The sequence below is a fragment of the Leiobunum rupestre genome, chromosome 9, assembly GCF_980474605.1.
Source record: "Leiobunum rupestre chromosome 9, qqLeiRupe1.1.hap1, whole genome shotgun sequence".
Classification (NCBI taxonomy): Eukaryota; Metazoa; Arthropoda; class Arachnida; order Opiliones; family Sclerosomatidae; genus Leiobunum; species Leiobunum rupestre.
The window spans coordinates 15582645-15654733 of record NC_143392.1 but is presented as its reverse complement, the minus strand read 5'-3'; the positions used below and the strand labels follow the sequence as shown (position 1 = coordinate 15654733).

Below are 72089 nucleotides of genomic sequence, written 5' to 3'. Positions count from 1 at the left end.
TCTTAAATCACGCGGACTACAACGTAAATGACCACTTCATTACGTACAACACGTATTCATGTTTGGAAATTAATGCCCATTCTTTGATGTTGGTAATGGAGAAGCTTCGTGATTCTGGAAATGAGGAATTCTTTTTGCCTTGGCTATTCTCAAGTCAAACTTGCGAGAGTTTCTTTAGAGCCACCAGATCATTAACCAGTACTTATTCCACTGTAGTTAATATCAGTTTGTTAGATATGGTTCATAGGATAAAAGAATCCAACTTCAAAGTGATATAATTACTAAATGTACCGCAATCGACTCCGACTTTCCCATAATGTTCCCGAGAAATAACTACACAACTAACGATTCCCTCGCAATAAAGATGCCAAGCAGTAAAGAAATTGATGTCTTAGTTCTTAAAGCCAAGGAAGAAGCAATAAGAGATGCTACTAAACTTGGCATGTCTTCATCACCATCAGACCGGAAATGTCAACTTAAAGTACTTTTTAAGGAGATTCCAATGGTGCAAAAATTATTCCCCGCAAAGCATTATTTAAAAAGTTAATTAAAAATTGCCCAAAGACTATACATTGGCGCCTAACGGCGCCGCGCACTCACTTCGCTCGAGCGCTGGGGGCGCGCGGCGCCACCTCAGCCCCATTCTTGCTAATCAAACTGTGCCATCTATAACCCGACCTAGAGGACAATACCTAGTATAGTCTCTTGCGGTGCGACTTAAACAAGGGAGAGCGACTGAGAGATGAATCGATCCCACACGAAGGAGTTTTCCCTCCTGGATGCAAATATTAACCCAACCTACGGACATCGTTTCCAGTGAAATCGTACCTAGTATCTATCGATTTGAATTCGCCGTAAAAAAAATATTTTCTGTTTGGACACTTTTTAAAAGTTTACCAATATCTTGCCGTTAAATGTAATTCGTCATCAGTCCTACCTTATCCAACACGTACAAAAATCTCGTATTTCCCGAGAAAATCTCAAAATGTGTCGTATTTTGAGAGGTAAAAATTGCTGGCAAGTAACAATTTTATATTTATCATATCTTTCTAAATAATAAATGGCGGTTAATACTTTTTATATTACTGTAATCCTTGACAAATAATACACCTTAAAAAATAATCAAAAACCACCCTTGACAAATAATGCACCTTAAAAAATAAACGAAAACCAAAAGTACCTATTGTTAAAAATAGCCTTAGAATCTTCCGAACTTGCGGAACTACGCGAAGACCCGGTATAGGGCATGGTTAGCGGAAAATGAATACGATTTGTGAAATGTTTCTTTCCTATCTGTTTAGTAGCCCACCGTCATTTTAATCAAGGATAATAGCTATTATCCTTGTTTTAATCCTTAGACCCCACGGGCCCACGTCTACTACAGCAGCATATTTCGAGTATATTGTGGTCCTGCAGGCGCCATTACCACTCCCAACAAATAAAGGCCGATTTCCGAAAGGGCAAAAACGGTGCGACGGTGAGCTCTCTTCGTCGCGGAGTGAATTCTACGCCCCGAACCGTTCGGTTCATACATCTTTAAAATTAGTATAACTTTAAAATTAATTATTTGCGGCTAATAATTTTGCACCATTAGGTTCCCCTTAATAAGTACGTTAGTAAGGTGCAACTAAAAAGTGGAAAACATGTAGCGGGGCTATTGTTCTAATTTCCAAATAGCCATTTAAAGTTCAAAATTTCGCGGCTTTTGGATTCCGAGTTACTCGCAACGCATACGCTAAAAACAAGATATAGTCAATGCTGAAATAGCAACAGTGTGTCAGAATGTATAACCCGATTTTACCTAGCAACAGGGGCCATACCACCGGAGGCCGATAATCATAGTGCCGAGGGGCTGATCACTAGCCGTAATCGGTGTACAAGCCTGTAGCTTTGACTGTACTAAAATGATTACGTATCTGATTACAGATTTTGCACTACCAAAGGCTGTACTCATTTTTGTACTCCCGTAATCGGTGTACAGATTTTTAGGAAGTGGTTAGCCCCTCGCATAGTGCCCTACGTCAGCGTCCCCAAGCCCGGACAGGTGACAAATCCAGCATGGGTAGTAGTACCCTACTACTGACGGTCGCAACTTTGACGAAAGCCACTCAACCCAGCAGAAGGTGCAGCAACGGGTGGACCAATCCCCACTTCGCACACAGCAGGGGGAGTAAGAGTGGATGCTATAGCAACTCCAGCCGACACCCTACTTACGTAATTAAGAGGCAAACCATTCGGAGATAGCTCCTAAAGGGGAACACAGTGGTCCACATAACCCGCGCCACAGCTGGTACCGGATATCCCGGTGGGCTCCAAAAGGCCGGGAAACAGGACACCGTGCCCTCAAATAGCAACACCAGCCCATGCCAGGCCATAGTATTAATGCGTATCATATACGAAAGTAACAGTTAAGTATAGCTGTCACCGACTTGACATGTAGCGCCGACCTACAATCAGAAAACTGAACTAAAAATAGGAAAATACCAGGTGACAATATTCCTTTAAGCCCCATTCTCCAGATATTCTTCCCATGAGCCTGCTGTGGACTTTGCGGTGGAAAAGCAGTGCCGTCTTTTCCATTGGGCAAAAAGGGCACTGCCCTAGGGCACCAAGATTCTGGAGCGCCCCATTTTTTAAATTGTGAAATTCAAAAGAAATTTCAATAACAAAAATGTTTTTAACATTGCTCTAAAGTCTTAACTTCGTATTTAGTCGCGTCTATAGACAGGGTAAATCTAAAACGAATAAAGATTTTTGGTTGTTGGTATTTTTAAATTCAGAATAAGCTTCTTCTTTAGTATCCTTTAGCAAGTGAAACTATTTGAATAGTTGTAGATTAGAGCGACGATGGACTTCACACTGGAGGTTTGAAACTTGGGTGGAGTTACAGGGGTCACCCATAGCGTTGCCCAGGGGCCTCCAATTAGGTAAAGACGGCCCTGTGGAAAAAAGTTCATTTATAAGTAAATATGACTTTGCGGGCACAACCTATGATATAAAATAAAATAATAAAAAATGTAGGTTGATAAACTCCGCTGACAGGTGACAGCCTTTGTAACTTGTAAGTTTTGCCGAAAAAACTCCGTTGCGACTCTGCTCAAAACACGTTCGCGTATCAAATTCGGAACATTTCCTCCAGAAACGAAGCTGGTGTTTCTAATAATCAATTTTACGTACTATATATTTGGCCACAGTAAACATTAATTTGAATTTTAAATTTCACTAAGCCTTGGCCTCAAAATTTAACCAAGCGAGCACAAGAAGTTCACGAAGTCCGTATCGGTTGGTGATATTTTTAAACGTCATTGTGAAGAGACGATGTGGTAAATAATTATCCAAGATGTGTTTAATAAGTTTCTTATGGCTTGGGTAATTTTTTATATAAAAATAAAATTGCCCCCTAGCAAAGCACTGTCGAAACCGGTGCCGCTCGACTGGTGCCTCCGACATAGACTCTTAGAGGCCGGCGCGCGCTATATTAACAGTGGTAGACAGAACCACCGCCTAGCATTTCCCCTCCCTTTCGCGAGAGGGCATCGCTAAAAACTATAACAAAAGAACCGTTTTTACACACAATCCTTAGGGATTTGTGTGTATTACGATCACCTACTGTGTAGCCGCCGCCGCTGCCGTACACACGATTGCTCGCGGTACATTAGTGGTACAAAGGCGATTGATATCTCAATCGGTAGGCACTATTATAGCCTCGATGGGATTTTCGTAGTTTTGGGATCGGAGCCCGAGAAGTTGGGCAAATGCCCAATTTACTATTTTTTGTGGTTTCGCTTTGTGTGGTAAAATTAAGTCCGATAACGGAAAAAAAAATATTTTTGGTTAGGTTAGGATTCAGTGGATCTACAACTTCAGTTATATCAGTAAATATTAAATTTAAGTATAATTTCCTGGTTAATTTACGGGACCCCAATTTTCGCGGTTTTATATTTTCGCATAAAAGTCTACATAACGTTCCTTAATTTAAGTCCGATTTTCATGAGAGTTATATTTTTGAATAGCTGTGGTTTCCCTTAAACCTAGATTTGCAATTACGTTGCTTAATTTTAATTCTAAGTGAGGTTTTTTGGACAGCGTATACAGACCCACGCAACTTCCGACATGGTAAATCCGCGTGTCTATAGAGTTCTAAACACCAGTTTCCCTCTCGAATTTTTCAAGGCCGTTCGCGCCGAGCTTTCAACGTGTTCCCAGAAGTAACAATAAGTGTGACCCCCAACGTTATACGTACGTTTAACGCCCTTTTTACGCACGTCGTACGACAGGAAGTAGGTAATACCATGTTCGCACGGAGAAGCTAGGGTAACCTAGGAGGGTCAAATAACCCTCCTAGGTGAGCATTTTTACAGTTCGAACGCTGGGCGAAAAGACGGACGAAAAAACCGGAGGCGGACCTCGAGATACCAATAATTTTCTTCGGTGCGAACAATTGACGGATTACGGGAAGTCCAGTTCCGAGAACTTATGCACGTGCGAACACTTTATGGTACCTTCTTTGAATAAATCTGATTTAATCATGATTAAAGATTAGATCGTGATTAAAATGATTGAAATGTTTCGAATAATTTAATCGTTATTATTTTGATTAGATCTTGATCTTAATTAATTGAATGATTAAATCGTGATTATTTTTATTAGATCTTGATCTTAATTGCATGATTAAATCGTGATTATTTTGATTAGATCTTGATCTTGATTGAATGATTAAATCGTGATTATTTTGATTAGATCCGATTTAATCATGATTATATTGATTAAATCCGATTTAATCCTGATTAAAGATAATATCGTGATTAGAGCACCAGAAAATCGAAATAGCTGTGTGTTGTCAAATCGGTGCAGAAAAAGAACGAGCGAACGGTTCCGGAGTTTCAAAATTCTGGGAAAACCGAGGGGCTGATCACTCCGCGTAATCGGTGTACGTAATCTTTGAAGTCCCTGCCTTTGGCGGTGCTAATCTTAGCGTAATCCGGTGTACAGACTTTCTAAGAGTGGTTAGCCCCTCGGGGAAAACGGAGATAAAAATTCCTCGTCCGAACGGTCACCGCTATTCACCTGGGAGGGTGAGCTAACCCCCCTAGGTTACCCTGGCTTCTCCGTGCGAACATGGTAAGTAAGATTTGATCAAAAATCACCAGTTTTGTTACTTCTAGGCCCATTCCAGCCAAAGACTATCTATTACATGTGCGTAAATAGAAACTTTTGATTTTCAAAAAAGCATTCCATAATCTTCACAAGCGAAGGTGGTCGACACGTACTTTCATTTAACTTTATCCAAGAAGTAAATTCCTATCATAATGAAATATAAATGTTTTGTTTTGTTATGCTGAATAATTTTTTTGTTTATACCGGGTCCTCATCCATTAACATATTTGCCGTTGTTGGAAGGTCATTATTCAACAAATATTCATGGACCAAACTTTTTGATAGATTTAGTTGATATCTGGTAATGTTCTCTAAGGAAAAGGATTTATGATATTATTATCCATAATTAATAGATCAAGATTTTAATTGTACCTATTTGTTGTGGAGGTTTTCCATTTACTTCGTGGAACCCTGTTGTGCTGCTGAAAGGTTCATAATTTAAGCTGTCCAGTTTTCTTCGCGAAGGTGGTGAATTAATTGTTAATGAGTCTGCCTCTAAACTTCTTTTAAAACATGAATCATTGGTCAATAAACTTTCTTCAAATATTTGATTGTGTAGACCTGCAAAATATTACATTAATTAACCCATAATTAATGTATTTTTCAAATATACAACTAGGTCACCTGGTAAGTTTATGCTATTGTCTAAAGGTTTCAAAGAAGTTAGGTTTTTTGTACTGCAGGTTTGAGTCTCAAAGTTATCTTTTACTGATAAAGGTGATGTCAAAAATCCATCGCCAGTAAATAGTTGGCCAACTAAAGCTATAAGAGTTGAATTAGTCCAGAATTCGGGTCTATTTAAATCTATATATCACCTGTTAAATCAATGGATCGCTTAGGTGTTGAAAGAACATTTTCAGTCTTTGGGTCTTCTGTACAAAAAATAAATAACAATCAGGCATTACTCAATCAGGAATTAATTTAGTTTCTTTCAGAATCAAACCCTATTTTACCATTAGAAATAATTTTCAATGAGGGACTGATAGAATTAGATTTTATTTCTATTTCACCCGTTTTTATTGTTGGAATGGCATTCCAAACCAAGTTTTTTTTGGCATTATTCATAAAACAATCATTTTTAAAATGATTCGCGCAAACAGTATATGACTTATTTAACAAATGAGGAGTTTTCTCTTTTAAGTCACAACGCTCCGCATTGGAAACCCAAAGGTCACACCTAAAAAATAACACAATTATAAGTTTAAGGTGAATTTTTAAACAATAAACTTTAAAAATTACAAGCTCACCTTTCTTTATCTTTAGGAAACCTAAAAAAAGATATATTTTTATCTTTCTTTCTTGTATTACCGCAATAAAAAAAGCGCAATAGGTCACTCCTAAACGTTTTTCATGATCCATTACGTAAAATGCGATAAAAAATATAACTAATAAAAAGAAGACAAAGAAAAAGTATTTGGGCAACACGCACACGTGGCTTCAGTGATATCGTTGTTCGCAGTCTCGTCCGCGTTGGCCCGTTTTTAAACTGAAAAGTTCGGGCCGCCACTACTACGTGGCGCTGTTGTACCAAACAAAATCGTTCAACCTATGTCCCCGTAGAGCACTCCAGTCTATGTAATAGATAGTCTTTGATTCCAGCTTAGGTTGCAGCCGCGTTGGAAAAAGTTATTTTTAAGTGAGTTAATTAGCCATTTCGCGTCATACCTGAATTCTTTACGCGCTGAAGCTATATTCGCATTCCATTGAAAGAATAACGTATGAACAGGCGCGTAAAAAAATAAGTGTGACCCTAAATATTTGTTATGCCCAGAAGTTAAGAATAAGTGTGCCACTAAATATTTTTTTGACCAGCTGCCGTACAGACGATTGCTCGCTGTACGTTAGTGGTACAAAGGCGATTGATATCTCAATCGGTTGGCACTATTATAGCCTCGACGAGATTTTCGTAATTTTTGGGATCGGAGCCCACTTTAGTGTTTTTGGTCGATTTTCAATTAAATGTACCCCACCACCCGCGTAGGCACTATTGTCATATTTGAATTTCGTGCCAATTGATACAGGTGCCATCTAACTCGTTCGCGTTTCACTACCTTATTTCCAAAACCAGGTAACTCGAAAAACTTGTTCACCACCTTTTTATAAAAAATAAATTAAATGAACGTGTTTGCGCGAGGGGTCGGACACTTGCCATTATTTTGTAAGGGATTTCGGGATTTCGTAGAGATTTTGGCGATTTTATCATGAATTTTTGAAGGGATTTTGGGATTTCAATGTTAATTTACCATAGAGAGAGTTGAAAGATTTTGCGATTTTAGACAAAGTGTACGGGATTTTGGTAAATGTCCGACCCCTCGTGTTTGCGTTTCGCTATCTTATTTCCAAAACCAGGTTACTCGAAACGCTTGGTTTTTATACAAATTAATTTAAATGAACGTGTTCGCGTTTCGCCACCTTATTTCCAAAACCAGGTAATTCGAAAAACTTGTTCGCTACCTTATTTCCAAAACCAGGTAACTCGAAAAACTTGGTTTTTTTAAAAATGAATTTACATTAAAGTGTTCGCGTTTCGCCACCTTATTTTCAAAACCAGGTAACTCGAATAATTCTTTTCCGATAACATTCCTCTTGGGTTTATTAAGTTAATACATCAGTGGGATTGTGTGTACTTAAATGTCCGTGACATCTTGTTAAAACCACGTTCCAGTAAGGATCGCTTAAAATTTAAAGATTTAATAATGCTTGTTAATTAATTTTGACGTCACCTGTTCGGGACGCTGGCGTAGGGCTCTATGATGATAGGCCTCCGGTGGTATGGCCCCTGTTGCTAGGTCCACCGGGCTATAATTTCTGACACACTGTTAATTTGAAGTTTGCTTTTTTGCGTATTAGTGAGTAATAATGCCTTCCTGTTGTGTACCACAATCATGTACATACATACCCATAAAAGCAATCACTTATCTCGTACTTACATGTATTAAAGAACTAACATACAAACCAGTTTCTTGGAAAGTACGCAAATTAAATTAAGCGTTCATACACCTATTTTCATTTTTAACTATCATCCACTGACATACATTTACTGGGTTTGTTATTATTTATAGCGTTTATACTTGCGGTTACACGTGAATTTTAGTTTCGCTAGTTTTCACTATAAATATCATAAAGAAAATTAAATCAAACATAATAACTAATTTATAACAATAAAATATTTATTTTTTCTTCGTTTAATAAACTTTTTACGAAAACTTATTCAGGAGACGACTTTTTTCCAATTTGAACACCCGTTTTGCATTTAATCCAATATAAAACAAAACGTACAACCAAAATATATCCACGGTCACACATATATACATATTTACACTTATTTGTTACTTCTAGTAATACTTTGAAAGCATCGAAGATTCCTTCGATTTTACTTCTGATCACACTTATTTTATAAATTTTTATAATTTTGGTATTTTAATTTTTTTTTTCCAATTTTGTAAAAAGGAATCGGTCAAAATCCCATGTTATTTTCAATGGGAAAATTTCCATTTATGTTGTCAAAAACATTTTTCGTTGCCATGGCAAAACCGTTGCCCATTGAATAAAATCCCTTTAGGATTTTTCAAGTTACATGAAGGTCTATTAATCCCCCGAGTTTGAACAGAATCGGTGTGTAACACCTCGGGTAGTCTCCTTGTAAGACCACAATAAACTTGACTTGACAGTCATCGGGTTTGGCATGGTCTCAAGAGCTTATGAGGTTTTATATTTACAAATTCTAGGAACTGTTTAAAATCTTTCAAACGTTTATTTTTATTGGCCGTTGGTTCATCACCGAAATTAAATTCAGTGTAGGCCTAGTTGGTTTTCTTTGCTGTGGTTTCAATTTCAGTAGCGTAGATACTCTTCTTTGGTTGGGATTTGTTTCACCCTTTTTAATTAAAAACCGATCCATAATGGATATTCGACATTAAAACAATTTTAAGGCGAATTACAAATGGAAAATTATATATCTCGTGATAAAATGGGAATCTGAATAATGAATAATCAAAACTTAGAAGCTCATGAAGCTGTAAAACTAATTGCTCTGGTGCGGTTATAAATAAGTTTAAACCGTTTCTTTTTTCCAAAACGTTTAATCAAAATTGCTAAACATTCCAACAACCTTATCCCTTTTAAATTCAAATTTCAACAGCCGGACGTTTTTAATAAAAAATTAAAAACGTTGCGTGCGCTGAAACTTAACCACGTTTTTCAAAAATATGCACGCGCTGATGTCTCTATAGAAACAAACTTCTCGTAAACCTCATGAATCTATTTAAATAGATTCATGGTAAATACAATTTTGACAACAAGCCAATACATCAATAACAGCAATATTTTACAAAGCTAATAGGTGTTTCCATAAAATAAAACAAAAAAAAATTAAAAGTATTAAATGCTTTTTCCGCGTAAGCTTTTTAGTACTTTATGGGCACGCGCGTTTCGCACGTGGACTTAAAATTTAAAAATTTTAATAGACTCGAGCGCGTGCTCTCTACCTTCAATAACTATAGCTAGTGACGTAGAAACAACATTTACACGTGACCTCCCGTATTTTATAGAAACACCTATTGGAATAAGAATTATGAATTAAAATTTTTTCAGTTTTATCTTGGTGATATTGGCGTGACGCACGGACTGTAAATTTTAGAGGACCGGTATTCCCGAGTTATTTTACGCCCCGTTCACCGATCAGGCTGACGGAAGTCGCTCAAGGTCATAAACTAAAGCGCTTGTATTTCGGTCGGCCAGATTTCCAGATAACATGCGTGAGGGGGGGGGGACTAGCTCTATGCCTGGTACAAATGACCTTGACGGACTCTCTCTCTCTATTTCGAAGTGATTGATGCACGGGGAAACCAAAATTAAACAGGGGAAGGCAACGCTTTACTCGTCCTCTAAAATTTACAGTCCGTGCGTGACGTATGTCGACGTCACCCATGTGTTTTCTTATAGATAAAAAACTGCCCTCAAAATGGCAGCCATAGCCCAAAGCTACAGAGCGATACTACTCTATAGACTATAGTGTACAATCAGATATGTTCAATACATAGTAAGTTGTCCCGGTCAAAGTACCCAACCCCTCTTCTCCAGTGTCCCTAGAATCTTGTGTTCGGATTCTGGGGTAAACCCGGAAAGAGACATAGTAAAAGTACTATCACAAAAGGGAAACCCCGCGATTGCACGAGATAATGTTGATAAATCGCAGTTTCCAAATTCCACTGCATGCCGGCGTTAAAGCATTCCCCTCACTCCTTTTCCGCAGATAGCGATGGTCAAAAGATTGAATCCGGCATTGTAACTGCTGTCAACAATTACAATGCCCTTGAAAACAACGTGAATAATGTCGCTTTCAATAGAGGCCCATACAAGCGGAATTTGGAAAAAGCCAGCTGCTTTGGTGGTGAAATTAGACCACATACTATTTATAAAACTTTCAACGAACTCCAAAAAGTTCAAACGTACTAAATATTTGAAAAATAATATCAAAACATATTTTCGTATTATAAATTTTCCAAACGTTCTAAATACGATTAAATAAATCCAAAACGTATTTTCGTACTAAAAATTTGAAAACGTATTAAAAAAGTACAACTCGGAATAGCCCTCACCCGCTGGACAAGGGATTTCGGCCGATTGCAACACCATACAGGTGTGTTTCTCGCGCACTCGAATAGTTGATTTTATAAAATGTCTTTACGCTTGCCCAACTTGTTGAAATGTTGCCCTGGAATAGTTCAGCCAATGCCTAAGAATGAGTTCATAAACTCTTTAGTGGGAGAGAAAATGGATCCACAGCTGAAGCGGGGAGGCAACATTTCAACAAGATGGCCAAGGTTATTTTATAACTGTATCCGTGGTTCTGCGGTAGAACGCTCACCTGTCAAGCAAGAGGACTCGGATTCGAATCCCGGCCGATTAAAAAATTATACTACACCCAATGACAAAAAGAGGGCGCTTTTGGAAAAACCTTTTCCCTGATTCTAAGAAACTGGGTACGCAGTGATTACCCTTTGCCCCGAAAATGTGAACGCGTTCGCAGGCCTGACAGACAGACAGACCCACAGACAAACAGACAGACACGGTGGTTGTATAACCCCTCAAAGTCCCCTCGGAGAGGTAAAAAGAACTATTCTGGTAAAACCACATTATATTTACACACAATTAATAACACGAAACTCTGAGTACAGAAGCCTTTGGCAAGCTTCATTTCAAGAATCTTAAGTATGTGAGGGGTTAGTAGTGAAAATAGTCAAATAACCTGTCACTCCCAGAAAATACCCACTATCAAAGGAAATCGCCGCACCTGACCAGATATGCGTAAATTTCCCAAAAGTGCTAAGCCCAAAACCCTTTCAAATGACCAGCATATTTAGAAAGAACTAAAATAGGCGTAGTCCAGTCTGTAAATGAAGTGTAGATTTTGAATAATTATTAATTTTTGACCACGTTACATGTTTGACGTTGAATTGGGGATGGGCCATCATCGCAATAGTTTAATTAGAAAACTAATTATATTAAATGCAAAGTTCACCCGAACAAAATTTCCAGAAACAAAAACCTGGAAATTTAATAGAAAGAAATAGGCGATTAAATAAAACCTCTGTAAAGGAAATCGCCAAGAAGTAATATTTCCAAAAGCCAGGACCTGCATTTACCAGTTCTAGCTGGTACACCGCCCCCCAATCCGATCGTGGTTCTAGTCTCATTTATATTTCTAAGTCTGCTACAGATAAAGTCAAAAGAACGTTTTTTTTTTTAAATAAACTTATCAAAATATAAGCAAACGATGCAAAAATTATATTAAAATGCAAATATAATTATCATAAGTCAATAATATTGTTCCATAAGTTTTGTCACTTTGGGGAATATTTTACTGAGGGCTAGTAACGGAGTGACGTCATCACAAGAATAAAATCCCCCCCTAGCGAGGCGCTGACAAAGGCTACGTGTGACGCATTAGCAAGCGGACGCAAAACGTGGAGTCGTGGACCTTTGATTAAGAATACGACCGACGTACCAAGCGCTCCTTATAATATAGATATTCTTAATATAAGCGGCGACGAAGCCCGTAATGCAGTCTGTCTTGTGAATAACTCTCAGTAAAACTTTGGCATGTGAAGAATAAGAAATGTCACACTAATTTAACAATATTATACACTTATGTCATTATTTATAAAGTCAAATTAACGAATAACAACAGCTTTAGTAGGTTACAAACATTCAATGGCGAGTCGCGAATAAAATATGCAAATATTTAAACTATAAATTATTTTAAATCATGTTTTATGCATTCATACTTAATTGTTATTAACCCATTATTAAAAGTTATATCTAAATTAATTTTTACTTCCCATAAATAAAAACTTTAAGAAAGCGGCCGGCCGATCATCGAATCGAGAGAAAATGAATCAAAATTGAAGAAATTCTTGGCGGGAAACTGCCGATTTCAAAATCATAATCCAGAAAGCAGCGCCTCTAGCGATAGTTCGTGAACAATTTGATCGTGTTAATGTTTGATAATACGTTTTGAATTAAACGTTTCGACCTATTTTTTACAATAATTTTAAACGTACCTTCAATAATATAAATATATTTGTTTTCTCATAAAAAACCTCGATTCAAAAAAAAATTAAGAAAATTTATTGCTTGTGGAATAAATTTAAATCTTAAACTGGTTTAATTTCAATAGGGAAAAAGTTAGCTTTGTTGATACTCTTCCGGCGAATAGGAACGGGAGGGAGGAAGCTTAGCTCTTCTCAACTATATATTTTTGATTTGTATCTAACGGTATTTTTAAACCTGTTTTGAAGGTCGGTAACCGGTCATCTAAAATCTTTTCTGCCGACCTATCCCCGGAAGTTTATCCAAATTATCATTGTGATGAAGTGTTTTACTTCCGTTTAGAAATTTGTTTAAAATGATTGTGAAGAAGATAGCAACATCACAGTAACTGTTTTTTAGCTGCTAGGTTATCGACCCAATACTTTGAAGGAATTAAAATAACCCCCTTTGTTGCTCCTATTTTTTGTTCGTGAACGGCCGAGAAAATGCATTTAATTTCGCAGCCCATAGAACTGGGAAGGGGGATACTATTTTCTTGCCCTTCGCGTGAAGCTATGTAGACTTTGATCATTTGGAAAAGGAGATTCAACGAAGTATAGTCGTGTAAACTTTATCCAAATAATGAATTGATGTTTTGACGGTTTGTTTTTCGCGCGACTTTTGTGATATTTTTCGCGGCATCTTTGCACTTGCATTGTTCACCAGTTCTTTGGTGGTCCACCTCGCGGGGTCAATTTCACATTGTGCCTTTAGTGGTGTCCAGTACGGACGTATATTTTTCGCGTACTCGTGTTAGTTTATTTTTCCACAAAAGCTGTTTTTAAATCAAGTGAAATTGGTGATGAAGCGGAAAATTTCGTACAAAAAACTGCAAAAAGTGTCATGTTAGAATTTCCAAAATTAGAAGGCGTTTGGGCAGTAGGTCAGTTGGTTTTTGTTTTTGTCTTTTTTTATTTTTTTCCCCCCAAACCTTATGGATAAGATCACCCGACGTGGTAAACGCAAATTCTTTATTTGAAATTATTTCCTTTTTAAATAATAATATTTTTTTACGCTACGGCTTACGTGAATATTTCTAAGTTGCACCGAAGGGAGGGAGGGAATAATTACGTAATTTTTAATCCTTCATTATTTTGTTGGTTATTTTCCTCCTCCTCACAGGGCTAACCAAAATGGCCTCTTCAATCAAGTTACCGCGCCGTTTGCCGCTTCTAATAATTGATGGAGTTTTATTTCCAGGCGCTTCAATTAGAATTCCAGTGACTTCTTATAGGAAGTAAGGAGTTAAATTTCTAAAATATGATATTATTTTCTGTTACTTTACACGCAATATTCCAAATCTTATATGAGTAATTACGTGCGTAGTATGTGCGCGTATCGCTAAGCCTTTGACTTTTAATAGTTACTTTTTGTATTTTGAGGGACTAAGTTTTTGATATTTGGCAAAGGTAGAAAGCGTACTTGTTTAAACTCTGTCCCGAGCGTTAGCGCTAACCCCGTATTACCGGTTTTATGTGTATAACAAAAACATAAATACTGCTAATTACGTCGCCCACCTTGGACACAGTAATATTAACTTTTTTGTGAGGTATTTCAATGTTGGTTTCTGTTCATCTAGGCATAGTGACTCAATAATTGTACACAGGATTTTAATAAACTGTGTACCACATAAAAATTGGTTATAGTAAAGAATGAACATCAGTCCTTTAAATGACCCACAAGTAGCCTCATTTTGTGATGAAGGCTCCTGGGTTAAAAAATTAGTTTTTTATTCTATACTTGTTTGAAGTTGTTTATCTTAAAATGTAGGCCTTCCTAAGGTCCTTATTTGACCTCTCTTTGCAGCCTGTCTCTACCTCTGTATATTGTACTTTAAAACATAACTTTTACTTTTTGGAGAATCAAGATTTTTTTTTCAGAGGCTTACAATCAAGGTGTTTGACCTATTTATTTGGATTTACTCCCTCCCCCAAAAAAGTCTTAGACTGTTAATGAAAACTAGGTCTTATCAGCACAAACTTTGCAAAAAGCTTCAGGCGAATTTACAAAATGACTTTTTGAGGCTAGCTCTTGACAGTTGGCTCTTTCTTGATTCATTTTGCATTCCAGAACATAATTATATTTCATATACTTGCCAATTACATATAAAATTTCAGTTTCATAAAATTTTGTTTTGGAATATTGTTTAAGTAATTTATTAGTTTTTAAAAATTTCTAATAAGATTTTCCAATATTTTAAGCATGAATATGGTGAAAAACCATTTACTAAGTAAAAATACTCTAAGTAGCGCAATTATTGGTGTTGTACCTAAAGAACAAAGCACAAATGGAGAGGTAGATTTCTTGATTCAATGAATTTGGTATTGGTAATAACAAGTAGTTTTTATGGTACTTTGATAGGAGGATACCGATGGTATCCATCATATAGGTACTGCTGGTATTGTTGTACAGGTTACTGGGACCAATTGGCCTCGTCCAGCTTATACCCTTCTGGTCACTGGTCTATGTAGATTCAGGCTGGAAAATGTTTCTCAAGATTCCCCTTACTTAGTGGGAATGGTCAGACAACTTGATAGGCTACCGGGTGATGATGCAGGTAGTTAGGTTTTCAAATTAAACCAAAATTTGGTACCATTCTGAATTTTAAATCTCATCTAGTGTATTTTACTTTAGATATTGATGAATCAAGCGCAGAATTAAATGAACTAATGAACCAGTTTAAAGAAAGAGCAACTAAATTGATTGATATGCTTGATTTAACTGTCCCAGCTGTAGTGAGGTTAAAGGTATGAAAAGATTTTTTTTATGTTAAATGAAATTTGATGAAAATTTCTAAATGGTTGTAATTTTTTTTAATTTAAATAATATAATTTGTCATATTTTTCAGAAACTTCTTAATTCACTGCCAACTCAAAGTCTTCCAGATGTCACAGCAGCAATCATCCGAGCCTCTCACGCGGAACGCCTTCAAGTACTCGATGCGGTTGATCTTAGTGATAGGTTTCGAAAAACTCTTCCATTGTTGGCAAGGCAGATTGAGGTGAGCTCTTTAATTTTTTAAATTGTTTGAATTTGGCTTAAAACCACTCAAGCATATTTAGTATGCGAATGATAAAGCTTAGTTTATATTTAAACAGAATTAATTTTTTCCACAATCATTTAACAAAATAAATTCATTTTTATTATAGGGTTTACAATTACTTCAAAAAGCCAGAAAAGAAGGAGGAAACATTCCAAGGTCATTGCAAGTTGAGAAGATAGCTCCTCGAAGGGGGCGACAGAAATTAGACATTGATGATGATGATGAAGAAGGTTTTATATTTGACTTTCTCTTATACCTTTACTATTAACTTCGTCGAGATCCATTCTAGTAATTTCCTTGTGATCCATTTGGAAAATTGAGCACTCTAAATTGATCTGCCAATTTTTATCAGATTAACAATTGAGAATGTTCTCTGAGCAGATGTTTGCTTGTTCCTTTTCAATGCGGAATTAAGTGCTCGAATCTTTACTTTAGGTTTTACCTTTTAAGTGTTTCATTGTTTGTGAGAATAGTTGTAATTTTATTCGTCTAACTGTTTGGATTGTGAGTCTACTACTTAAGTTTTCCAGAGCTTAGACCTTTTGGTAGTAGCATAAGTGGATAATAAACATAAGTATGACACAGATCGAATTATGTTAATGATAGTCTGTCGTGGAGTGATTGCGAAATAGTCCGAACCGGAAACTCGTCCCTTCCTACTCTTTCCGTTGGCAAAATAGTTGGTTAGAGAAATACGAGTGTACACGCATTTAGGTTTGAAATTCTAAAAAACTAACTTCTGAAATGGAGCCAGTGTTTATAATAATTAATTTTATCTTCCGATTCAATAATTCATCACTATTTTCCAAAAGTAAGCGTTATTTACACTTTTGAAAGCATTTCAATTTTCATTAGGCTGGTACGTTGAAAAGACTGCCGGTGAACCTTCGTCAATTTTACGGGCTTCCTCCAAATACTAGGAGCAGTTCGCGGAGAGTTGTCAGTCCATCGGTACATAATGGTTTAAGTTGTCTTTCGCGAAACCGACTCATTCAAAAATTTGCATTGGGTGAATAGGAAGTGGCATACTTATCTTTATTATCCACTTATGGTAGTAGTAGTTATTTTATTTAAAGTCGTGGCTAGATTTTAATTTTATACTCATTTTTAGAGCCAGGCTTGGTCGGGTTAAAATTATTCGGGTTGGTTATTTAATTTTTTTGCGGGCTGAGTCAGTTCAAGATTTTTGAAATGAAATTGTTACGACTATTCTTCTACTGTACACTCACTCTCAATTTGAACTTGACTGGTTCTGATTTAGCTAACATGTTTCTAATTTTGGATCTCAATTTTGTTAACTAATTTCTTTTTTAAAGTAATAACTAATTCCTTTTTGTTTGAAACATGTACATTCTATAAAGGTGATGAAGTATCAACTTTGGAGAAAAGAGTTAGAGAAGCGGAAATGCCAGATCACGCTAGAAAAGTTGCTATGAAAGAATTGCAAAGACTTAAAAAAATGCCCCCTCACATGCCCGAGCACGCCATGACCAGAAACTACTTAGAGCTCATGACAGATTTGCCATGGATCAAAAGCTCGCCCGAAATTTTAAATCTTTCCAAATCCAGGTATAAAAATTAAACCAATTTTTAACGAGTGTTGCGTCTAAGAATGGTTATTATAGACAGGATCTGGATGAGGCTCATTATGGAATGGACAAGTTGAAGAAACGCGTTTTGGAATATTTAGCAGTGCGACAGTTGAAAAATACTTTAAAAGGACCTATTTTGTGTTTTGTTGGCCCACCTGGTGTGGGAAAAACAAGTGTTGGGCGATCAATTGCCAAATCATTGGGACGAGAGTTTTTCCGAATTTCATTGGGTGGTGTATGTGATCAAGCTGATATTAGAGGTCATCGTAGGACGTATATTGGTTCCATGCCAGGCAGAATTATACAAGGTTTAAGAACTGTTGGTGTTAGAAATCCAGTATTCCTTTTGGATGAAATTGACAAAATGGTATATATCACAATGTTATTTAACATTTTAAACGTTATCTTATCTCAATTTTTTTCTTTAGTCTTCAGGAATTCACGGTGATCCAGCTGCGGCTTTATTAGAAGTTTTGGACCCCGAACAAAATTGCGCTTTTATTGATCAGTATCCTTGAAATATTATGCTAACAGATTAATTCCATTATATAATTTGTATATTGCTTTTCTTAATTTAATTTCAAAGCTACTTAAATGTTCCCTATGATTTGTCACAAGTTTTGTTTATTGCAACAGCAAATACAGTGTCAACGATACCCCCTGCGTTAGTTGATCGCATGGAGGTGTGTTAATTTTGTGATTCTTAAGTTTATTGCTTTATAAGATTTAATTTTAAGGCTTTACCTTAGTTAATATCAGTACCTGGCTATACGCATGAGGAAAAACAGCACATAGCTAAAGAACACTTGGTTCCTAAACAACTTGAAGAGCATGGACTGTCTAAAGATGTTTTGCAATTTTCAGACGGAGCATTGCGTTGCTTAAGTAAGTTTTGGAAATGTGTCAATTATATAATATAATATTTATTTGCTTTTTATCAGTTTTAAATTATACACGAGAGGCTGGAGTTAGAAATTTGGAAAGAAAAATTGGAGCATTGTGCCGCGCAGTTGCAGTTAGGATTGTGGAAAGAAATAATGTTGTGAAAACCGTAAATGAAGCGGATGAGACATCTCTTACTAACAGTGAAGAGCCAGAACCATTTACATCTACTGATATAGCATCAACATTTGCGAGTCTCCCACCTGATTTTCCCATTATCTTGGATGAGGTTGCTGTAGAAGATATTCTCGGGGTAAGTTTTTTCATATCCTTCTAACTTTTCTGTCTAAATCTCACTAATTTTGCAATTCTTTACCGACAGCCTTCAATATATGATAACGAAACAGTGTTAAGAGTTAGCCAGCCTGGAGTGGCAATTGGCTTAGCCTGGACTTCCGTTGGTGGAGAAATAATGTTTGTTGAAGCCACCAAGATGGAAGGTGATGGGCAGCTTATTCTTACAGGACAGTTGGGGGATGTGATGAAGGAATCTGCAAAACTGGCTCTAAATTGGCTCAGAACTCGTGCTGAATTAGTATGTTGATGTTAAATTCGCACAATGAGCTTGGTTACAAATTTAACCCCAATTTTATTTTAGTACCACATTCCAGTTGCGAAAGGAACAGACTTGATGGAGAATACTGATGTCCACATTCATTTTCCTGCCGGAGCTGTGGGCAAAGATGGACCTTCTGCAGGTATCACGATACTTACAGTTTTGGCTTCGCTCTTTAGTGGAAGATTGGTTCGTTCTGATGTAGCTATGACGGGAGAGATTACACTAAGAGGACTAGTATTGCCAGTAAGTATTGTCTTTAATAATTTTTCCTTATACTTCTCTAATACTTATTTTTTAAAATAGGTTGGTGGGATTAAAGAGAAATTATTAGCAGCGCACAGAGCGGGAATTAGGAAAGTTATTTTACCACGAAAGAATGAGAAGGAATTAGCTGAAATTCCTTCTTCAGTCATGGTGAGATAGTTGAATTTGCACGATATTTGTAATTTTCAAATCAATTTTTAATATAAATATTATTTCTTTAGAATGATCTAACTATTCATTTTGTGACGCAAGTCCACGAAGTATTGCAAGTCGCGTTTGAGAATGGATTTCCCCAAAAATCATTTCGTAAGAATGACAGAATCTCTAGTAAATTATAGTTTGTGATAAAATAAAATCCAACCACTTTAAATCATAAAAGCATTTATCATGAACTTGCTGGATTTCAGGTTTTAAAGTTATAGCTTCTCAAGTATTTAAATTCATTTAGAATTTGTTTAATACACCTGATAACTAAGTTACAATTGGGTAGTCTTACAAATGCCTATGTTATTTTGATAAATTCAAAATTTTGTTGATATCAAATTATAAATTTATGGTAAAAGTGAATTTTTAATAAAAGGTTTATTTAGTTAAATAATTTTTGTTTAAGTGTTGCTGGAAATTTGAAATTTAATTTTTGCTTTGCTAGAAAAAGTCAATTTTAATATGAGCGCAGATTTTTATTAAGATATGGTGGAAACTAAAAACTTTCTATTTGATCGATCAAGATTTCATTTGAATCAATTGTCATTTATAATATTTTCGTTGGTAAGTTGCACCTAAAAGTAACTAATCAACAGCAAAAACCTAAATATATTTAGAAACCTAAAGGCCTAATTAAATTTAATTATATAATTAAATTATAAACTGCAAATTGAATGAGTTCCAAAATTTATATAATAGGAGCTTTAAGGAAATTGCCAAGAAATAATATTTTAGAGATCTAGGACCATAGATATAGGAAACTTATATACATTTCTTATATCTATGTCTAGGACCTGCAAGTTTTTTTTATATAGGCTTATTGAAATAACGGTAACTTTCCACTCTTAAAAAGAACGTCATGTTTTTGCCAAGCCTTAATGCGTCAAAAAAAGCTACTTGATTAAAATTAAACACTTTATGCATACCATACCGGTGAAAAGTTTCCATTATTTCAACAAGCACTATAGGCTTCGTGCGTATTTTAAATTTTGGTCAGAAGTATCGCCGCCTACCGACCGAGTTTTAAATTGAATATATGAAAGCTGTCTGCTCGTTAAAAATTATCTATGCATAACAGCTGGAAAATCAACTAAAAAACCTTAATATTCGAAAGGGGGGGGGGGGGCAGAATAACGAGAATGGATATGAGTTAGTGTATTATAGCAATGAGCCTTCACACCAAGCGCACCAGATTCAAAATAAAACAGATGGAAAATTAACAATCACTAATAGCGAACAGTGCAATAAAATGAACACGCAAACAAAAAATTAAAATACGCGACAAATCGAATAACGAAACAAAAAGAAACGAGATAATAATAGTCCGAAGAAAGTTATCAAGTCCGAACAGCGTTGCGAAGTATAGCGCAAGTGGCGGAAATAACGTCTGAAAATCCGGCGTGGACCGCTTTCACTACACCCGTCAGAGAGACAGGAAGAGCCCTCTTATGGAGACTACTAAGAAGACCACGCCGTGATGCAACTTGGGATGGACAGGCGAAGAGAATGTGCTCCGCGGTATCTACCGCCCCGCACTTCGAGCAAGAATCCGAGCTACTCAAATTAAAACGGAAGAGAGTTGCTTTCGTGGGAAGGCGTCCGTAGCCGAGACGTGCCAAAAGAGTGTCATCCCGCCTGGGGAGCTGAAGCCGCATAATCTCGCGAGAGCCCGGATTAGGCTTCGCCTCCCTGAGCGCGTATGAGGTGGCTCGGGTCTGCCAGGAATCCCACCAAGCACTGGTAACCACTTTACTACACACAGATTTCAATTCGGAGAGCGTAGCCGGGAGGATAAAGTCCACCTTGGAGGGGCGTGGAAGACTGGTGACGTCCGCGAGACCGTCTGCCGTTTCATTGCCCACTACTCCGACGTGAGCCAGACACCACAAAAGAGTCATTGAGTTGGAGTACCCGCCGCATAAGTCATGAATAGCGGTGATTACCGGATCATTTGAACGCGAATGCAACATCGTAAGCGCGCTTTTGGAGTCGGAGCAGAGCACTATTGAACTTGGAAGATTAGTGGAAGCATATGAATGTGCCAATTGAATGGCCAACAGCTCTTTCCTGTTGATGGGATGGTCGGGATCCACCAAAGACCGAGCACCGACCCCGAGAGAAGGAATGGCGAAGGCGGAACCCCGACTCCCGAGTTCGGGGCGAGAGACCCGTCAGTGTAAATAACCGTCGCGTCTTTGGCGTAGATGTCGAGCGTCGCAAGGAACATCTGTCGCAGCGCGTCCGAGCAGAGGTCACCTTCGCGAGTAGTTAGCCAACGGGAGATGACCGTCACCTTGGGAGGTTCCCAAGGAGGAGTGGACGTGGGAGTAAGATGACCCCTGGAGGAATGAAAGAGCCAGGAGAGATTGTATTCCCTGGCCAAGTTCCACGCCCGGAGCAGAAAAGGAAGCCGATCCGGGACGAAGCGATGTTCAATGATCTCCAGTTGAGCCAGGTTGTCCCGCAGAAGAGCGGGATAAAAGGCCGGGGTATCCGCTGCGCCACATGGAGCAAGTGTATGAAGGTCCAAAAGAGTGCGACGAAAACTCAGCGGTGGAATTGCGGCCTCAGCTTCCATCAGGACAATGGGTGTAGACCGTGGCACACCAAGGATGACCCGTAGAGCAGCCTTTTGGACTTCGTCCAAAGAGGCGAGCAGAGGAGCGGCTGCGGACGCACAGAGGGGGCTCGAATAATCCAGCCTAGAGCGAATGAGGTGGGTGTACAAAAGCCTTAGCACGCCCCTACTGACACCCCAACCGGTCGCTGAGACAGTACGCAGAAGATTTAGGCGCTTGAGAGAAGACGAGGCTAGAGCCTCGACGTGAGGCTTCCATGTGAGTCTGTCGTCGAAAATACGACTTTGGTTAAGGGAGTGCCATCGAGACTGAGAGTGAGATCGCCTGGGATGTTAGTCGCTTTTGAGAAAAGCATAAACTGGCACTCGAGTCGCTGAAAGTTGAGACCCCAGCGTGCACCGTACTCCGCGATGTGATCAAGCGATTGCTGCATGGAGCCGTATAATGCGCGAAGGGCTTGGCCACAGACCCAGGCCGCAATATCGTCGGCGTGTTCCCCTTGGGTAACATGTCTCTCGCATAGTTGAGGGATCCCGTCCAACATTACAGTGAAGAGAATGGGGCTGATCGAGCTGCCCTGAGGAACGCCTCTCGTGACGAGGTAAGGGGCTGAGAACGCACCATTGACCCAGGGGCGGATCCATAGGGGGGGGGGCGATGGGGGCGATCGCCCCCCTTAGAATACTTGAAAAAACATAAAAACATTTGAAGTTATTGAAATATATTTAAAGAAACTAGAGTATACTAGACTTTCTAGTTGTAGAAAGTACTTCGTTTAAGCAAACGAAAATGAGAGCTCCACGTTACATTTTCACGCTCCATCTACTTTAATACCTGCCAACTAAATTTGTTAAGAAATAGCAGACGACTTTTGAATTCCCATGATCGCCCCTCCTTACTTGATGGCCTGGATCCGCTCCTGCATTGACCCTGACCTAATAGATCCTATCCTTGAGGAAGTCTTCCACCCAACGAAGTATCTGCTATTTCTTCACATATTTAGGTTACGGATATTATGGCAGATGGCGTTATATTTCTTAACCTCGAAGCCTATATAAACAGTCGTGCCTCGGAAATATTACTTCTTGGCAATTTCCTTGAAGATGTTTTATTGAAGCGTCTACTGCCTTTTCTCAAAATTAAAGGGGCTCCAAAGTTCTGTGGCAAAAAAAAAAGAAAATTGAGCATGCATTTCATTCCCCCCAACCCCTCACTCGGCCTTGGCAGAGGCGGGCAGAGTCAGCCGTAAATTTCGCACTTTACTGACTTTACCCACACTTTGGAGCCCCTTTAAGAGTATGGGTACCAAATAAAACCAGAAGGGATGATCGCGTAATCTTAACATTATTTCACATCACGGATTAATTAACGCAACAACGTTTGGTAATGGCTAACAGCGGCAAGAAAATTTATATAGTTTTCCATTTTGCCGCTAAAGCGACATTAGAAACTTTTTAGCGCCAGCCAGGGATATCTAACGAGACAATGGCTGCATTTAACAACTAAAATCGTAAAACAATCCGATAATTACGGTTTTTCTGATACATAATCGGGAATGAATCAGAAGATTGTTGAATGCAGCCCAGATCCCCAGAATATCCCTGTTTCAAAGCGTTTGAACAGTCAGCGTTCAAATCGCATGGCCGAGCCGTTTGAAAGCAATTCGTGAAATGGGTAAATCCATTTTTAATTACTATGGCTTTACCAAAAGTGTGTCAATGTGTGTGTGGTGCCTTGGGTATTAGTTCTATTTAAAAAAAAATTGATTTTCAAATGAATGTTACATTAAAAGCTCGGAGGGAGGAGGGAGGGTATGAATTGGGGAGGTAATGAAGTTCAAAAGTAGAAATAGTGTCGGCTGGCGGGAGCTTCGAGCAGCTTCGAGGCTTGTCGATTTTTTCCCGCTTGACGGAAATACTACCGCCATCTATCTACGTTTTAAAACAAACCACGAAAGAACAAAACGAAAAGGATGATCATCGTCCATCCTAGCTTAGCCTTCTATGTGGTCTATCCCGATAGCAGCATTCATTAAATCTCTATAGTCAGTTGCAGGCTAAGAAAGACAAAATATATAGTACAGTCGGCGCAAGGATACCTCAGACCATTTCCGGCCAGTCAACCTCGGGAAATTTGAATTTGACCACTTTACGGTCATTTTCAAATTTCGTGATTTTCATCGTATTTTCGCGCCAACTACGAACCGAAATTGGAATCTATTTTTAAATTTCATGTTGAATTACTGAATACAGCCGAATTATTTTGCTAAAGAAGGTTCGATAATAGAGGCTCCAAATATTTTAAATAGCCCAAGAGGTTTCTATAAAAAGCATCATAAAGGTTTATTGTTAACAAGTAAAGAGAAAAACATAATTTTAAACGTCTATAGCTCATTAAGACAACGTTACCCCCAAGAAAGCGTGCGTGGTAACTATTTTAAAAGAAACTGCCGATTTAACTGGTAAGACGTAGAAATAAATTTACAAAATTAAATAATTATACATACTATTTTAAATTTAAGAATGATAGGAATGCCTTATCTTTTAAATTTGCTCGCCACCACAATTATGAAATTAAAAAATAAAGATTCCAATTTTGGTCTCTAGATGGCGCTAAAAGACGACGAAAAGAGCAAAATTCAAATTTGACCGTAAAATGGCCAAATTCAAATTTCGCGCGGTGGAATGACCGGAAACGATCTGAAGCATCCTTGCGCCGATTGTACTATATATTTTGTCTTTCTTAGCCTGCAACTGACTATAGCATTGGAAAATATAGGAACTTGCACACTTTTGGTAATTATGTCACTTTTGGCTTTAGTTAGTCTTGCTCTACCCAATATCCCTCTCTTTTATCGGTATTTACGAAAGCGCCGTTTAGGTAACCTATTTATTAATTTTGTTCATTTGAGTAAAGATATCCATATCAAAGTTTCAAAAGTAAATATAATTAATCGATCCAAACAATGTTTTCTTATTTCACGAGCTTCTATTTATATGCAATAGAGGGCGCTGTTGAAAAATCAACATAACATCTGATTTATTTTTGGACACGAGTTTCTATTAACGAGAAGAAGCCACCAACGGTCATTGAATTACGAATAAAGTAAAATATAGGTCGGTTTACAGTTTGTTCGACGCCGAGTTTGCTTTACAGGGGTAAGCAAAAACTCGGATTTTTTTAGCTTCTTTCAATCGAGAGATGGCGCCCATAGTTCCTAAATTGTAGCGAAAACGTACTAGTGGCGCCACCTCAAGAACTTAAATAAAAAACAAAATCCTAACATCGCCCTGCCCCTGTGACTTACTACCCTGTTATACATCAGTAACGGTAATAGGACCGTTAAATTTAGTAAGAAAAAAACCATCAGTACTTCGTATAGCGTCGTAGCCCAACCTCCAAAAAGTTAAAGAACCCTGCTCGTTATTGTTTGCCACTAGGTGGTTTCTTTTCGCTTGTTCTCGGACTGAAAATGTACTCTTTTTAGCCTAAAACGTTTTATTCGCCTTTTCCAAGGATAAGAATTACTCCACCCACAATAACTATTCGCTTGTTCCTGAGTATTAGGGCTACACTTTTTACTCATCCTGAAAAGGAGGTGTAAACGGAGTAAATCGGATTTTGTCGTCTGCTAGCCAGAATTTATCTGCTAAAAAGGCCACAGGTACCAATTTTGGAAGAACTTTTTTACTCCGACTTAAACTATTCGCCACCACAGAATCGGAGTAAAACGTTTTCTTACCGTACTCCTAAATCCCGGAACAAGCGAAAATAAACCACCTTATATTGTCCGAATTTAACCAAAACGCACTTGAAATAGGCGCTTCAATAAATGCCATTTTGTTTTATTTCCTCCTTACGCGCATGCGCGAGTCACTGAATAAAATAGTCACGTGTTTACGTTAGTTTTATTTGTAAAGCGAAAGTTGATAATACGCATTTTTTTTTCTTTCAGGTGGCGCGTGCGAAATTGAACGAGACCTAACGACCTATATTAAAATATAACGCTTTTACAATCAGTATGTGTTGTCTCACAATATTACTACTTCTAGGCAATCGCTGAACAGGTTTTATTTAAGCGTCTATTGTACGTATGAGCTAAGCGTTTTAAAAACGAGATAGAAACTGTTTTTGAAGGTACAATCCCGATCAAACGATTCTGATTGTTTTCTTTTGGCCGCCATTTCGTTTCTATTTTAGGTAGAAAACAGATTTTTGGAAAGTGTACCTTTAAATTGAAAAATAATTCGAAAACACCTCCAGCAGCGCCAACCGGGAAATAATTATTCCCTCGTAGAAATGTTTCTTTCATACAGATTGGGTAAAGATAGTTTCATCCACTGGTATTTAAAACCATGATACGGTAATCAGAGCCCTCTATTTCTTAATGTTTAGTACGTTTTCATCGTACAACGCGACATAACTTGTTCTGGAAATTTAGCTTTTGAATTTCTAGGGTGTAGCCAAACGTTGCCATACGTAATCATGATCTAGGCAATTTGGCGGTTTGAGTAAAATATATTTTGTTTGACTTCTTCTACGTCATACATTCCAGATTTCGTGTTTTCGGGTCAATTGAAAGCGGAAGTTTGTCTGCTAAAATTCACATTTTCTATTTGAAAAAACTTGTAAAATAATTAATATTTTAATATGATATATTGACAGTGTTGACAACTATACATAATCTAATAAAATATTACATTTTAATTTGTGAAACAAGAACAAGCGCGAAATAAAGTAAAAATTATTGCTCGAGACAATGAGATTTTTTGCGTCATCCCAAATATTAGCGTCGAAAGGTCAAATAATTGTGCGTAATACATTTTGATCTTCTAATTAATGGAAGGATAATGTTTTAGACTTCAGCATGGCTTAAGCAAAGATGTTGAAGTTAACTCATGTGCGATCGCAGTACCCCAAAGAATGAAAGTTTTATTTGCCTTAAAAAACAGCCAAGATGGCAATCAACGTCTGCTACCGCGTGTAGCTGCATAAAACTGAATCGTTAAAAGGGATAATGAACTTTCACCTTTATATTGGATCATCGTATTTCACATTTCTTCCTCCTGAAATAACAGAAGAAAAAGTGGAATATGAAAATAGAAAGGAATAAAAAAACCTCCTTGAAATAACAGTCGGGCGAGCGATAGAAAAGTAGAAGATTTCAAAAAAAATACTTTTTTATTCCACATTGTTCCAAACCAAAAAGAAACCAAGACGTTTATTTCACAATCGAACAGAACTAAAACTAATAATGGGACCAAAATCCACCGAGGTCAACAACCTCTTCTCTCCACGTTGAGTTTCAAGTCACGCCTAGCATTTCGCACCGCTGGCAACAACTCTACATTTGTATGTTCCACCTATTAGCAACAAACACAAGGAGAACGCAGCTAGCATTTAAACACGCTAACGAAGGGTTGTGTACGAATTTCATTGGACGAGCGTCACGAGCCTTTACGATGAACGTTTTACGGGCGGGGGAAGACAATTTCCGAATTTTCCCCTTCCGACGGCTGCTGGCGCTAAAGCGTCTAGCCAATGAAAAACGTACGCAAGAAAATCCACGACTTTTGACGGGTTGCGTTCTCCTTGTGTGGGGTGTTGTGTTTGTTGCTCCTAGGTTCCACAATCCGAACTATTTCCGCCAACAAGTTTGCAATTGGATTATTGTCGCCAATTCGTGATATTCATTAATAAGACTTCAATGAGAAGTTTCAAATATAAAGTGTTTTATACATATTTGAAGAAATTAGCTTAAATAAATTCACCCTAAGCCGTGGATTGCTCTTTAGCGTCGCCATGGACTAATTAATTAGTCCATGGATTGCTAGCTTGGCAGTGTAATGAAATCAGCGGTAGCTATAGCTGGGCAGTGTGTATCGGTGCTCTGTCATGCATGAAATCAAAATTACCGCCTGGAAACCCTTCCAGGAAGCTAAGAAAGCAACTACTTTCCAGAAATTCGACGTAACGTTGCGCAGTATTCCGCCCTTCGATATGGACCAGTCAGCCACAGTTTACCACGGACATCCAACCCCAAACGTTGATGGAAAAATATCCATTTCTCCGCCATTCGTTGATATATGGATCATCATAGCGGTCGACAATCGTCTTTTTGACCCAGGTCTAAAAAATAATTTGATTCTAAGACAATAAAATAGTTTTAAAACGTCCGTTAATTAGGTTAACGTGTTCTGCGGTTGGCCTACCACCACGGTATTTGTTAGGCGGGAAGTAAACTTAAAGAAAACCTAGGCCTTTAAAATCCGGGTGACTCGTCGAACTTACTCTTATGTCCAGGGCTTTTCGTAGTAAAACGTCATCGACGCAGAAGCCACATTAAAACAAGAAGGCCAATGTTACTTTGGGTGCGTTCAGCAGCGCTCATCGGACCAAGGAGGATAGGAAGGGAGGCGAAGTAGGAAGGATGAACGCGCCAGCATCCTTGTAAGAAGCTTAGCGCGTGCTTGGCGGGAAAATTTCGGAAAAATGGCGGCAACACGTAGCGTAGCGGCCGCAATCTTACCGCCATTTTTCCGAAATTTTCCAGCCGAGCGCGCGCTAAGCTTCTTACAAGGATGCTGGCGCGTTCATCCCTCCTACTTCGCCTCCCTTCCTATCCTCCTTGATCGGACTCACCGATTAGTAATCGGTGACATCGGTTTCCTATTGTACGCTTTTTTGCGTATCCGGTTTTGACGTCACGATAGTCATCGGTTACTCACCGAAGTCATCGGCTGGAAGAGTCGGTTTTTCCGATGACTGACGTCATTTCTGACGTAAAACTACTATAAAAGCTACGCCATTTTAAAAAACGCCGATGACTGATTAAAAGCGTTCAGCAACTTACGACGTCATTATGACGAAAAAGCTCATCGCTGGAAAATATCATATTCCATCGGGTTTTTCCCCGATGACTGCTACTGAACGTACCCTTTATAAAGAGGTCTATTTCTACATATAAAGGAGTTCGTGGTCTATGTTCAAATTCCTTCCCTAGGAAACGAGAAACCTCTCATAGGTTTGCCCTCGCTGAGATGGGAGGGGCGTCGTTATTTTGACGTTTGTAAATATCTTTATTAATGATTATCAACTGATTTTTAAGAAAGTCAAGGATTTTTCTTAGAATTACAAGTAATTTTTAATTCCGGGAACAGTTTGTGAATCGAGTCAACGACAAAGACTCGTCTCCTGATTGGTTTAAGCAGCAAACTATAGATTTATATATAAATACACTTGTAATGCCTAAGGAAAATTATAATATAATAATAATAATAATAATAATAATAATTATTACAACGATGATTTTCGCTCACGACGTACATGCAAAGTTAAACTCTGCGCTCTTTTTAAGCCATCTAAATACGTTATTTTGCGCTTGTGAAGAACACGACAAGCAGTGCGGTCGTATTAACCCATGGAAGGGTCTCTAGGCTTCGAGCTTCTTTTGGCCCCTTAACATCCCCCTCCACCTTGTGATGCATAAGCCCATGCTTGGCCCCTACCTAGCCCCTACTCTTGCTGGGCCACTAGGCTTCAGGCTAGTCAGCCTAATGGATAATGTTTCTCGGGAGCATATATCGGTGGCTCCAACCAGGGGCGTAGGAACGTTCTAGAAGTTGGAGGGGGCAAAGAGAAACGAAAACGGGACTGGATAATGGTTTTGAATTTTTAATGGAGTGTTGCTTCTCCGAATGCATATGCACTGTTTACTACTATGTAAATTGGCGGGAAAAGACTGAAATTTAAACACTGTTGCGGTTCTTAAGCTTTATATGCTTTTAAAATGAGAATTTGAGCCTTTTGAAGATTTCAACTGACCAAAAAGTTGAATGGGGAAATCAAATTGTTGATTTTATAAAATAAAAAGTGGTCTTGCCCAACTTTTTAAAATGTTGCTCTTACGTCACAAGACACAGCTTTATTATTATACGCACGAGCGATTTGCACGCGCGCTAAAAAAAACCATATTCCTCGTGACTGTAGCGCGCGCTAGTAGGCTAGTTGCTGTGATGTAAGAGCAACATTTAAACAATAAGGCCACGTTAGTTTAAAAAAAGAACTATTAGTTGCTCCTACCAGCAAAATTAATTCTAGGGACGGGCATTGCCCTCGGTGCCTACGCCCTTGGCTACAGCCTCCAGAGACCTGCGATTTCTATGGAAACTGGAGGCCTCTAGTCGCGATTTAGACTGGTGGACCGGAGACTGGAGGCTCAACCTTCCAGTGGAGACTGGAGACCAAAAGTGTTTCCGGCCTTTGCTCGAGAGACAAGTTCTACAAGATATTCAGCGTGAGAACTAATCGGCGTTTCTTAAATTAATTAACTGGTATAAGTCTATTGCCCGAGTGAGTGTCCTTCATTTTCTTCCAGCGGCGCGTCTACTTATCGAAGAGAGTCAGTCAATGACTTTGAACAAACGGGTTACGTCTTATATTTGACATAGCTTAAGCCCTGCCTATTTCTCGAGCCCATTCAGAACCATCGTACTAACGGTAACAAGCGTCCTTAAAGGGACTTTCAAGGGAGAGCTGTGAGAGATTTTAAGTCCATTTAAAATACGTCATTCGGTTGCAGTTCGTCGCATTTATAAAGTTACACTCTGATGACGTTTTAGTGACGTTTTTGGGATCTACTTTCGACCCCTCACACCTTCCTTGAAAGTCCCTTTAAGTAAAGCCTCCTCGTAGTATAAAGGCTAGGCCTCGTAAGGCCTTGGCCTCCACAATTCATACAATTAATTTGTGGCCTCCAAAGGTCTACCTTGGATTAATAATAGAAGCTAACTCTTACTGGATATTTCACTCTCGGTTTTCCGCGTCCACCAAACTTTGGGATTGCTTTCAGCGCCATCTGTCGATTTTTCGCGTTTTGGTGGGACAAGCTTTTTAAGCAGGGCGCACGTGTTTCTCCACGTGGTGGATTATTAACCTGTTATTCTCTCTTGTATAGAAATTATTATTGTTTTTAGTTTTTAAGTAAGTACCGCGTATTATGGTTATTATTATTTACGTAAGTATTAATTATTTATTGTTTTAGATATGAGTTTCAGTGGCAGAAATCAACTTTCGGTGACATTGTGAAAACAATGAAAATTTTGGGTATGTTTGACTCTTAACATTTTATAACATTATTGTACCGTATTATACCGTTGAATTAATAAGTAATAACGATTTAACTATTAATAGCTTACAATGATTCCACACGAAGCCGAAAACAGGACTCAAATTTCAAATCTCGTGCACGCGCCGCGAAGCTTGTCCCACTAAATTGTGTCCCCCCCCTCGCTACCCCACCGTCTTCTCCAAAGTTTGAGAGACGCCCGCGAATGCGTTGACGAAGGTACGTGTGAAATATCCAGTAAGCGTTAGCTTTTATTATTCATCCAAGGGTCTACTACACAGGGCCTCCAGTTGGTTAAATCCGGCACTGTTCAGAACACGATGGCAATTGATCCTTAGACATGTAGTTCCCTGGTTTAAGACTTTAAGTAATAACGTAAAACGCAGAAAAGCACCGTCCATCGTAGCCCCAGATGGTAGAAATCAATACATTAATTAATGAATACTTTAATGACGAAACCTCTACCATTTCAATCCGTCTATACCACTGCCTACGTTATTATCAAGGCACTCGAATATATTAACGACGCGACGACCTGTTTTTTACATCTGATACACGTAACGTGGCTTTCTGATCTGAACTTAATAAGAACTATATCGTAAAAAGAAAAGATGCATAGATTAAGTCGCCATCTAGCGACACCACCAAATGAATTTTGGTCCATGATTTTGTCTTCGCATTTTCATATTATTCGTAGTAGGGTTTTTTTTTTATTCTCAAATAGTTTAGTGACATCATTGGTAAATAAGCGAACACCCATAATGCATTTCGCGAACTCGTGTGGCGGGGCTGAATTTCCACTATTACACCCCAAATTTGTTATAATGCAAAATTTTACGAAGCCATATTTTTTTTAGAACTCATGAAATCTTGCGATTACCTACGCAATGGAGTCCCGATTCGAGAAAACCTAGTGGTCAGAATTGGCAAAGCAAAATTCCAGAAATAAATTGAAGAAATTTCCCGTGCACGGGTCTGTATAATAACGTAGGCAATGAACAGGGTTGCCACCTTTTTTCATAATCAAATTCCCTGACTTTTCCAGGTTTTCCCTGACCATCTCCGGAGATTTTCCCTGACTTATTTTGTACCAAGATTTTTTAATTTTTAACCTATATTTTAGTAAACGTTTCCTAATTGTAACCGAAATTAAATTCCCTGACTTTTCCCTGATTTGTAGACTAATTTTGAAAATTCCCTGACATTTCCTTGATTTTTAGACTAATTTTTAAAATTCCCTGACATTTCAATGATTTTTAGACTAATTTTTAAAATTCCCTGACTTTTCCCTGATTTTTAGACTAATTTTTAAAATTCCCTGACTTTTCCCTGATTTTTAGACTAATTTTTAAAATTCCCTGACTTTTCCAGGTACCGTAGCAACCCTGATGAATATAAATACTTTCGAAGTTAATTTTATTATTTACTCTTCTGAGATATTTTATTTAAAAAAATGATAAAAACGGTTAAGCTTATAATATTTATTTTCATAACAAAGAATAAATTTTACCTTTCGTCAGACCTACTACTAACATTATTTTTAATTTCGGATCGAGCCATTGGACAACTACTTCGCGAAACAACCGGTAAAAGGAACTTGATATTCGGAGCGGCCTCTTTTGGTTTGTCCGATTTCGCGGGTCGGCAGTCGCAAGTTCTGGAAAGGGTTTCCGGCAAACTTCTCCTCCTGAAAAGCAATCGCTTCACCGTCGACCTTCGTGTTGCCGGGGAATCCAAAGACAAACACCTTCGAGCGATCCGCGGATGCGAACAAGGACATTGTACGTGAATGGAGGGAGATTGAACCGTTCGTAGCGGCGAGCCCGCCTCGTCAACTACCAAAGAAAAACTAAAGGCCGGGGATGTGCCACGCGTCAATTGCAGTTCGTCTTCGGATGGGCTGGGGCTGGCGGGATGGACCACGCAAGTAGGAGTCACGATGGATTCGCGAGACACGCGTTTGACTTGAGGCGTTTCCAGGATCTCGACATCGCTGTCGCTACTGTCCAGTCGAGTGGGTCGCCTTGCGAAACCACAAACGGAGTTTTCCACGAAGAAACTGAACTCGGAAGCGCTCGTTGGAGATAACTCGTACTTGTAACGCAAACATTCCTCCGGAGACGAAGAACTCGAAGACCGATTTTCGTAGTATGTCGAGGAAGTCTGGCGATAAAGAGTAAGACATCATTAGCAGATTCAACTTTCATAAATATAAACGTAATTGGGTTTTTATTAAAGATTACTTAAAGGCTGGTTTACACTAAGGCAAAACCGCCGTGACGGCGAGCGCTAACTTTTGAAATCCTCGTTAGGCCTAATAGAAAATTTTTGCGTTCACGCCCGCCGTCACGACGGTTTTGCGCTAGTGAAAACCAACCCTTAATTGCATAGCCGTAGCAGCGACTTTTTAGTCAAAGAATTTTATTCAATTTTTAAGAGGTCGAATTACGAAAACCAAATAAATGGGCCCCCGACCCGGGACCCCCCTTTTCTCAACGAAATGCTTCAATAAAATAAAGTAGTGATGTACATGACGAACAAAAAAGTTCTAACAACGGTAAAAAGAGTCCGAATATAACAGAACTGGTTTTATTTACTAGGAGATACCTCAAAAATTTCTAAATACATTATCGACAATTGTTTCATTGTTATTTATAAATAATTTTATCTCTTGGGACAATTTTGAGACCCTTTCGAGATCAATTTGGGGCCCCTTATACGGTGATTTTGGGGCCCCTCAAAATTTTAAGGTAGGTAGTAGCCTACCTGGCCTACCCCCTACCGCCGCCACTGATTTTATAAATAGTGATACTCGCATTTTAATATAATTTTTGCATCGTTTGCTTCTATTTTGATCAGTTTATTTAAGAAAAAACGTTCTTGTGACTTATTAATTTGTGTGTAGAAGCTAAGAGTAGGAGCAACAAACACAACACCCCACACAAGGAGAACGCAACCCGTCAAAAGTCGTGGATTTTCTTGCGTACAATTTTCATTGGTTAGACTCTTCAGTGCCTGCTGCCGTCGGAAGGGGAAAATTCGGAAATTGTCTTCCCCCTTTCCGTAAAACGTTCAGCGTAAAGGCTCGTCCAATGAAATTTGTACACAACACTGCGTTAGCGTGTTTAAAGGCTAGCTGCGTTCTCTTTGTGTTTGTTGCTCCTAGGTAGCAGACACTATATCATAGGCGCTACCTCGGAGAAGCCAGCGCCGTTACGCCATCTAGACTCGTTTCGGGCACAAATACCAGTAATAGAATCGTGTCTCCTACAATCTAGGAGGGTGAAAGTGGACTCATGGACTCTATTATCCCCCCCCCCCCCGATTTGTCAACAGCGTCCTCTATCGCAGATAATTTGAAACCTTTCCGGGGTCGGTAAATTATGAAATTAGTTTAAAGAATGTTTTTACTTTTATATCTTAGAAAATAAATAAATATATATATAGATTTTTTATTTATGACTATCTTTACGCACATAATGTAATTAACAAAGTTAATTAAAGGATTACAGGGGTTCCGAGAATTCGCAGCGCGGCCATCTTTGTTTGTGTCAAGAATAAGTAAAAAAAATTAGTTGGGTTCCGCCAGAATTAGGTGCTTAATTTAGGTTTCCATTGCAAAAAAAATTGGGAACCGCTGGTCTAATCTATTAAAGTTGAATAACCCCAATAAAATTATTTAGAGCTGTCTTGTCCCCCTGCCTCGCCAGTTTCTTGTCAGAATTTTGTGGTTAAAAATATTTCGCTTTGGGCCTACTGGCTTGACGGTGTGTATACAAACATACTACTAACAACGAACACAGTATTAGTACAAACACGTAACATAATTAATATATTAAACCCAAAATTCACGCCTATATAGGAACAGAGAATAATTACAAGTCTGACCTATATGGCCTCCATCCGAAAAACCCTGACTGAACCTTAAAGGGTCCGTATTAGGTGTACAGGCTTGCAGTTTTGACTGTACTAAAATTATTAAGTATCTGTGCAATCCATACCTCTACTTGGAATGCTTATCGCGGCATATTTTCGTCTCGATGTGGCTGACGGTTTTTTTTGACGTCACTATGTTAATTTAACAAACAACAACGTGAGAGGGGAGCGCGCGCAGAAGGGATTTTTTATCTCGTAGGCGGGGCCAAAGCCGTCAGAGTGATCTTACCATACCCGATACGCCAGGATAAGCATTCCAAGTAGAGGGATGGATACCTGGTATCTGATTACAGATTTAGCATAACCAAACGCTGTAATCAGTGTACAAATGTTTGGCTCAGGAAAAATACCAGAATATGATTGGTTGGATCTAACTCAATTTTTTGTGAAAATTAGTTAAGTTAAAATTTTTGCTAATTGTCATACTTATTGGTATTATCATATGTAACATAATTAATCATAAGTATGCCTTTGTATAATATTGCCATTGAAAAAAATTCAATGAGACCTTGTTTCACGCGGAACATACATTGAGCGGACCCAAAAATGCAAAAATGCAAAAATGCTTATAATCCTTGCGCTATTGAAAAGGTTACCATGGAAATGAAATCATGTGATCGCGAGGCACGAGCTAAATTTGACATGGGCAAAGCCATTAACGCGCGAGGAATTCTCACTAACTTCCGTTTCCCACCAGTAAAGTTGATGACGCGTATTTCGTCACGGAGTTGTAAGTGACGTAATTTACGTCATATCCCGTGAACAAGGTTTCATTAACGAAAATGCTTTTATGGCATACTTATGAGTGATTATGTTACATATGGTATTATGTTAATAATGAACATGATCTTACGTCGAAGTTCCCGTAGTTAAAATCGTGGGCTCCGGGAGAGTAAACTTCTTCGGATTCCCCGCTCGCTTCGGCTTGCGCGGCCGGTGAACTGGTGGGAGAACGAAAATGTCCTCCAGATATGTTGAGAATGGGAAGCACCACGCGTAAATAGTCAGTCATATCACTGTCGTCCAACGGGTTCACCAAATAACTCTTGGTCGGAAGCCCTTCTTTCGCGGGATGATCTTCGAATTTGTACTTCTTCTTCTTTAAATAACTGAAGAATTAAGTTGGGAGTTAAGTCTGGTAAATGATACAAATTTTGTTAAAGCTAGGAGCAACAAACACGCAAGGAGAACGCAACCCGTCTAAAGTCATGCATTTTCTTCAATTATTTTTTAAATTATTAATTATTTTTTTCTTGATTATTAATTATTTTTCTTGATTATTAATTATTTTTCTTGATTATTAATTATTTTTCTTGATTATTAATTATTTTTCTTGATTATTAATTATTTTTCTTGATTATTAATTATTTTTCTTGATTATTAATTATTTTTCTTGATTATTAATTATTTTTATTATTAATTATTTTTTCTTAATTATTAATTATTTTTCTTAATTATTATTTTTCTTAATTATTATTTTTCTTGATTATTAATTATTTTTCTTGATTATTAATTATTTTTTCTTGATTATTAATTATTTTTTTATTATTAATTATTTTTTATTATTAATTATTTTTTTATTATTAATTATTTTTTTAGTATTAATTATTTTTTTCTTAATTATTAAATATTTTTCTTAATTATTAATTATTTTTCTTAATTATTAATTATTTTTCTTAATTATTAATTATTTTTCTTAATTATTATTTTTCTTAATTATTATTTTTCTTGATTATTAATTATTTTTCTTGATTATTAATTATTTTTCTTGATTATTAATTATTTTTCTTGATTATTAATTATTTTTCTTGATTATTAATTATTTTTCTTGATTATTAATTATTTTTCTTGATTATTAATTATTTTTATTATTAATTATTTTTTCTTGATTATTAATTATTTTTTATTATTAATTATTTTTTCTTGATTATTAATTATTTTTATTATTAATTATTTTTTCTTGATTATTAATTATTTTTTCTTGATTATTAATTATTTTTTCTTGATTATTAATTATTTTTTTATTATTAATTATTTTTTATTATTAATTATTTTTTTAGTATTAATTATTTTTTTCTTAATTATTAAATATTTTTCTTAATTATTAATTATTTTTCTTAATTATTAATTATTTTTCTTAATTATTATTTTTCTTAATTATTATTTTTCTTGATTATTAATTATTTTTCTTGATTATTAATTATTTTTCTTGATTATTAATTATTTTTCTTGATTATTAATTATTTTTCTTGATTGTTAATTATTTTTCTTGATTATTAATTATTTTTCTTGATTATTAATTATTTTTCTTGATTATTAATTATTTTTCTTGATTATTAATTATTTTTCTTGATTATTAATTATTTTTCTTGATTATTAATTATTTTTCTTGATTATTAATTATTTTTCTTGATTATTAATTATTTTTCTTGATTATTAATTATTTTTCTTGATTATTAATTATTTTTCTTGATTATTAATTTTTCTTCCCAATTATTTTTTTTCTTCGTAATTATTATTTTTTCTTCCTAACTATTATCTTTTTCTTCCTAATTATTATTTTTTCTTCCTAATTATTATTTTTTCTTCCTAATTATTAATTATTTTACCTTCTTAATTTTTATTTATTTCTCCCTAATTTTTAATTATTTTACCTTCTTAATTTTTATTTATTTCTCCCTAATTATTAATTATTTTACCTTCTTAATTTTTATTTTTTTCTCCCTAATTATTAATTATTTTACCTTCTTAATTTTTATTTTTTTCTCCCTAATTATTAATTATTTTACCTTCTTAATTTTTATTTTTTTCTCCCTAATTATTAATTATTTTACCTTCTTAATTTTTATTTTTTTCTCCCTAATTATTAATTATTTTACCTTCTTAATTTTTATTTTTTTCTCCCTAATTATTAATTATTTTACCTTCTTAATTATTATTTTTCCCCCCTAATTATTAATTATTTTACCTTCTTAATTATTATTTTTTCCCCCTAATTATTAATTATTTTACCTTCTTAATTATTATTTTTTTCTCCCTAATTATTAATTATTTACCTTCTTAATTATTATTTTTTCTCCCTAATTATTAATTATTTTACCTTCTTAATTATTATTTTTTCTCCCTAATTATTAATTATTTTACCTTCTTAATTATTATTTTTTCTCCCTAATTATTAATTATTTTACCTTCTTAATTATTATTTTTTCTCCCTAATTATTAATTATTTTACCTTCTTAATAATTAGTAATAATATCCTAATATTGAAAGATAAATTATGTAATGTATTAAAGTGCTACAGAATGTTTTGAATTTTGAGGGTGGGGTGACAAAATCATGTGTCCTAACAAATCAAGAAGGTAGGCCTGTCTTCTGAGAAGAAGAACGCAACCCGTCAACAGTTGTGGATTTTCTTTCGTACATTTTTCATTGGTTAGACGCTTTAGCGACTGCTGCCGTCGGAAGGGGAAAATTCGGAAATTGTCTTCCCCCCTCCCGTAAAACGCTCAGCGTAAAGGTTCGTCCAATGAAATTTGTACGCAACACTGCGTTAGCGTGTTTAAAGGCTAGCTGCGTTCTCCTTGCGTTTGTTGCTCCTAGGTTAAAGGCTTAGGCACCTCTTCGTAATTTCACTAATAGTAACGCGTCCTGGAAGACTTAACGTTTCGAGTTGGTTGGTGATAGTGACGGTGTTACCAAAGAGGCAATAGCGTGGCATTTTGACGCCCACAACTCCGGCTATGACGGGACCCGTATGGACACCAATTCGAATCTGAAATTAGTAGGATCAAAATTATTAAAATGGTAAAGCCCGGTTCGATTTATGCAGTGGTCACAGCACTATCGTTTTTATTGGCGAAACTCGTTCGTCGGATTCAGGTCTGGAAAACAAATCTAACTATGATTTTGCGCCATATATATTGGTACCCCAAATAAACTATAATAATTACATAAAGCAAAATATTTTATAGTACGAATACCATTATTTTTCTTCCTTATTATTATTTTATTTCTTAATTATTATTATTTTTTAATTATTAATTATTTTTTCTTAATTATTAATTATTTTTTCTTAATTATTAATTATTATTTTTTAATTATTAATTATTTTTTCTTAATTAGAATTATTTTTTCTTAATTATTAATTATTTTTTTTAATGATTATTTCTTCTTCTTAATTATTAATTATTTTTTCTTCCTAATTATTAATTATTTTTCTTCCTACTCATTAATTATTTTTTCTTAATTATTAGTAATAATATCCTAATATTGAAAGATAAATTATGTAATGTATTAAAGGGCTACAGAATGTTTTGAATTTTGAGGGTGGGGTGACATAATCATGTGTTCTAACAAATCGGGAAGGTACGCCTGGCTTCTGAGTCACGTGAGGGAATGGGTCACTATGGGTGGAATTAATGGAATCCGGACCGAATTTATCAAACGATCATGTGGACCTTTAAAAGATCGCATATCATTGAGGGACAGATCACTTTCTTACAGCTAGCAGCAACAAACACAGCACCCCACAGAAGGAGAACGCAACCCGTCAAAAGTCGTGCATTTTCTTGCGTACAGTTTTCATTGGTTAGACGCTTTAGCGCCTGATGCCTTCGGAAGGGGAAAATTCGGAAATTGTCTTCCCCCAGTCCGTAAAACGTTCAGCGTAAAGGCTCGTCCATTGGAATTTGCACACAATACTGCGTTAGCGTGTTTAAAGGCTAGCTGCGTTCTCCTTGTGTTTGTTGCTCCTAGCTTACAGGGTGTCCTAATAATCATGCTTAAAAATTTAATCATTTTTAATCTTTGTACAGCCAAAGCTACAGATTTAATTTTAATCTAATCATGATTTAATTATACGAGGGTGTCCTAATAATCATTGGAGTGAGCTGCCCCTCCTAAATCATAGTGTACAACATTTATGCAGTTTACCATAATTTACGACCTAAAAATCGTATTAATTATCGTAGCGGTCGTTAGATGGCGATATATCTCTCCGTGTACTCCATGTAAAGATAGGATCGAGCTCTGACCTCCGCATAAAACGTACCTTTTATAGCTAAGACTGGTAGTTTGTACGTGAATGGTCGTACTTGGATTGGTTGTCCATCGACGGGCGAGTAAACGTGTTTGGTGACTCCAACCATGCCTAAGGCCATCTCGACCATTCGATCGGAGTGGTCCTCTACAAAATGGGGGATTCCAGCCACGGCGATGTAGGCGTCTCCAATTGTTTCCAACTAATTAGGCGGACGAGATGAAAGAAAAATCAATTGATGAAATCACTTTTCTAGAATTGAATTATAAAAGTAATTTCTGGGGGTACGATCACAGCCCGCCAGGGGTCGCTTTGGGCTTCGGTTGCTACACGAAAAGTTACCTAGTATCGACAGAAGCGAGTCACGACAATGAAATGATTTTTAGATTAGAACATATCCTTTATAACGAACTAACCGTATCCGGTTTCCTTTGACTTACGGCAAATTAGTTTGAAGGTTATTCCAGTTTGGTTGATAAAATCGGGTACGCTCTTGTTACAGTCTATCGCGAGTTATACAATTCACGATGAAATGATTAGGAATTAAATCCGTTTAATCAATTTCTACAGTGGAGTTAATATAGGGAGGGAGGGAGGGAGGGGGCTAATGTATGCCAGGTTTGAACTAATTATCTGGAAGATTTATAGCATCTTAAATGATGGTAATGTAAAGACGTAATGAATGTAGAGTTATAATTGAGCCACGTTTACGCTAGGCGTTTCCCGATAAGCTGCGTTCAGACTATGTGAAAATATTACGTTAGCATCGGTGGTGTCGTTTCGGTTATGTTGGTTGCGTCGGTTTGTTCATTTCACTGTTCAGAAAGGAACCAACCTTGCACATAGATTAACATAAAAAGTGATTGTTCATCCAATCAGAACTCAGTAATAACGGCATAAAAATTGAAATAATTTTTTTCCACCTCTGATTGGTTATAGTATTTCGATGGTTCTAAAGGTCGCCACTACCTAGAGTCAGCGCTGATGAGGCATAAGGCTAATTGTCTGCTATGAACTTTTTGGGGGCAACGAAATGCAAAAATGTAAACGACACGCGCGAAAATTTAAAGTATCTGTTGAGAAGTCTGAACGGTGTAAGAAATCGAAAGAACCGACATGATCGACGCAAACGTAATATTTTCACATAGTCTGAACGCTGCTTTAGAGACCTCTTCTATAAATGGAAAGATCAATTTGATCGCGAGGGCAACGAAGTCAAAAGGTTCGGGTAGGATCGTACCTTATACACTTCGTGAAAGTTACAAAGAGCGTCGAATTGCAGGTAAAGGCGATTGAGGAGACGCACTATGTCGATGGGAACCACGTTTTCATTTCCGCACATGGCCGTGAATCCGACAATGTCCGAATAGAGACAAGTAACTAGCTCAAACAATTCCGTTTCAACGGGAATGTCTTTGCAAAGACAGCGAGCCACTTTAGGAGGGAAGATGGAAGCCAAGACAGCTTCGGTTCGACGTTTGTCTTCCCTTCGTTTCGCCTCGAGGACCTTCAAGTTGTTGGAGGTCTCGTCGAGCTTCTGCAACAAGGCTCGCTCGCCTTTCCGCTGATGCGTCATCAACAGCAAGTCCCGAGTGCGGTCGTACAGAGGGAAATCACTCAAGTGCAAGCCTAGCTGCTCCATCTCGTCGAAATCGGCCACGCGAGGCGACCCTAAGAACAGCAACGAGTTGGACTCCGGCGTAAAGATCATTTGACCCTTCAGTCGAAGACACGGTTTGATATCCTGAGAACGGAAAGAATCACCTTTAGAATCTACCATCAACGTATAAAATGGAGAATAAGCTAATATTAAACATTTTGCGTTGGGGTCGGTCGTTTTACTTGTGGAGATTTCAATGGGGGTTTGGGTCTTAGAGGGTACTATGCCCGCCAGTTGCCAGTTGGCCATTCGTTTATCCAGCCATTCATTTATCCAGTCATACATTTATCCTTTCTCGTTCTTAGCACTGCTATAGCTAAATTAATATGGTACTTGGTGCCCAAAATCATAATGGAATTTTAATTCAGTAAAGTTTATAATAACGCACTTTACTTACAAATTGTTAGTTCCCTTAAGCGCAGTCCCAATTAAAAATAATGTATCACTTAAGAAACAAATGATTTATTAATTTAATTAGGTGGATTTTAACGGATGAATTTCGATCGAATGCCCACCGTGAAAGGCATATTTGTAAATAATTTATATGTAATATGAATGTGAAAATCTCTCCAATACTTTCCAGGAATAGTTAGACCTGCAAAGATAGTGGATGCTAAAATTCGTTACATAACCATATTTCAGGTATTCGAAAAATATGTCATTTGTTTGCGTGTTTTTGAGTTTGGTCAGGTTAGTTTGGGTTGGGCGGAGCAATTTTTTGTCTGGTTGTATTTTGTGTTGAGTCCTATTGTGTAAGATAATGTTGAGTCTGGTTGTGTTGGGTAATGTTGAGTCTGGTTGTGTTGGGTAATGTTGAGTCTGATTGTGTTTACTATTGTTGAGTCAGGTATTGTCGAATCAGGTTGAGTTGGGTAATATTGAGTTTGATTGTGTTGGGTAATGTTAAGTTTGATTGTGTTGGGTAATGTTGAGTTTGATTGTGTTGGGTAATGTTGAGTTTGATTGTTTAGTAATGTAGAGTCGGGTTGTGTTGGGTATTATTTAGTCTGATTGTGTTGGGTAATGTTGAGTCTACAGATTGTGTTGGGTAATGTTGAGTCTACAGATTGTGTTATCTATTGTTGAATCGGGTTGAGTTGGGTAATGTAGAGTCGGGTTGCGTTAGCTAATGTTGAGTATGATTGTGTTGGGTAATATTGAATCTGGTTATGCTAAGTTAGGTTAAGTTGAGCTTCGATAGGCTGTTGCGTGAGCAAACCGTGTTTGGAAACTGATTTATTGGCGACAAAATTAAATATAAATATATTCTATATTTATTCATTTGTTTCATAGAATCACACAATGGGAACTTGTAAATTTGAGTTGCGCTTTTGGGAATCTGCACTTAGGGCTGTAAACATTTGATTTTAAAAGTCTATTTGGAAATACGATATCAAATCTTACTAAACCTTCTTAAATAAAACGAATAACGTTTGAGAGTAAAGTGACCTATATCAAGGGCTTTTACGCTAAAACAAATAGGCCAACTATCCGCGGTGTCAGTACCTTTCTAATGAGATTTGTAAATGAAGCGAAGGAATCCTTAAGCCGTAACAAGCTTAAAACGAAAGCCTACACGGGCGAGAACGTTATTTCGCTTTCACGGCGGCACAAAAAGAACCGGAGAAGATAGAACGTAGTGAGAGAAATAAAACAAAACGACAAATAAAGGAAAAGGGCGACCGATTGACGATTAAGGACGAGTAAAAGGGGCCAAAAGGGCCGAGGCCTTTCCTTCTCCTTAATTGGAAGGAAATCGATGAGTGAAAAAGGCCCGTCGCTTACCGCCTGTTCCTCGTATCGCAGGACACCGTCCTTTGTCCGCAAGACGAAAACCATATTAGTGAGCTGTTGAAATCCCTCGAAGCTGCACTCGGCGATAGGTCGGCTATTAACGAAGACGCTGTGGAAAGAGACCCCCTCGGAACCCCGCGATTCTTCTCTCCACAAATGTCCCACGAAGCGCCGAAGACCGCGGCCCAGTTGAGTGATCACGAAGTTGTCGCTAACGACGAAGTGGAAGGGAAAGGCCGAGGCCAAGGTCGACACGCTCAGGGGTAAATCGTCCGGTAAGGTACTGATGTCCGCCCCTAAGGTCAAAGGGGTGATGGACTGGCGCCGACGACGCACTTTGCCACCCTGAAGAAACTGACACGGACGGATTTCCAGGACAACGTGTTCTCTTTCACACTGACGCGAAAACTCGATCGCCTTGATGGTGATCGGGGTGTCGAATAAATCCAGAGCCACCGCCCGGACCTGCAACGTCGAAGGAAATAGTTTCAGTTTTCATTTATGGGAAGGTTTTTGGAGGGACACTCCGGCCATCCCTCTGTCTTGTCAACATAATTACTCATAAGTATGCCTCTGTATAATAGTCCCATTGAAAAAAATTCAATGAGACTTTGTTTCACGCGGAACATACATTGAACGGACCCAAAAATGCAAAAATGGTTATAATCCTTGCGCTATTGAAAAGGTTAACATGGAAATTAAATCATGCGATCGCGAGGCATGAGCTAAACTTGACAAGGGCAAAGCCAGAAACGCGCGAGGAATTCTCACTAACTTCCGTTTCCCATCAGTAACGTTGATGACGCGTATGTCGTCACGGAGTTGTAAGTGACGTAATATACGTCATATCCCGTGAACAAGGTTTCATTAACGAAAATGCTTTTATGGCATACTTATGAGGAATTATGTTACATATGATAATAGTTAGTGTAGGGAGCTGTAGGCTCGCGTGCAGGGCTGTGCGATTAGTGGTTTCGGGTAATCGAGTTGGTTATCGAGTATCAAATTTTTATCATCGAGTATTCGAGTCGAGTAACCGAGTACTTGATTAAGGGGAAACTTTCTCTTATTCGAATCCAGTAACTAAAAAAACCTCGAGTAATATTTTCAACGAGTCGGGTTATCGAGTATACTTGATTAGGAGCTGGTTTTATTCAATTAATTATGAAATTAAATTTAAAACGAGTATAAAGTAACTTTCAATGCTGAAAAATATTCCTTTAATTTAAATGAACCACAGTTTCCACAACTTTGTAAAAACCCCGCTTTGAACTTTGAAGCAACGTTGATAGAAACAAGACGTACGACGGTCGGAATACACACAATCCTTCTAATGTGTTAAGTTTGTTTGAGCTATTCACAGCAACCTGCAACGCCGGTATCACAACCAATATATATCCACGGCCACACATAATTGTATTTACACTTATTTGTTACTTCTAGTCATACTTTGAAAGCATCGAAGATTCCTTCGATTAGTGTCACTCTTATTTTTTACTTCTGATCACACTTATTTGTTACGGGGATCCGTATACGCTGCCCAAAAAACCTTACTTAGAATTAAAATTAAGGAACGTATTTGCAACTCTAGGTTATGTGTAAACCACAGCTATTCAAAAATATAACTTTCATGAAAATCGTACTTAAATTAAGGAACTGTGTGTAGATTTTTAGGCGAAAATATAAAACCACGAAAATTGGGGTCCCGTAAATTACCCTGAAAACTATACTTAAATTTAATATTTACTTATATAACCGAAGTTGTAGGTCCGTTGAATCCTAACCTATCCAATAATATTATCTTTAACGTTACCGGACTTAATTTTAAATAAAATATCTACCACATAAAGCGAAACCACCGAAAATAGTAAATTGGGCAAATTCACAACTTCTAGTGCTCCGATTTGAAAACATTATAAAAGGCTATCAATGGCGATGTATGTACATTCGAACGAGATATCATTGACTCTTCTAGCCCTAACCGTTGAAGAGATATGCGCGACACGGCGGCATCGGCGGCATCGGCAACGGCTACACTGTACGTGAAATTAATACACACAAATCCTTAGGATTGTGTGTAAAAACAAATATTCGACGAGTTTAGAGATCAGCTTATTCGAATAATCGGGTACCCGAATATGAAATTTTTAGTACTCGGTAATCGACGAGTATTCTCCAATTACTTATTCGAGGTCGAGTTCGAGTACTCGACCTCAAAAATGGCCGAGTACTCGATGATGTTCGAGTACTCGCACAGCCCTACTCGCGTGGCATGAAGGGCTTGTCACCACCCGGCTACCTGTTTAAAGGCATTATAAGTCGCTAGATGACTTCGGCCTAAGGTGGTGCCTTGGGTATTAGCCTAACTGATTATTATTATTATTAACTTATAATATGTTAGAGCGTAGAATCGCCATCTTTGTGGAACTGAATAATTCCGAGATAAATATCACATCAATAATTTAAATCTCGTATCACATACATTTTATGAGATACTTCATGGTTCCATTAGAGAGCATGCAAGAGAGATTTCGCAATGAGAAACGCTATTTCGGTAACAAGAAGGCCTAGAAAGGTTTTATCATATTTCCCTAAGATTAAACAGGATACATCCGATAGATACTTGATTTTTAAATCTCTTAACTTCATTTTCCATTAAATCCATCAGTTTTCAAATGATGAGGATGACGATTCTCATATGAATAATAAAATATTTAAAATTTTAAAGTTCATATTTGAGCCCCTATATTATAATTAAAACTTATTTCCAATTTCATTGCTCCATTACTGACCTCGGAGCACCTCGGAGCAAGGAATTCTCTGCTCCATCACGGAGCCAAACCGATTGTAAATCATGATTATCTCCGAGATATGTTCTCGATAGCCTAATGGGACACGCAACTATTTTCGGAGCAATTGAAGCAACTCAAAATAAAACGCCAATAGGTGCATTAAAGGTCAGGATATTACAGACTTCTACTACGCCTTACTTTATCGGCTGGGAATAAATATTTCCGAGAACCAGGACCTGTAAGTTACTGTTTATATAGTGCTTGTTGAAATAATGGCATTTTTTTCACCTGTACGGTATGCAACAAGTGTTTTCGTTTAACTAGGTTGCTTTTATTGACATATTAAGGCTAAGCAAAAACACGACGTTCTGATTACAGGTGAAAAGTTTCCATAATTTCAAAAAGCAGTAACTTGCAGGTCCTGGTTCTCGGATATATCACTTCAGGGCAATTTCCTTGAAGATGTTTTATTTAAGCGCCTATATTCCTACCGTTCCAGTTTTTAAATACGAGCATAAATCTGTGTGTTAATATTACTTTTAAACGTGTATACTTTTTTGAAGTTAGTAGGTGGTTTTTTTTCGCCAGTTTGAGGACCAAAAGTGTAAACTTTTTACCCTAAAACGTTTTAGTCGCCTGTTCTTGGGGTAAGATTTACCCTGTCCCGAATTTTGATCGCTTGTTCCAGAGCTCCAAGGTTACACTTTTTACTCCTTCTTTAAACTTTAACTCCTCCGTTCTTACTCCAACTCGTTTTTTTCATCAAGATAGAATTGGAGTAAAATGACGTCATAGGGCTACACTTTTTAACCTGCTCAAAAAACCCAGAACAGGCAAAAAAACCCACCTATTATATTACTCATTTCCTACCACTATTTTTATCCTGTAATGTATTAAAAATCAGAGGAACTCCGCGAATAAATTTAGCAGGACAGTGAGATGACTCAAGGATCCTATATGTTAGAAGGATAGGTAGCCCTCCGGCCAGCCCGTGTTTTCAAAACGCCGGCAGCGCCGTCGATATTAAGAGAGCCTCTAAACGTGGGACGTCTTGTTTCTATTCCCTCAAGGACAAAGTTTGGCGGTGCTTCCTCCATGTTTTGTCCTTGACTTAATCTAAAGCCGGATTCTCTATCGCGCGTGACCCACCGACGGCGCTGCCATTTTTCGTCCCTCGCCTCATATCCTTCTAACATATAGGATCCTTGGATGACTACTAATTTCGTAAGATATGTATATACAGGGTGTCCACTCTATGTGACCTACAAATTTCAAATTCGTACCTAAACCTGTTTTGGAGATATTCGCCCTGATTCATATTTTAGTGGACACCCTGTATAATTAACTCGAGGAATGTTTTTCTAAAAGTCTCCTTTTTATCATATCATTAATCCACAATATCCGAAGCGAGAGATGGCCGTACGAGTCGAATCCCCTTTCGCGTGTATGTCTGTAAGAGAAATCGCTCACTAAACCGCGCACTATGGGATGCAATCCTTTGCGTCCACTGTAATAGTGAAGGTGCAGCAACTCTTCGTCGACGGCGGTGACCCGGAAGGAGGGGGCGTTCATGCCCGGATACAGCGACGACAAATGGTCGTGCAAGTTGTCCAGATTCATCAGGAAATCGTACAGGTTGCTTCCCAGCGCTTTTAACAACTGGTCGAAACCGTTCTCGCTGCAGTACGTCAGAAAATGACTACCGAATTCCTCCAAGCACTTGTCCAGGTCCAGACCTGCCAAGAGAATCATCAGTCATTATTCATATTGCTACCAATAAAACCAAGGACGCGTAGAAGTTAGGAGCAACAAACACAGCACCCCACACAAGGAGAACGCAACCCGTCCAAAGTCGTTCATTTTCTTGTGTACATTTTTCATTGGCTAGACGCTTTAACGCCTGCTGCTGTCGGAAGGGGGAAAATTCGGAAATTGTCTTCCCCCTTTCCGTAAAACACAAGGAGAAGGCAGCTAGCCTTTAAACACGCTAAGGCAGTGTTGTGTACAAATTTCATTGGACGAGCCTTTACGCTGCACCTTTTACGGGAAGGGGGAAGACAACTTCCGAATTTTCCCCTTCCGACGGCAGCAGGCGCTAAAGCGTCTAACCAATGAAAACTGTACACAAGAAAATGCACGACTTTTGACGGGTTGCGTTCTCCTTGTGTGGGGTGCTGTGTTTGTTGCTCCTAGGTGCCAGCATTTAAAATTTTCATAGTTCTTAGTTACTTCTATGCGTTCTGGATAAAACTAAGAATATATTCATGTAAACAGAGAATATGTAGCCTCGGTTTTATGACTCCCGGACAATATCTCTAATAAGATCGTAGCGTAGTGTCTTCATCGCTTATCGGCGGAGGTGGAGAGGTGAAAGGGGCTTAGTTTTTCTTAAAGGAATCAATAGAAAAACCGGGTTATCCGTAAAACCATTAGTCTATAATATTATACAATAAGTGTCTATCTTTGGGGAATATTTTGCTGAGTGCTATTCATGGAGTGACGTCATCACAAGACGAAAATGACCGCCTAGCGAGGCGCTGTTAAAGGCTACTACGTGATACGTGGTTCCGAGCAGACGCAAAACGACAACGAAGCCCATAATAGCGTCACTCTTGTGAATAGCTTTCAGTAAAACTTTTGCATATGAAGAATTGGAAGTGTCATACTTATAGTAAAGTCTTATAGACTTATGGTAATAAACAATACATTATTGATAAATATAATGGAAATGTTATGATAGATCAAAAATTATGTCTGGATTCAAAATTACCTTTGTCATTAAAAATCAATTAACATGTGGGTTTAATTTTGTTTTGTTTATTTTATTTTAAATTTAATACACTCGGGTAAGAATGTATTAATTGGAAAGGGCAGCTTTTTTATTACTTTTAAGGGGGGGCGCCAAATTCAATATTCAAACGGTACCCTTCCTAATCCCAAACGTTCCTACATCATTGAAAAACATGATCATTAATTACAACAAACTAGTGTTGTAAGTCGGAAAATGACCAAAGCCTTATTTCCGGAAATTTTTCGATTTTTTCCGAAAAAAATTAAAAAAAAGTTTTCATTCCATGATTAGTCTAATATTGTTTGCAAATTGAAATAAAGCGGCATTTTCGCCTCATTTTTTCGCATCTGAAAGTAAAACAAAACCTCTAGACTAGCTTTAAATTGATTAACAATGTAACGCTATTAATATTTCGTAATATGTTTACTGTTATTAGCCAATTTATATCGATAAAAGTTGAAAAATTAAATACCGTTAAAAAGTAATTTATGTTTCAATTTTTTATTTTTATGATTTGCGGAAAGTTTTCCGAAATTAGGAAAATTTTCCGCATTTCATTTTTCCGGAAAATTAACAACACAAATATCACAAAGGATTTATTCATTATGAACGATCATAAAAACGAACGTCCAAAACGCGAAAGTACGAAAACAATTGTTACTTCGCGGTTGAATGGAGAAAATTAATGGATCTAGTTCTACGCCGTAAACATACGCACGAATGGTCAGTACATTGGTCATCCTTACCTAGAGTTTCTCTCGTTGATTCGAAAAGTTTCATAGATAGCTCGTCGCTGTAAACTCGATGAATTAGGAAAGATCCTCCTCTCAGTTTAATCCCGCACTGGGCCCTGTGACGGAATTACAATACTCGTATCAATACGAGAAAACACTACTGCTTTATGACTAAGATAAAAGTGTAGTATTTTTTCCTGCGTTTATATCTTAACCAAAATCCTCTGTTACAATCGTCTCCATATGAAATAAGACTTACTGTTTTTATTTAGTAAATCATAACGTCTTTTGCATTGCCGTAGGGCCCCTAGGCAGTGTTGCCAATGTTCGAAAGTCGAAATTCCCATTGCTGGATAGGAAATTTTCCACTAATTCCCACACCCCTATTTAGCCCCGCCCACAACGAAAACTCAACGGAAAAACTAGCCGTAATTTTCAAAAGTTTTGGAAAATAAACTTTTTAAAATTAAATTTTATTGAAATTAGTATTTTTAAACATGAAATATTGTTTGATTGTAGTATTAGTAGGCGCGTCCGTTTCATTATTTCTAATTGCCAAGACTCAAGAAAATACACTACTCTAAATAATTTTGACTTTCTATTGATAGTTAAATTAAAAAAAAAATAGGATAAATTCCGGCAGACATGAAAATTCCCCCAATATGGAAAATTTCCCTCAATCTGGCAGCACTGCTCCTGGGCTTCGAGCTTCTTTGGGCCCCTCAACACTCCCCTCCCCCTTGTGATGCGTGGGCCCCAGCTCTTGGTGGGCCCCTAGGATTCAGCTTAGTCAGCCTTATGGATAATGGGGAACTGGTCTTTTGGTTATTTATTACGAGCGGGTAGTCTGATGTACAAATAGTGAGAACTCGAAATAATTATTTCCAGAAATTTAGAAATAGAGGATAAATTTTAGAAATATTTTCTATGTTTCTGGAAAACTATAAATACAGGATAAATATTAGAAATCTAGAGAAATTCAAAGAAATATTAGAAATCTAGAGAAATTCAAAGAAATATTAGAAATCCAGAGAAATCCAAAGAAATACTAGAAATCTAGAGAAATAAACAGAAATATATTAGATATTTCTGGAAATCTAGAAATATATTAGAAATATTAGAAATCTAGAAATATATTAGAAATATTAGAAATCTCGAGAAATCCAAAGAAATATTAGTAATCTCGAGAAATAAAAAGAAATAGTGGAAATCTAGAGAAATAAACAGAAATAGTGGAAATCTAGAGAAATAATCAGAAATAGTGGAAATCTAGAGAAATAAACAGAAATAGTTTAAATCTAGAGAAATAAACAGAAATAGTTTAAATCTAGAGAAATAAATAGAAATAATGTTAATCTAGAGAAATAAACAGAAATAATGGAAATCTAGAGAAATAAACAGAAATAATGGAAATCTAGAGAAATAATCAGAAATAGTGGAAATCTAGAGAAATAAACAGAAATAATGGAAATCTAGAGAAATAATCAGAAATAGTGGAAATCTAGAGAAATAAACAGAAATAGTGGAAATCTAGAGAAATAAACAGAAATAGTGGAAATCTAGAGAAATAAACAGAAATAGTGGAAAGCTAGAGAAATAAACAGAAATAGTGGAAAGCTAGAGAAATAAACAGAAATATATTAGGTATTTTTGGAAATCTAAAAATGCATAAGAAATATTAGAAATCTAGAGAAATCCCAAGAAATATTAGAAATCTGGAGAAATCGAAAGAAATATTAGAAATCTAGAGAAATAAACGGAAATATTTTTGATATTTCAGGAAATCTGGAAATATTTAAGAAATATCGGAGATATTTAAGAAATATCGGAGATATTTAAGAAATATCGAAATATTTGGAAATCAGCAATCTGGTGTACAATTTTTTTCTAATTGGCTAACCCATCAATTTATTACTAAAAAATGTATTAATGTTTAGAGAGAAAGACTTTGTTGGGATGAGTTTAGCGTTGCTCCCAATTACCTCCTTCCCTCTAAAACCAAATCAAATAAGTCCCATATCTCATAGGTACTCTCAAATAAATTTGGATGGTCTCAATATAGTCATTCTCTCTAAGTATGAATATATAAATTCGTGCTTCTATTTGTCGACTGTTTCCGGATAAAATATTTCAACCTTTTTCTAATAGACGGATCCCGCGGTTGTAGATAATCGAATGAAGACTGAAACTTGAGAAGCCAAATAAAGGATTCAACTTTCATAAACTTACACGATTTTTTGCCAAGCTTCAGCTCCGTATTTCTTAACGACCAAGTCTTCCAGGGCGCAGTGGAGAAAACCGTACTGTTCAGAGGCAAAGAGAACCAAAATAAAAAGGAATCAAAAGTTTGCAATAGGTTTTCTTTGATTTTTATTTAATATCGAGTGGAAATCAAGGCCAGTATTTTAAGGCCAACTATCCACCGGTAGAAAGAACGTATTTAGAATACTAAGAACGTAAGAGTCTATACCTTCCAGTTAGCGTGATTTACTACTAATGAATTTCCCTCAAACGGAAATCCTACTTTTTTCCAATTGTATAGCGCTATCTTGTTTTGATCGTGAGAACATTTTTTACCCTTCGTATAGTTAAAGTTCGTTAGTGGGGTGGCGGAGTGATAGTGGGCATCGCAGCCAGAGGAGCCGGGTTCGATCCCAACTTGCGGCACTGGGTGAAAACTCGGAACTACTCCTTCTGCGTAGAGTTTGTTAGAGGGGTTATTTGGTTTCCCGTTTACATATAATAGTAAGTGTACGCAATTTAACCCGGCCACCTCGGATAAAGGCTTTAAACGTCCTTAGATGACTTCGGCCTAGGGTGGTGCCTTGGGTATTAGTTTAGCTGATTATTATTTAACTAAATAACTGACAAAATTATTGATAGACAGAGTTTCAATTATTGTCAAAAATCTTTTAAAATAAGTCCCCGATAGGTAGCGTTACTGTTTCAATATCAATTGCGAGTTCCAGTCTGGCCTATTAGGAAAATCTTGCTTCTGTAAACGGCTCGATTCGTACGTCCTCAGTAACCTAAATACGTTCCTGCTAGTAGGTCAGCGCCCCTGTAAAAGTGTTCCACTAGCCATACACCGGTGTAGCAGAGAGAAAAAAACACCTACGTAAGACTAAATCCGAAGCAGGGGGGGGGGGGGTTCGAGATAAAAGACCTTAGTAAGCGAGGCTGTGGTGAATTTGATGACAAAATTGCCTTTGAAGATAGGAAAAAAACGCCCAATCAGCGTTTTCCAGCGACCTAAAAATAATAAAATAAAAGCCCAAAAACAAAAACAAACTGGATTAAGTACAATATTAAGAAAACATTCATTTTCTTCGTATTCGAAATTTCAAAAGCGTGTAGCGTAAAGATAAATCTTGTTTATATTATTCCGGATGAAAAATTTACCCCGCGTAGGGATATTTACAATTTCTCGAGCACTATTTTTTCAGAAAGGTAAGATTTTGGAAAATCAGAGGAAGCCTGCGGAGGTACATAAAGCTTAAACTTCTGGTTGTTCGTATAATTTGACGAAATGTTTTGTAACTTTTACTTTTGAATATTTCTAAGGTACGTTTTTTGAGCACTGACGAACTAATGTACTATTACCATAAGTATATAGTTACATCTATAAGTTTTCCAGATACTCAAAATAATTACTAAATGCTAGGTGTGTAGTTGCTTAAAACGGACTTCAAACCCAAAAAATGTTAGAGAGTCGATAATGACGGTGGTGAGATGATTCTTAGCGTCGCTTCATATCTCGTATCATATCGTACACGGGAAATATGGACCACGATGCAACATAGGAACTACTCCAGGGTTCGTACAAAATTTCCGGAATTAAATTCCCTGACATTTCCAGGTTTTCCCTGACCAAATTGCCAAATTTCCCTGACCATTTTTGTAGAATAAATTTATGTTTTGAGGTAAAATCTTGAAAAATGTCAATTGTGTATTTTTAATACATTTTTCAAAAATTTATTTGCCGGGTTTGTTTTGGGGGTCATTTTAAAATTACCTTACTATTTTGGACCATTTTAAATTTCCCTGACTATTTCGTGACCATTGGGAATCATTTACAAATTCCCTGACTTTTCCCTGACCTTTTGGAAACATTTTCAAATTCCCTGACTTTTCCAGGTTTTCCAGGTATTCCAGGTCGTGTACGAACCCTGTACTCCTTCTGCGAGGAGTTTGAAAGTTCTCTACCCACTCATTAAAGGGGTTTTTCCCTGAGCTCTTCTGTTTCCCCTTTCCATAAAAACTTGCTGAGGTTAACGGTAATAGTAAAGCCGCGTTCACACTAGACACTTTGGAAACGTTTTAAAACGGTTTCGAAAGATAAAATTAAACATTTTCGATGTCAACTGTATTAATAGGCATACGATAAATACATTTGACACCAAAATTTTACAATAGTTCTTTTTATAAAATAACCTTGACCAACTTGTTGAAATGTTGCCTCCCCGCTTCAGCTGTGGATCCGTTTTCTCTCAAACTAAAGAGCTTATGAACTCATTCTTAGGCATTGGCTGAACTATTCCAGGGCAACATTTCAACAAGTTTGGCAAGCGTAAAGACATTTTATAAAATCAACTATTCCACCATCGAAACGGTTTTAAAACGTTTCCAAAGTGTCTAGTGTTAACATGGCTTTAGTGTGTGGAACCAGTGTTGGGCATTTTCGTCAAAGAGCCGCTCAGCTCACTCACCGCTTGCACTCGCTAGCATAATATCCGCTCACGCGGTAAAATAAGTGCTCCTCTCTTTTCGCTCTTTTTTGAGCTCCCTGAAATTGGCGCTCTTTAAAAAAACATTTTCCCGCTCAATTTCGCTCATAATAACAAAAACGCCCACAATGAGAGGAGCGATGCCCATCACTGCGTACGTTGTTGTTTACTTTGTTCATTTTCAATAAAGCTCCTTTTTGTTCAAAATACCGCAGTTTCATTTATTTTAAACAAAACTCTATGCAATTTAGCCACTTAAATCTACATGTAAATAACCACGATTCATCAAAACGCCGAAAACACGATTTTTAAGAGCGCTTTTTTCGATTTCCGCTCATTTGAAAGCCAATACCGGGGCTCTTTTTTGAGTGGTAACATTTGCGCTCCTCTCTTTCCCGAAAAGGCGGGACATAAAAGTACCCTTTGGCTCGTTTGTAAATTTTACGATAACTTATATTATAGTCATTTTTAACAATATATTTAATAGGGGATATATAATTATGGCTAAAGTCTACTAAGTACAGTATAACAGTAGCGGCGCCAGCAATAGGCCGGGGTAGGCCTGGGCCTACTTGAAATTTTGGTAGGGGCCTCCAAAAGTCGTCTTAAGGGGCCTCCAAAATTTAATATATGGGCCTCCAAATTATTTCATATAAAAAATTCTGTAATTTGTTTGCGAAATAATTTATTTGTTTATTAATTTTTCAATATTCAACGCGAGTGATTCGTTTAACGACATTGCTGTTTTTATTCCTTTCAAAGGTACGAGTAACTTTTCTTTGATAGTAGTTTATATTTTAGTTTTAATTTTTCGCGAGCGCTACTATATCGAAATTGTATCTTTGATTTTATCTTTACAAATTAATGGTTCTTAAACTTACTTTACTTACGACGTTAGTGTACCTACGTACACTCTGTTTGAAAAGTCTTAGACAGCTGAAATTTTTGCCCTCTTTTTAATTCTGCTAGAAAACTATAATAGATAGTTCGATGAAACCAATTGCAACTTTTATTTATTTTCCAATATCTTTCGTTATTTATTGGTTTCGTCCGCCAAAAATTAATAGTTTGGCGGGAACCGTCGAAACTCATTTTTGACAACTTTTTAAATATTGGTTCTACGGCACTGACTCGCGCGTTTTTGAATTCACAATGGTCGATTCATATTTTGAAAGTGGAAAAATTATCCCTCTACAACCAACGGTTGAGAAGTTATAGCGTTTCCAAACTTTCCTCGAAACTAGGAAACACCTAAAATGCATCAAGCGATTATAAATAACGCAAATTCGACGACAATTTGGAAACGCGATAACTTCTCAACCGTTGGTTGTAGAGGGATAATTTTTCCACTTTCTGAATATGAACCGACCATTGTGAATTCAAAAACGCGCGAGTCAGTGCCGTAGAACCAATATTTAAAAAGTTGTCAAAAATTAGTTTCGACGGTTCCCGCCAAACTATTAATTTTTGGCGGACGAAACCAATAAATAACAAAAGATATTGGAAAATAAATAAAAGTTGCAATTGGTTTCATCGAACTATCTATTATAGTTTTCTAGCAGAAATAAAAAGAGGGCAAAAATTTCAGCTGTCGAAGACTTTTCAAACAGAGTGTACATTCATTTTCGTAAAGTTGTAAGTTCTGATGTAAGGGATGTACATGCGAAGTACCGAAGGAATGAATGTAAATTGATAGACTGGAATTCAGTCGTAGAAATAAGTAAATAACCACTCAGTTTTTAGTAATGTTTAAATTCATAATTAACTCTAATTTTTTCGTCGCGTACCCATTTTACCCAACAATTTCACCACTTGCTTCAAAATAATTAAATAATCCAAGTGGACGGATTTGAAAAAAATGTGGGGAGGGGGGCTTCCATAATTTTGGTGGGGCCTCCAAGTGGTTGGCCTACCTCCCCAAAAATCCTGGCGCCGCTACTATATTTTATCGTTTCGCTATTTTGAATTTTATCTTCCTTTGCTATTAATAGATGGCACCACGGCCTACGCTCTCCAGTAAAGTCGTTTTTTTCTTCAAAGAAACGGATAGATTAATTGCCATCTCTAATAACAAGGGCCTTATCATAATACAGGTGGCAATGATAGAGCCGACTGTTGCTTTAACGACGTTTCAAATTATGACAAGAATTTTGAAAATACTAAAATGTATCCCAAAACAATTAGTTAATCATGTTTACTATACATACAGTAATATTATTTGACATCATTAAGAATTTTATTCCCATTATTTTTGAAAATACGAGCAATTTTACTTCCCCGCCTTGTCGTTTTGAAAGCGATTCTAAGCGAACCGACTTGAACGAGTTGCTACCATTGAATTGGGAATAATACTGCTAGAATTACAATTACCATTTCGGTTGCCATGGTTACGCGGGACCTGTTCTGAGAAGACTGTACGATATTCATCTTTATAATTGGGCGGTAGCGCCATCTATATTTTGTAAAGTTATATGATTCGTGCAAAAATTCCATTGCAATATAGTTGCCACCACTAGAGACAGATGCCGCCACGGTTGAACGATATAGTTTAAAAAGTCTCCATATTGAACGAAATTGGTCCCGCGCTAGCCAGATTTATTTGTACCTCTATTTATTCCCAACTCAATGGTTGCTACTCGAACCAACGCTGGTTTTGAAATCTAGTTATCTAAAACGAAGCGATTTTAGGGGTAAGTGTAAACGTGGCTTAATTATATTCTTATGATAACAAGATTTTAGCTTACACAACCAAAATATCATTAAAGGTTTTTACCCCCAAGAGTAGTCGTATAAACAATAAAACGGGAATCAATGGATCATTATCGTATTGGTTGGCCTCGTGCGCCCTCTGCTCGGGGAATACGTGATTACCAATCTTGGATTATTGGCTAGAAGTCGATGGAAAGATCATTCCGGCTAAGAGGTTTTGCCTCGATACATTCTCGGGCTTCGTCGATATTGGCAGCGGCAGTTTTACGACCCTGGAGATTACGAATGTCCACCTTAGTAATATTATTTTTCTATTTCTAGGACGAGTAACCTTTCACTTCTCGATCGAAGTCGAATCTATTGATCCCGAAAAATATATCCCGTAGTTGGCCGTAATGCCTTTATATATATACTGTTGGTCGACAATAAAACAACGGTAATTTGAATTTAAAATTGGACCCAAAACCCATCACCATATTGTAAGAAAAATATCAGATTTTATATTGTTGTTCCACTTTTAAAAGTTTAAAGATAGATATTATTTCTTTATTTTGTGAAATATTTGTTTACCCGTCTTTGGTGATTTAGTAAAAATGTAACGGACAAAATGTTTATCCAATAAAAGACGGGGGTTAATCGAATAAAAATGTTTATTCACCTAATTCGTCTGTAAACCTGTGCCCAAACTTTACCAACGACAAACTACAATATAATAATATTGGTCCAATTCTTATGCTTCAGATCCAAAGGTTTTATGTATACGAGATTGTCATAAGTTCATAATACTTGTCAAATTCTTATGCTTCAGATTCCTAGGTTTTCTATATTCGGGATTGTCATAAGCTCAGAATATTTTGGTCCAATTCTTATGCTTCAGATCCAAAGGTTTTATGTATACGAGATTGTCATAAGTTCATAATACTTGTCAAATTCTTATGCTTCAGATTCCTAGGTTTTCTATATTCGGGATTGTCATAAGCTCAGAATATTTTGGTCCAATTCTTATGCTTTAGATTCCTAGGTTTTATATATACGAGTTTATCATAAGTTCATAATACTGGCCAAATTCTTATGCTTCAGATTCAAATGTTTTCTATATTCGGGATTTTCATAAGTTCAGAATATTTTGGCCTAATTCTTATACTTCAGATCCAAAGGTTTTGTGTATACGAGATGGTCATAAGTTCATAATACTGGTCCAATTCTTATGCTTCAGATTCCTAGGTTTTCTATATTCGGGATTGTCATAAGTTCAGAATATTTTGGTCCAATTCTTATACTTCAGATCCAAAGGTTTTGTGTATACGAGATTGTCATAAGTTCATAATACTGGCCAAATTCTTATGCTTCAGATTCAAATGTTTTCTATATTCGGGATTTTCATAAGTTCAGAATATTTTGGTCCAATTCTTATACTTCAGATCCAAAGGTTTTGTGTATACGAGATTGTCATAAGTTCATAATACTGGCCAAATTCTTATGCTTCAGATTCAAATGTTTTCTATATTCGGGATTTTCATAAGTTCAGAATATTTTGGCCCAATTCTTATACTTCAGATCCAAAGGTTTTGTGTATACGAGATTGTCATAAGTTCATAATACTGGCCAAATTCTTATGCTTCAGATTCAAATGTTTTCTATATTCGGGATTTTCATAAGTTCAGAATATTTTGGCCCAATTCTTATACTTCAGATCCAAAGGTTTTGTGTATACGAGATGGTCATAAGTTCATAATACTGGTCCAATTCTTATGCTTCAGATTCCTAGGTTTTATATATACGAGTTTATCATAAGTTCATAATATTGGTCAAATTCTTATGCTTCATATTCAAATGTTTTCTATATTCGGGATTTTCATAAGTTCAGAATATTTTGGTCCAATTCTTATACTTCAGATCCAAAGGTTTTGTGTATACGAGATTGTCATAAGTTCATAATACTGGCCAAATTCTTATGCTTCAGATTCAAATGTTTTCTATATTCGGGATTGTCAAAAGTTCAGAATATTTTGGTCCAATTCTTATACTTCAGATCCAAAGGTTTTGTGTATACGAGATTGTCATAAGTTCATAATACTGGCCAAATTCTTATGCTTCAGATTCAAATGTTTTCTATATTCGGGATTTTCATAAGTTCAGAATATTTTGGCCTAATTCTTATACTTCAGATCCAAAGGTTTTGTGTATACGAGATGGTCATAAGTTCATAATACTGGTCCAATTCTTATGCTTCAGATTCCTAGGCTTTATATATACGAGTTTATCATAAGTTCATAATATTGGTCAAATTCTTATGCTTCATATTCAAATGTTTTCTATATTCGGGATTTTCATAAGTTCAGAATATTTTGGTCCAATTCTTATACTTCAGATCCAAAGGTTTTGTGTATACGAGATTGTCATAAGTTCATAATACTGGCCAAATTCTTATGCTTCAGATTCAAATGTTTTCTATATTCGGGATTGTCAAAAGTTCAGAAAATTTAGGTCCAATTCTTATTCTTCAGATGCAAAGTTTTCTATGTACGGGATTGCCATAAGATCATTAAATGGGTCCAATTCTTATGCTTCAGATGCAAAGGTTTTGCTGAGAGTCAGTAATCACACAGACCCTCGCGAAACCCATGATTTAAAATTGTATTTTGAAAGCCAAAAACGGGTAAATCAAAACTTTTATATTTTACTCTTTATCTTGGATCGACCAGAATTTGAAGGGGCTGTATCATTAGTTGCCCTTGACAACGCCTCGCTAGGGGCTATTTTCATCCCTTGACGGCGTTGAATAATTATCCGAAATATTTATCAAAGATAAATACTTTTAGAACTATAATTTTTAGCCACATTTTTGTTTTTACAGGTTATGCTCTCAATCTTTCTGCTCGAAAAATCACGTTTAATGATCGTCAATTAAAATTCTATGCTGGGTTGGCTTGTTTAAACCAAGCGATTTAAAAAAACCAATGGTTTTTTTAATAATTTTCAATTAACTAAAAATTATTAAAAAATGTTTGTAGATTTTCTTAGAGGTCGGGGATGGTTAACTTTTATTCAATAGATAAAGCTCTCAAAATTATTCGTAAAATGTTTTGATCAAGTAATTTATATTTCTGTATTATCCGATTAATTTTTTGATAAATTTGTAAAATTAATCAGTAAAACGACGTTTTTTTCGATAAAAAGCTAAAATTTTACGAATAATACATGTTTTTTAATCATTTTCCGAAATATTAACCGGTAAATTTCTTTGTTTACATTTTTTTCCCGAAAAAATCAATTTAAACACGGATAATGATTAACCGTCCCCGACCTCTAGATTTTCTTACCGAAATGATTAAATTTCTAAAACATTTACTATATTTTCAATACCTTCCTATAAATTCCTTTGGTTTTCTCATGTAGTTTATAACCCGAAAACATTCCGTCGTCGTGTTCCCTTCTTCATCCTATATTTCACTTTATTTTATCTACTGTTTTTCGATAATAATCCTTATTTTTGCTTATGGTTTTTCCTATATTTTCCTTTAATTCGATTGAAAATTTCCTATTTTTTCTATAACATTTTTGAAGCATTTTCAGTCACCCTGCATTTATACCAAATCAAAAATGAAATTAAAACTAAAACTTTTTTCTGGTCACGTGATAATCATATTAATATCTAGTTGATTTGTAATATGTATGCACTGTTAAACAAAAACGAAAAATAGATTAAAAGTTAAATAAAGCAGTGTTTAAAATTATATTTTTATTGTAGTATTTATTCCATTTGGTATCTGTTTTGTTTCACACTCTTCCTTTTTTTTGTCACACATGCGCCTCACGCGACATGCTTTAAAATCTCGTGCTTTTTAAATTTATATTAATAGGCTTAAACAAGTGGATTGATAGAGGTCTACGGCTCGAAACGTCTCCAAATAATAAATTTATACCGTGTGATCTTCTCCAGTTTCATTGTTTTTTAATAGTGTTTAAAAAACCTGATATAAACTAAAAAAATCTGGTTTAAACCAAAAAAAAAAAAACACAGTTTTTTGGGTTTTTTATTAAAAACAAAACATGTTTTTTTCAACCCTGATTCCATATAAGCTTCTGATCAGCTCACTCAAAAATAAATAAAATTAATTATGTGTCGGTGTTTTATTTTATAGGGCTTAAATTTCCATATTTATAAAAAAAAGTTTTAAATTGCGTTATATTAACCTTTACAGTTTACATAAATTGATGGATTTTTGTCTGTTAAAAGGCGTTGTGTTTTATAATAGGAAATCAGCTGCTTATAAGAATAAATTCTAGCAATTTTTCAACTTCTCGCGTTAGCCGCTACGTGTCTCTAACTAATCTGGAAAGACTAATTGAAAATTCAGGGGTAAATGGGAGTAACTCGATAGAGTACCAGGAGTAATAGAGTCATTGCGAAACTTCCAGTTTACAGGGTGTTTCAGGAGTCAGTGCAATAAATTTGAGGTGTTATAGGAGTTGAGTAAAGATGTTTGACTGTCTTGGTCGCGATCCTCCGCGACGAATAGGAAAAGCGCTAGAGAGCGTTAAAGTTTGGCCTAAAAACGCCTAAATGTAAACTTTCAACGAACATAAGAACCCAGATAGAAAAATGGTTTTAAAGGGGAGTAGGAAAATTTACTACTACCCCTTTAAAACCTGTTTTCTCCTACAACACCTCAAATTTATTGCACTGACTTCTAAAACACCCTGTATACGTCATTGCCGAAGACTATCAAGTTTGAAACGAATCGTATTTTTACGTTTGACAAATGATTGGCCAAACTGGTTACACGAATCCATCTGGTGGTGAAAAATTGTAACTTATGCACAAATCCCCCAATGCGTGCTACCGGATGGCAAGAGGTAGTATAGGTGGTAAGGGGGGGGGGGGAAGGGGGTTGGGATAATTTGCTCTTTTTCTCCGCCAGGTAGCGTAGATTCTATTTTGTTTCCTCTCTAGTGCTGAATACACGCGCCTTTATACCCTATCCAAACTTACGGGGCCTTGATAGTCTTATGGTCATTGTTTAAATTTCTTCACATTGAACCTGTTGAGGTTAACGGTAATAGTAATTGTAGGGAGCTGTTAGCTCGCGTGGCATGAAGGGCTTTCCACCACCCTCCTACGCATAGGAACGCGCCAATCTGAATCGAAAAATATGTGATCGACAGTCGATCATTATACGTTGCAATTGATCGAAATTCCATTTTATCGAATCCCATTTGTCATTTGTTTCATAAGATCGAAGCTTCAAATGATCGAATACTATTTGATCGAATTCAAAAGTATTTATAGTACCAGTTGGTATGTTTTTATTTTACCGAATGTCAATATGAAGTGCAGAAGGAATAATGATGGAATAATTCATTGCTTAAGTGCAGAAGTAATAATGATGGAATAATTCATTGCTTAAGTGCAGAAGTAATAATGATGGAATAATTCATTGCTTAAGTGCAGAAGGAATAATGATGGAATAATTCATTGCTTTAACTGTATTAATCCACAAAGATGAAGAGATTTTTACTTTATACACTACATGATGGAATTTTTTATGACATCGACGATAACGGCCCGTTGTTTTTTTATATATATAAATAGGGTCAGGTTAGGTTAGGTTAGGTTGATGTACGCGCGCCGTAGGCACGTATGCACCGTTGTATATGTAATTATTATTCATAGAGTCTACTGTATCTCATTCTGACTAGATGTTGCCTTTTCGATTTACTCCCAAGTAGTAAAGTAGTAGTTTTACCCTACAGTAGCTTTCGATCAAATTTCGTTCGATCAAATGCAATTCGATCAAATGGAAATTCGATCAAATGGGACCCGTTCGATCATTTGGGAATCGATCAAATAGACTCAAACCGAATTAAAGGTATTACAAGTCGGTCGATGACTTAGACCTTAGGTGGTGCCTTGTGTATTAGCCTAGCTGATTATTATTACTATAATAGTCATTCGCGTTAAGTATAAAGAAATAATGTTTTTGGGTAACTATGTGACGAAGAATTGACGTCATACCCGAAAAAATAAGCGCCTCTGTTGAGAAAAATACGCAACTTAAAAATCAATCCTGAAGCACGGTTACTTGCACTCGCTCATTCTGACTGATTAACTTAGTCTGAAGTCCACCAAAAATGTCAGGTGATTCTAAAAATGGCTGTCAATAAAAATATTACACCCGAGAGACATAACTAATTATATTCTTATGATTCTAGTTTGCTGTGAAATATAACTTTAGTAAAGAATTTTGTCAGGAACAAAGGAACAGTCCAATACTTATGAACAATTAAGTTGCGTATGCCCCTAGGATACTGTAGCTTCCTCTATTGTAAATTTGTTTGTTTCTAGTCTCTAAAGGCAGGTAGAGGTTGACTACCTTATTTTCGATTCCTTTGATTGTCTATGTCGGAAGTTTGTAAGTCAATAGAGTATCAGGCCATTAAGACTCGACTTTCCATTCTCGGGCAGTGTGAAATCTTTGCGGTACTAAACAACTTTGAAGTCTGTGCCAAGAATTGCAGCCCTGATAACCATTTCGATTTTATTTAAAATCGAAATTACGGTTACCTGAGACCATTACCAAAGCCACGGAAATGAAAAAGTGAATGGTTGGAAGAGTTAGGTTAAATATATTATCTGATAATAATGTGAAGTAAGTAAATTAAAAAGCTTGTAAAAATGGTTTATTTTAGTAGAAATAGTTAAAGTAACGCAATTACGTATCGAATTAATTTTAGTAGCATTATATTCTACGATTCACATATAATGGCAACTTGGTTTTACATAATAAAACTTTTAATTTTTACATTTTTCTTTGCGACTTTTCGTATAATATTTTGTGTATAAATTAAAATAAGGAGTATTACGAAGGTGAAAAATAGAAAAAGAAGTACTTGAAGTTCTTCTTTATTCGTAATGGTTTAAATTGAAATGCCCGTGCTTCCTTCAAATACAATTATATAAAAGTAAAATGATATTACAAGCCCAAGTCTTATTTTCGCTATGGACAAACCACCCCAAGAGGGACTTGTAACTTTTATTACGCTAAATTAGCGGTTCAGAACATTTACCGTCGCCATCTGGTGCCGCTCAATCGCGAGGGAGGGAGTTGAACAAATGGCGTTCGTAAAAATAGCCGATGGATGCCAGCTAGCAGTCGGTTTTCCCATTTCTTAAACATATTTTAAAGTACTTCAACATTTTTTATTGAAAGTTTTAATACGTTTTTTCTTCTAATGGCTATTAACAAAGGCTTAGGGTTACTGGACAAGCTACGAGGCCGATACTCCTATATTAAAAGGTGATTTCAAAATTTGAATTTATATTAAAACCAGTTTCCTGCCTTGCGCAGTTTCGTGTTTTCAGTTTGAAATCGTCTGCGATTCAGACGACGTGTAACGAAATAGCAGATGCTTATTCAATATCGGCGTATAGCCATTCATTCGCTTCGATACCGCTAGGTAGCGAGATGCAGAGTTGGTATGTAGGGTATAGAGCGCTTGACTAAAATAGCATTTGTTAAAATAGCGTTTTCAAAAGCGCGTTTTTCAAAACAGCATTTGGTTGCAACGGCGCTTTGTTAAAACAGCGGTTGTTGAAATAGCGTTTCTCAATACCGCAGTTTGTCGAAAGAGCGTTTGGTTAGTCAGCGTTTCTTGGTTAAGCGTTTCTCAGAAGAGCGGTTTGTCAAAACAGCTTTTTCCATAAACAGCGTTTCTGAATATAGCGTTTCTCAAATTAGCGATTTTGAAACAGTGGTTTTGGTCAAGACAGCGGTTTTCAATATATAGAGGGAGTTATCTCGAGGCTAGCGCGCGGAGCGCACAACGGTTAGGTTAGCGGGGCGCGCCGTAGGCGCGTAGGCACCGTTTTGCGTGCGGGGCACTGTTTTGGGAAACCCTGTTTCGACAAAATGCGGTTTAGAGAACCGCCGTTATGACAAAGCGCCGTTTGAACAATTTGTTATTTTGGGAAATGCTATGTAAAGAAACGCTGTTATGACAAAGCGCTATTTCAACAAAACGCTGTTTTGACAAACGCTGTTTTCGAAAACGCTGTTATGACAAAACGCTGATTTGAAAAACGCTGTTTTGGAAAATGCTGAATAAACAAATGCTGTAAAAGCGCTGTAGTCGATCCCTACAAATCACAGAGTTAGAGACGTCTGTGTACAGATGAATTTGTTAGAGTAACAAGTCCTTCTTTGGAGTAGGTCGTCCACGTTTGAATTATTTGATGTACGGGCGCTTCAATTAGTTATTTCGCTCACGGAAACAGGGGGTTTTAGACGAGATAGACTGGCCAATATTTTTTCCTATTTTTAGCGGCAGCGGTACAGTTACTTTCATTGATTTTGATAAGCCGTACCATATTTTGAATAATTTTGATTTACTTATGGATCGTCAAATAGAAAATAGTTATTTGCAAATTAATACAAACCAGTAATGATAATTTTAAAGCAATGGAAAGAACGAGAGACAGTTAGCATGGTAACCATAGAATTTAACAGAACGATAGAAAGGTCATCAAGTATGTAAACAAATAGGTGGGTATTTAAGTTAAGGTTCAGTATGTAGATGTTTCTTCATAATAATTCTTGATTAAGTAACATTAAATTCGTTTACCGAAACGAGTCTAGGTGGCACTGCACGCCGAGGTAGCGCTTATGATCTAGCGTCTGCTATTGAGAAAAATGTCTAAATGTGGGCATTATTATAAATTTTAAAAATTAAACTTTTATAGCTTATCCATTATAACCGTCAAATACGCGTAATTGCGTACCATAAAAAGTACTAGCAACCTAGCTAGGATTCGACGGCAACTAAAAGAGGGCGTAATAACATTAAGCATAATTTTCAGCCCCAAATCATAAACTATCATATGATAATATTATTTGAAGTTCGGTTTCATATTCTCAAATTCCCCTCAAAGTTGATTTGTATAAGTTAATTAATCATTAAGAATTGTAATACCGTTAATCATTTCAAATAAATTTGAAACCAAAACTAAAATAGATCAAATTTAGATCTCATTCGACAGCCATGTTTGATTTATTTATTTAAAAATTTCCAATTTAAAAGATCACCAGTTTCAAGGTTTATTTTGATATAGGATTTTAATATATTTTAGAAATACACATTTTGAAGGTCGATATTGTATTTAATTTAATTTTTTATTTTTATTCGTTGTTAGAGAGGAGTGTTACAATGGTGGTTAGATATATTTAAACTTTGTACAATTAGAATAAGATAATATAAAAAGTGAAATAAAAAATAACGATAAATAAAACAATGAAATCAAAACAAAAATACATATAAAAATAAGTATAACTAAGATTCGCATAAAACAATTTCTTTGAGGCTCAATAATAAAATATCAAGCATGTACGAACCGCCGGCACCATGGTGAAAATTTTCCCCCGACACGCGAGAAAGGGGGGAAGGAAATTCGTCACCAGCGTACCCTTCAATCGCGTCAGTTTTAGGAATTTGATTTTGTTCAGGGAAAAGGAGCTTACTTTTCAAGCGTGTGGGGAATTGGGTGCGATGCTAAAACTCGTCCCATCAAAGCTATTCTCCCGAACTAGAAATGAATTCATTTTTATGTATAGAGACAGAAATAGAAATATTCCCGATGAAAACTTCTTCCAGAGACATTCCATGAAAGGTTAGCGAACGAAATTGGCCAGAAATTGGAGCCCAAATATTTTTATAGCTCAACTAAAAGTTACGATGGGGTAAGGAGTAGAAAATTATTATCGTCCAATAAGAGACTCGAATGAGTACTACGACGTCACCCATATAGAGAATAAATTCTGTAATGTATTATTTTTAGACCTATATTTTTTATTGGACTAAAATGGGTTGAAATTGGTATGTTCATATCTACTATTCACTGTTCTAAAAATACTGAATAGCACTGTTAAATAAGGGAATTAAGGCAAATAATGGTAAATAATGCCGTTATGGTAAAATGATGGTAAATAATGGTAAAACATGATTTTAGGTAAATAATGGTAAAACATGATTTTATGGTAAATAATGGTAAAAGACGATTTTATGGTAAATAATGGCAAGTAACGGCGTTATGGTAAATAATAGCAAGTAACGGCGTTATGGTAAATAATGGCAAGTAAAGGCGTTATGGTAAATAATGGCAAGTAACGGCGTTATGGTAAATAATGGCAAGTAACGGCGTTATGGTAAATAATGGCAAGTAATGGCGTTATGGTAAATAATGGCATGTAACGGCGTTATGGTAAAAAAAAATAGTGTTAAATATATTTATTTTAAAAATAATTTACGGAAATGCTTAATTTACCCCACTAGAAACCCCTTGCTCACTGGTTATTCTCTTTCCCATAAAAACTTGTTGAGGTTAAGGCTAATAGTAAGGGTAGGGAGCTGATGGCTCGCGTGGCACGCAGGCAGTGCTTCTACTTCCAAAAGATCATTTTACCCAGACATAAGCTGAAAAATACCCACTATTACCCATTCCAAATTTCAAAAATACCCTTAAAATTCCCACAATAATCAAAACAATAAAATACCCACTTTTACCCATTCCAAATTTCAAAAATACCCTTAAAATTCCCACAATAATCAAAACAATAAAATACCCACTTTTACCCATTCCAAATTTCAAAAATACCCTTAAAATTCCCACAATAATCAAAACAATAAAATACCCACTTTTACCCATTCCAAATTTCAAAAATACCCTTAAAATTCCCACAATAATCAAAACAATAAAATACCCACTTTTACCCATTCCAAATTTCAAAAATACCCTTAAAATTCCCACAATAATCAAAACAATAAAATACCCACTTTTACCCATTCCAAATTTCAAAAATACCCTTAAAATTCCCACAATAATCAAAACAATAAAATACCCACTTTTACCCATTCCAAATTTCAAAAATACCCTTAAAATTCCCACAATAATCAAAACAATAAAATACCCACTTTTACCCATTCCAAATTTCAAAAATACCCTTAAAATTCCCACAATAATCAAAACAATAAAATACCCACTTTTACCCATTCCAAATTTCAAAAATACCCTTAAAATTCCCACAATAATCAAAACAATAAAATACCCACTTTTACCCATTCCAAATTTCAAAAATACCCTTAAAATTCCCACAATAATCAAAACAATAAAATACCCACTTTTACCCATTCCAAATTTCAAAAATACCCTTAAAATTCCCACAATAATCGAAACAATAAAATACCCACTTTTACCCATTCCAAATTTCAAAAATACCCTTAAAATTCCCACAATAATCAAAACAATAAAATACCCACTTTTACCCATTCCAAATTTCAAAAATACCCTTAAAATTCCCACAATAATCAAAACAATAAAATACCCACTTTTACCCATTCCAAATTTCAAAAATACCCTTAAAATTCCCACAATAATCAAAACAATAAAATACCCACTTTTACCCATTCCAAATTTCAAAAATACCCTTAAAATTCCCACAATAATCAAAACAATAAAATACCCACTTTTACCCATTCCAAATTTCAAAAATGCCCTTAAAATTCCCACAATAATCAAAACAATAAAATACCCACTTTTACCCATTCCAAATTTCAAAAATACCCTTAAAATTCCCACAATAATCAAAACAATAAAATACCCACTTTTACCCATTCCAAATTTCAAAAATACCATTAAAATTCCCACAATAATCAAAACAATAAAATACCCACTTTTACCCATTCCAAATTTCAAAAATACCCTTAAAATTCCCACAATAATCAAAACAATAAAATACCCACTTTTACCCATTCCAAATTTCAAAAATACCCTTAAAATTCCCACAATAATCAAAACAATAAAATACCCACTTTTACCCATTCCAAATTTCAAAAATACCCTTAAAATTCCCACAATAATCAAAACAATAAAATACCCACTTTTACCCATTCCAAATTTCAAAAATACCCTTAAAATTCCCACAATAATCAAAACAATAAAATACCCACTTTTACCCGTTCCAAATTTCAAAAATACCCTTAAAATTCCCACAATAATCAAAACAATAAAATACCCACTTTTACCCGTTCCAAATTTCAAAAATACCCTTAAAATTCCCACAATAATCAAAACAATAAAATACCCACTTTTACCCATTCCAAATTTCAAAAATACCCTTAAAATTCCCACAATAATCAAAACAATAAAATACCCACTTTTACCCATTCCAAATTTCAAAAATACACTTAAAATTCCCACAATAATCAAAACAATAAAATACCCACTTTTACCCATTCCAAATTTCAAAAATACCCTTAAAATTCCCACAATAATCAAAACAATAAAATACCCACTTTTACCCATTCCAAATTTCAAAAATACCCTTAAAATTCCCACAAGAATCAAAACAATAAAATACCCACTTTTACCCATTCCAAATTTCAAAAATACCCTTAAAATTCCCACAATAATCAAAACAATAAAATACCCACTTTTACCCATTCCAAATTTCAAAAATACCCTTAAAATTCCCACAATAATCAAAACAATAAAATACCCACTTTTACCCATTCCAAATTTCAAAAATACCCTTAAAATTCCCACAATAATCAAAACAATAAAATACCCACTTTTACCCATTCCAAATTTCAAAAATACCCTTAAAATTCCCACAATAATCAAAACAATAAAATACCCACTTTTACCCATTCCAAATTTCAAAAATACCCTTAAAATTCCCACAATAATCAAAACAATAAAATACCCACTTTTACCCATTCCAAATTTCAAAAATATCCTTAAAATTCCCACAATAATCAAAACAATAAAATACCCACTTTTACCCATTCCAAATTTCAAAAATACCCTTAAAATTCCCACAATAATCAAAACAATAAAATACCCACTTTTACCCATTCCAAATTTCAAAAATACCCTTAAAATTCCCACAAGAATCAAAACAATAAAATACCCACTTTTACCCATTCCAAATTTCAAAAATACCCTTAAAATTCCCACAATAATCAAAACAATAAAATACCCACTTTTACCCATTCCAAATTTCAAAAATACCCTTAAAATTCCCACAATAATCAAAACAATAAAATACCCACTTTTACCCATTCCAAATTTCAAAAATACCCTTAAAATTCCCACAATAATCAAAACAATAAAATACCCACTTTTACCCATTCCAAATTTCAAAAATACCCTTAAAATTCCCACAATAATCAAAACAATAAAATACCCACTTTTACCCATTCCAAATTTCAAAAATACCCTTAAAATTCCCACAATAATCAAAACAATAAAATACCCACTTTTACCCATTCCAAATTTCAAAAATACCCTTAAAATTCCCACAATAATCAAAACAATAAAATACCCACTTTTACCCATTCCAAATTTCAAAAATACCCTTAAAATTCCCACAATAATCAAAACAATAAAATACCCACTTTTACCCATTCCAAATTTCAAAAATACCCTTAAAATTCCCACAAGAATCAAAACAATAAAATACCCACTTTTACCCATTCCAAATTTCAAAAATACCCTTAAAATTCCCACAATAATCAAAACAATAAAATACCCACTTTTACCCATTCCAAATTTCAAAAATGCCCTTAAAATTCCCACAATAATCAAAACAATAAAATACCCACTTTTACCCATTCCAAATTTCAAAAATACCCTTAAAATTCCCACAATAATCAAAACAATAAAATACCCACTTTTACCCATTCCAAATTTCCAAAATACCCTTAAAATTCCCACAATAATCAAAACAATAAAATACCCACTTTTACCCATTCCAAATTTCAAAAATACCCTTAAAATTCCCACAAGAATCAAACAATAAAATACCCACTTTTACCCATTCCAAATTTCAAAAATACCCTTAAAATTCCCACAAGAATCAAACAATAAAATACCCACTTTTACCCATTCCAAATTTCAAAAATACCCTTAAAATTCCCACAAGAATCAAACAATAAAATACCCACTTTTACCCATTTTAAATTTAAAAATACCCTGAAAATTCCAATAAAAAACAACGATTTAAAAAATGTAGTTAAATTATCACAGTTTTTTCTTTATTTTTTACAAAGAAAAAGACACTAAGGGACGAAAACAATATTTTTGTCTGCTCCAATCGGTAAAGCTGACAACAGAGAAAGAACCTAAAAGGTCTCGACGTAAGCAAAACCAGTTTTCCACTTACGGCCAACTTAGTTACACTTTGTCAAAAAGGGAAATTATATTTAATGGTAGATTATTTACAAAATTTTTAAATACCCTTGAATTTCCCGTGAAATGTTCAAAATACCCTAATTTTACCCAATATCCTCAATCTCGAAACAAAATCCCTCTCGTGCTCAATTTTACGCGATAAAGGGTAAAATACCCTCAAAGTGGAAGCACTGCACGCAGGGCTTGCCACCACCATCCTACACAGTTTAAAACGGCCACCTGTATTAAAGTTATTAAAAAGTCGGTAGCTATCTTGGTCCTAAGGTGCCTTGGGTGTTAGCTTAGCTGATTATTATTATTAACACCGCAACAATTTTAAACGGCGTTACACAAACAACTTGAAGTTTCCCACTGACTAGCTAAAAATACAGTTAACTCTTGATATGAGAACTGATTGAAACAACAAACAATTGTAAGAACAAATATACGGGTCTATACATACTGAAATTGGTCGAAAAGGAAGGGTTAGGGTAGCTGGTATTTCAAAACCTATCCTTATTTGCTTGCTTATTTGAGGACACAAACGAGCTCTCTTTAGACACTCCACTGCCAATATGATCTCTCGGATTTCTAACATAACTACTGGATTTCGATGTTTCA

At 36.2% G+C, this 72089-nt stretch overlaps 2 protein-coding genes across 3 annotated transcripts; one reads left to right on the top strand and one right to left on the bottom strand.

Moving 5' to 3' along the window:
• The first annotated feature begins 13451 nt into the window (after positions 1-13451).
• Positions 13452-19716, top strand: LOC149926644 (lon protease homolog 2, peroxisomal-like). 2 transcript variants are annotated; one of them, XM_090158642.1, is made up of 17 exons: positions 13452-13633; positions 13873-13987; positions 14952-15045; positions 15112-15307; positions 15385-15497; positions 15599-15751; positions 15900-16023; positions 17155-17362; positions 17419-17752; positions 17814-17893; positions 17972-18068; positions 18135-18270; positions 18327-18580; positions 18650-18862; positions 18926-19129; positions 19190-19300; positions 19372-19716. In XM_090158642.1, the coding sequence occupies exons 1-17, from the start codon at positions 13594-13596 to the stop codon at positions 19486-19488; spliced, it is 2589 nt and encodes an 862-aa protein (XP_090014768.1). In that variant the 5' UTR covers positions 13452-13593; the 3' UTR covers positions 19489-19716. The 2 variants fall into 2 exon arrangements, with proteins under 2 accessions (XP_090014768.1, XP_090014769.1); XM_090158643.1 differs by lacking the exon at positions 13452-13633 and adding an exon at positions 13745-13821.
• A 12850-nt stretch (positions 19717-32566) lies between these two features.
• On the bottom strand, positions 32567-52103 carry LOC149926643 (guanylate cyclase soluble subunit beta-1-like). Its single transcript, XM_090157730.1, has 9 exons — positions 52035-52103; positions 49818-49921; positions 47751-48016; positions 43480-43953; positions 41275-41778; positions 40090-40236; positions 38614-38768; positions 35850-36105; positions 32567-33223 (listed from the first exon to the last, which is right to left on the bottom strand). The coding sequence occupies exons 2-9, from the start codon at positions 49849-49851 to the stop codon at positions 32567-32569; spliced, it is 2493 nt and encodes an 830-aa protein (XP_090013856.1). The 5' UTR covers positions 49852-49921; positions 52035-52103.
• Between the last annotated feature and the right edge of the window lie 19986 nt (positions 52104-72089).

Coding starts and splice junctions, on each gene's coding strand:
- LOC149926644 (XM_090158642.1), top strand. CDS start 13,594: ATGTTAGAATTTCCAAAATTAGAAGGCGTTTGGGCAGTAG. Junction 13,988..14,951: donor CCAGTGACTTCTTATAGGAA/GTAAGGAGTTAA, acceptor CAATATTTTAAG/CATGAATATGGTGAAAAACC. Junction 16,024..17,154: donor TGATGATGATGATGAAGAAG/GTTTTATATTTG, acceptor CATTCTATAAAG/GTGATGAAGTATCAACTTTG.
- LOC149926643 (XM_090157730.1), bottom strand. CDS start 49,851: ATGAAACTTTTCGAATCAACGAGAGAAACTCTAG. Junction 41,779..43,479: donor TGCGATACGAGGAACAGGCG/GTAAGCGACGGG, acceptor TTCCGTTCTCAG/GATATCAAACCGTGTCTTCG. Junction 38,769..40,089: donor TCGATGGACAACCAATCCAA/GTACGACCATTC, acceptor TACTAATTTCAG/ATTCGAATTGGTGTCCATAC.